Source organism: Silene latifolia, unplaced genomic scaffold (genome assembly GCF_048544455.1).
Source record: "Silene latifolia isolate original U9 population unplaced genomic scaffold, ASM4854445v1 scaffold_314, whole genome shotgun sequence".
In the NCBI taxonomy this organism is placed as follows: domain Eukaryota; kingdom Viridiplantae; phylum Streptophyta; class Magnoliopsida; order Caryophyllales; family Caryophyllaceae; genus Silene; species Silene latifolia.
In genome coordinates this window covers 80,737-152,825 of record NW_027413249.1, presented here as the reverse complement: position 1 = coordinate 152,825, position 72,089 = coordinate 80,737, and the positions used below count along the sequence as shown (strand labels likewise).

General features: G+C 35.6%; 1 protein-coding gene across 1 annotated transcript; it reads left to right on the top strand.

Moving 5' to 3' along the window:
* Positions 1 to 40,248: 40,248 nt before the first annotated feature.
* On the top strand, positions 40,249 to 64,020 carry LOC141639250 (uncharacterized). The gene is made up of 7 exons (XM_074448413.1): positions 40,249 to 40,988; positions 41,082 to 41,274; positions 41,392 to 41,524; positions 62,654 to 62,796; positions 62,928 to 63,396; positions 63,634 to 63,795; positions 63,908 to 64,020. The coding sequence occupies exons 1-7, from the start codon at positions 40,249 to 40,251 to the stop codon at positions 64,018 to 64,020; spliced, it is 1,953 nt and encodes a 650-aa protein (XP_074304514.1).
* Positions 64,021 to 72,089: the final 8,069 nt, after the last annotated feature.

The window sequence follows — 72,089 nt, the reverse complement described above, 5'->3', positions numbered from 1 at the left end:
CAAACCGGGTTCATCAAAGTTTCCGAGTATTCTGACTGGGTAGCCAACATAGTACCTGTACCCAAAAAGGATGGGAGAATCCGTGTTTGTGTTGATTTTAGGGACTTGAACAAAGCAAGTCCAAAAGATGACTTCCCTCTACCTCACATCGATATATTGGTGGACAATACTGCAGACCACGCGTTACTATCCTTCATGGATGGATATGCGGGTTATAATCAAATCAAAATGGCCATGGAAGATATGCATAAGACCGCCTTTGTCACCCAATGGGGAACCTATTGCTATACCACTACAAAAAAAACGTCTCGATGCGACGGACACACTGCGACGGAATAATAATCCGTAGCAAATTTAAACCTGCGATGGACACTGCGACGGGCCTCATACTCTGCGACGGACTTGCGACGGACTTTCCGTTGCAGCCTTTTTTCCCATACCGCCAAATTTTCTGACATGGCGGGAAGGTCTGCGACGGAATTTCCGTCGCTATATTAAAATAATATTAAATTCTGCGACGGAAATTCCGTCGCTGCATTATAATAATAATTTTTTCTGCGACGGAATTTCCGTCGCAGACTTTCTAAAGTGTCCAGCTGTACACCTCTAAACATGCTGGAAAAATAATATTATTTTATTCCTGCGACGGAAATTCCGTCGCAAAATTTATTATTATTTTAATGTTGCGACGGAAAATCCGTCGCAGAAATTATTTATACGGGCTGCAGCGAAAGCCTTCTCCTTCATTATCACTCTTCAATTATTTCGTCTCCCTCAATCACAAAATCCCAAAATTCCGTCTCCCTCAATCCCACCACCACCACTCCCACCACCACCACTCCTACCACCACCTTACTTCCCAAATCACTCCTATTTCTCCTTTCCCTTTTCCCTTTTCCCTTTCTTCTTCTTTCCCCTATCTTCTCCTTTCCCCTTTCTCTTTTTTTTTTTTTTTTTTTTACCGCCGCCGCTTCATCCCTTTCCGCCGCCGCTCTCTTTCTTTCTGCCCGCTCCTTCCTTTGTCTCCTTCTCTTAATTAATATAAGGTTTGTTTAATTAATTTTACTTTTGATTAATTAGGGTTTATGGTTATTGTTTTGATTAATTATGATTAGTTTAGGATGCTTAGTATTATTAGGATTGTTTAATTTAGTTGAAAGCCAATTTAGGATGTTTAGAATTGTTTAGTTTAGTTGAAAGCCAATTTAGGATGTTTAGGATTGTTAAGTTTAGTGAAATTTAGTTAAAAGTCAATTTAGGATGTTTAAATCAATTTTATAATGCTTAATTATGTTTTAGGGAATTATATTTTTGGTTTGCATGAAGTGAGCTAAGTATTTCAAAGCTCTTTTAAATTGATTATAGTTGATGGTAGTGAAATTTTGATGTAAATAATTAAATAAAATGAGGCTACTCGACATTGAAGCAATTTTGAATTCATCTATTGCTCATAAAAATAGAGAAAACATTTCATGAAAATGTTAGAGTAGTTAATTTAGTTTAGTTAAAAGCCAATTTATGATATTTAAACCAATTTTAGGATGCTTACTCTACTTTTGCTTAGTTTTATAAGGTTTATTAGTAATTATTAAGTTTGTTTGGATAAGTTGTGTTTTTTTGTGTCATGTTTATTTTTTTTACAAATATTAATTCATCTTATGATTGTGTTGTGATTGTTAATATATTTTTGACCTAGTACCCGTTCACGGATTACACATTAGGTGTAATTCTTGAATAGTCCCCGTTTTGGGACTGTCTTTGAATCTTTTATGCCATTTAGGTGGTAAATACTCAATTTTTTTCTTGATTGTTATGAGACAAAATTTGGTTGACATTTCCTTTAATGTTCTCCGAATACATATGTAGAGTGAGAATTCATTCTAAATAATGTATTTGGAGAACTGTAAGGAAGTCTTTGCCAAATTTTTGTCTCATTACAATCAAAAAAAAAAATTGGGTATTTACTAATGGTATGAAAGATTCAAAGATGGGTTTAGGTTGGAGAGATAAGGACCCCAATACTGAAAGTATTTTTTTGCAGGTTGTGGTTGTTGTTGTTGTTGTTGTTGTTGTTGTTGTTGTTGTTGTTGTTGTATGAAAAATTCAAAGATAAGTTTATGAATGCTCTTACCATTTTTATTAATAATTTTTATTTACTAATATATATGTAGATTTGCAATGAAGAGATTAGAACGAAACTGGATGTATGAAAGGTTGGATTCCAATAAAAAATAAAGGAAGGAATTAGTAATAGGGGTTAATAAATTCATTGATTATGTTAAGCAACAAGACGAATTCATTAGAAATAAAGAAATTAGGTGTCCATGTAGTAAGTGCAAAAATAAAAAGTTTTTAGTTGAACAAGAAGTATGAAAACACCTTGGTCTAAAGGGTTTTTGTGACAACTATTATGATTGGGTGTGTCACGGAGAGAAATTCCCCGTTGAGGAAGAGGAAATGGCAATGCCCTCTGACAATCCTTATAGGGATATGGTAGAGGATGCGTTGCGCGATAGCATTGATCAAATTAGGGAAGAAGCTCTTAATGCCGAGGTGGTTGATGAATCTCCAAATCCCAATGTATTAGCCTTTTTTCAAATGTTAAAACGTGCCGAGCAACCTGTCTACGAGGGATGTCGACTCTCATTGCTACAGTCGGCTGCAAGGCTTGTCGCTCTGAAATGTGAACACAACTTAGCCCATAAATGTGTAGATGGTTTCACGTCACTCATGGGAGACCTTCTTCCTCAAGATCATATTTTGATGCGTAACTTCTATGAAACCAAAAATGTTCTCAAAGCTCTTCAACTTCCTCATGAAAAGATAGATGCATGTTTTAATGGATGTATGCTTTTTTGGATGGACGACTCTCTTCTCGACAAGTGTAGAAAATGTGGTAGAGCTAGGTACAAAAGTGCAAAGAATGCAAATGGCAAAAGGGTCCCCGAAAATTTCTTAAATTATTTCCCAATAGGGCCACGTTTGCAACGAATTTATGCCACAAAAAACCTCGCGGAACAAATGCGTTGGCATTATGAAAACCCCCGAGTTAGTGGGACAATGTCTCATCCAAGTGACAGTGAGGCGTGGAAACATTTTGATCATCTTCATCCTTCTTTTGCATTTGAGCCTCGGAATGTTAGACTTGGACTTTGCACCGATGGTTTCTCGGCTTTTGGGCCATTCGGGAACACATATTCATGCTGGCCGGTGATGCTTACACCTTACAATTTACCACCCTGGCTATGTATGAAAAGACAATTTATGTTCTTAACATTAATTATTCCTGGACCAAAGAGTCCCAAACAAAACCTTGACGTCTATTTACAGCCTCTAATTCACGAGTTGAAGCAATTGTGGGACACGGGATTGTTTACATATGACGTGTCTAGGAAACAAAACTTCGACTTAAGAGCCGCACTCCTATGGACGATCAACGACTTTCCTGCTTATGGCATGTTATCTGGTTGGTCAACTGCTGGTGAGAATGCATGTCCATGTTGTACGAAAAAAGAGACTAAATCGACTTGGCTTCAACATAGAAGAAAATGGAGTTGGTTTGATTGTCATAGACAATATTTAGACACTGATCATACTTTTCGCAAGGATAAAGTCCACTTTCAAAAAGGAAGAATGGAGAACGATGTTGCTGGAATGAGGTTATCGGGCGAACAAGTGTGGGAATGTGTGAAAGATTTACCAAAAATCGTGAATGCATCTGACCATGAATTGAAGACGGTTAAAGCGAAACGAATTGGGTGGTGGAAACAAAGTATTTTTTTGGAGCTTCCATATTGGAGCACACTACTAATTCGACATAACCTTGATGTCATGCATATTGAGAAAATTTTTTTCGAACAACTAATTCACACGGTGATGGATAGAAAAGACAAGACAACCTTGAACCCAACTGCACAAAAAGACATCTTACAACTTTGTTCAAGGTCGCGAAAGGTGGATTCATCGTTTTGAAAAAGAGCGAGAAAGAAAGTGTTGTGTGATTGGATATGTAATTTAAAGTTTCCAGACGGTTATGCTTCAGATTTGAGAAGATGTGTCGATATGAATGAGTTGAAGCTACATGGCTTGAAAAGCCATGACTGTCATGTGTTTATGGAGCGTTTACTGCCGGTTGCTTTAAGGCACCTTCTCCCTAAAAATGAGTGGAATGCCATAATCGAGATTAGTCAATTTTTCGAGACTTGTGCACTTCATCGGTAAAATTGAAAAAATAATAAGTCTCGAGAAAAATATTGTCGAGATAATCTGCAAATTGGAAAAAATGCTTCCACCTTCATTTTTTAACTCAATGGAACATCTGCCAATTCATTTGCCATATGAAGTGAAAGTGGGTGGTCATGTGCAATATCGGTGGATGTATCCTTTTGAGAGGTAATATCAATATCTTTTACGAAGCCTTCTAAGGTTATTACTTAATTTCATTTATTCTTAACCAAATTTTTTGTAGGTTCTTGAATCATCTGAAAAAAAATTTGGAAATAAAGCTCGTGTTCAAGGGTCATTATGCAACGCATATTTGCTTGAAGAAATAGCAAATTTTTGTTCTTTTTACTTTGAAGATCATATAGACACAAAGGCAAAAGACCTTGACATAGGTCAGAAAAAGGCGAAGTATTCTACCTTGCCCGAGCTATTTCAAGATCATGAGGGCACTACTTCTGGAAAATGTCATGAAAGATTTTTGGAAGATAACGAATATGAACGTGCACACCTCTATGTTTTATCTAATTGTGATTCTGATGAGTTGAAACGTATGGAAAGGTAGGTGAAAAAAAATTTAATTTTAAACGTTGTTTCAAGTAAAACATGCAAAAATTAATTCAAAACTTAATTCGGCATTTTTGAATAGGTTGTTTGAGGATTACATCAAAAGAGAATATCCTGAGGTTTCTATGGCCGAGGATATTTGGAACAAATTTGAAACAAAATTCCCTAACTGGCTTAGAGGTCAAGTAAGTAAATAATATATATTCTATAATGCTTATTTAAATTATATTATTATTTGGTAAATAATTGGTTCATTATCATTAATTCTAGGTAAATAATTTAAAAGATCCAGTTGTAGTTGCCTTAGCAAATGGACCTTCAAAAAAAGTAAGAACATGGAAGCGTTATTCCATCAATGGATACAAATTTCGAGCTTTCATAGATGGGAAAGATTTGGAAAAGTCTACAATTAACAATGGAGTGTGTGTGAGTTCGACTGAAGGAGCTGACTACTATGGAACCCTAAATGAAGTTGTTGAGTTGTCTTATACTGGCGAAAAAAACCCTTACAACGTTATTTTATTCAAATGTAATTGGATAGATAACTCAGAAAGAGGAGTGCAAGTACATAAGGAATATAAACTTGTGGATGTTAATCGGAGCAAAAAATTTCCAAAATATGACCCATTTTTATTAGCATATCAAGTGGAACAAGTTTGCTATGCTCCTTATCCAAACATCAAAAGAGATAAAGATCGTGGTCAGTCAGATATTTAAAATAAAGGCAAGATCACAAGTGGATGCTCCTCTTGATGAATCTATCTTTCAAGAAGATGTTAATAATGGTGATACAACATTGACAATAATTGAAATAGAGGATGAGAATGAAAATGTGGAGGAGGAACAAGAAGAAACGCAAGGAGATGAAATGCAAGTACAGAATGATGATATGCAAGAGGAGGAAGATGAGGAAGAGTTAGGAGAGGAGGCTTTGAAGAAGTATTTAGAAGAAGATGATGATGAGGATTTTTTAGAATCGCTTTTTGAAAGCAACGAAAACACTAATTTAAGTGATGATGATGATGATGATGATGATGATGTCTAGGATTTATATTAGTTGTAGATGTTTTGTACCCTTTCTTTCAATCTTATTACTTTGTTGGTACTATTAGTTGTAGATGCCGTATGGCTTAATTTAATGAAATCTAGTTTGTTTACATTCAATCTTACTTTGCCAATTTCTTATTTGGTAGCTATTATTTGATTATTTGATTTCTTACTTTGCCAATTTCTTATTTTGTTGCTATTATTTGAAGCTTTGATTTCTTACTTTGCCAATTTCTTTTTTTGTTGCTATTATTTGATTATTTGATTTCTTTTTTTCCCAATTTCTTAATTTGCTAATTTGTTATTTGGTTGCTATTATTTGATTTCTAACAATGTTGAAGAATTTAGTTGGTTTCTATGGCGTCGAGGAGACGAAGACATGGTAGTAATAGTAATGCAGGAAACCAAGGACAGGGAAACGAGAATGAAGAAATACCAAATGAGTTGACAAAATTCCTCTCGATTCTCTTGAGCAAGAAGGCGTTTGGTAAGTATGTTATTTTTTCGTAATTAATTATTTTTATAACGATTTATATATATATATATATATATATATATATAAATAAATAAATATTTATTATCTTCTCATTCTTTTTTTTTCAGGTTCAGTGATGAAAAAGTTGTGAACTTGATATCGGATACTATTGGATGCAACTACAAAGAACATGCTCCTAATTGGAAATCGGCGTCATCTACTCTAAAGAAGGATTGGTGGAATTGGTTTGAGGTATTAGCAATTGTCATTTAATTTAATACTAGGTATTTTATTCATTTATTTTATATTTATTTACAATAAAGTTTATTTTCTAACTTTATTGTTTATTGAACAGTGGCGTGTTAGTTACGATCCCCGTGACAAGGCAAGGGTTAAGAAGGCTTGGGAAGATGCCATGAAGACCCGTTTACGGCAAATGATTTATCGAGCTTATCATAAGGAAGAGCATGAAAAGCCGGATTGGATTAGTGTTGAGTTGCACCGTAAATTGAAGAATAGACCACTTGAAGATCCTAGTTTCACGCCAAGATCGGAGCAGAATTCGGCCAACCGTAGGTCGGGAAGTGACGAGAAAGGGAAGGCGTTGGCTACTCACGTAATGGGTCGAAAAAGCACTTTGCAATATATGGACTCAATGGTAATTTCTTCACTTTTTTTTTTAACTTAGTACCTTTTTTTTTCTTTAACTTTATTTAAAGTTACTAATTATATTTTACAAGTATCAAAATTGCAGATTGATAAAGATGGGAAAGGAGATATTCCGTCCGCTTTGGAAGTGATGGAGAAAACAAGGAAGCATGGCACAAAAGGATGGTTATCCAAAAAAACTGGTCAACTCTTCGTAAGTTACTAAAATTATTTAATTTTTAACTCATTTTTTCAATCATGATTATCTAGTAGATGGTATCTAATCTTTCGTTTTTTATTGATATAGGGTAAAATCATCTCAAAGAAAACCCAGCTTTAGAGTCAAGGGGTCGAGAACATCGATGATAATGAGATTTATATTGAAGAACATGGAGGATTTGATAAGAAAGGTAGAGTACTTGGCGCGGGAAATGCAGCACCACAAATTTGGGAGCACCACCGCCGCTCGACTGGTAACCTCTTTTCTACTCCTCATACTCCGGGTTTTGTTGGTAGAGTCGCAAAAGAGAATGCCCGACTTAAGCAAGTCGAGGCCGAACAATCTCAAAGGCTTGCGGCAATAGAAAAGTTCTTGAGCCAACAAGGTTTTACCACTCAAACTTGTAACCCCGGAGGTCCATCTCAACCTAGAAATGACTTTGATGATGATGGTGGCGACAATGCTAGGCCTACTCCCGTGTATTGATGTAGTTGTTTGTTGATTAGTAGTTATTACTCCTACCCCGTAGTTTATGGACTTATTTGGCTTTCTTTGTTGAACAATTATTGTACTAAACGCTTGTAAACCTTTTATTTTAAGTAAATGCGAAGACGTTGTTTGGAAATCTCGTCTTGAACGAGTTGTGAATTTGTCAATTGCTGGATTTTCTGTATGTTTGTAGGAAACCGGGAGTATATGTAATTGCTTTCAAAGCAATTTGGGCGCTGGAAAAGCGCTGTAAACCCGCTGCTATATTTCACCCTGCGACGGAATTAGCGACGGAAAATCCGTCGCAAGGTTTGACTTTCATGTTGACTTTTGGGACACGTGTCCCATATGAACAGTGATCAGCGACGGATTTTCCGTCACAGATTTTGACTTTCTGTTTGACTTTAGTGCCTACGTGGCCTATTTGAACAGTGATCTGCGACGGATTTTCCGTCGCAGATTTTGACTTTCTTTTGACTTTAGTGCCTACGTGGCCTTCAATGAACAGTGATATGCGACGGTTGTTCCGTCGCAAGTCCCTATTTTGCGATGGGTTTATGCGACGCAATGATCCGTCGCAGATATTTAGCTGCGACGGAATTGCCGTCGCAAAACCAAATTTTGCGACAGATTAAATCCGTTGCAAATCCATCGCAAGATCTATTTTTGCGACGGGATTGACATATTAGCGACGGAGTTTTCCGTCGCTATGGAACCTTTTCTTTGTAGTGTACGGTAATGCCGTTTGGATTGATCAACGCCGGAGCTACATATCAACGCGCCGCATCTACACTCTAACATGACATGATGCACAAAGAAGTTGAGGTATACGTAGATGACATGATTGTCAAATCCAAGGAAAGAGAAGGGCATATTGCGAACCTTCGCAAGTTCTTCGCAAGGCTACGAAAGTACAACATGAGACTCAACCCTCAGAAATGCACATTCAGAGTAACATCTGGCAAACTCCTAGGATACGTTGTTAGCCAAAGAGGTATAGAAATAGATCCTTCCAAAATCAAAGCTCTGATCGAAATGCCACAACCTCAAACAGAAAAAGAGGTCAGAGGATTCTTGGGAAAAGTGCAGTATATAAGTCGATTCATATCGAAACTTACAATGATTTGTGAGCCTATCTTCAAGAAACTCAAGAAAACAGACCACACCATATGGGATGATGATTGTCAAAAGGCGTTTGACCGAATCAAGGAGATATTGGCTAAACCACCAGTGCTTATGCCACCACAACGAGATCAACCTCTTGGTTTATATCTCACAGTAACCGAAACAGCCATGGGTGCCATGTTGGCTCAAACAGTAGGAAGTGAGGAAAGGGCTATCTACTACCTTAGTAAGAAGTTCTTGGAGTATGAGTGCAAATACTCACAACTCGAAAAGACATGCCTCGCTCTTGTGTGGGCAACGAAGAAGCTACGCCATTACATGCTTAGCTACTCCGTCAAAATATACTCCAAAATGGATCCAGTCAAATATCTCTTCGATAAACCCGTCCTCAACGGACGCCTAGCAAGATGGACCCTAATGCTCTCAGAATTCGACCTCAAATACGTGCCACTGAAAGTTATAAAAGGTCGCGTTGTCGCCGAGTTTTTCGCAGAAAATCCCATCAATGACGCACAAACAATAGATACTTGGTCATTTCCAGACGAGGATATACTCCAAACTGATGTAGACTCCTGGGACCTTTACTTTGATGGAGCATCAAACTTAAGAGGATTTGGAAAAGGAGTGTTGCTCATTTCTCCTGAAGGCGAGCATACACCAATTGCTGTCAAACTCGACTTCGAGGTGACAAACAACGCTGCATAATACGAAGCTTGTCACATTGGACTACAAGCGGCAGTGAGCTTAGGCATTAAAAAACTCCGAGTACATGGGGATTCATCACTGATCATCAACCAAGTTACAGGATCTTGGAAAATTCGAAGCGAAAGCCTCGCACCTTATCAGGCTAGAATAGACCAAGTCGCTCAATTCTTTGATCACGTAACCTACCTACACCTACCTCGGGAAGAAAATCAATTTGCAGACGCTCTTGTGAAACTTGCATCTTTGATTAATATGCCAGATCACATGGTGGAAATGCCTTTGTGCATCGAACGACGGTCAGAGCCGGCTTATGTCCACCAAATCACCGAGGAAGAGGAAATCGCGCAGAAACCCTGGTTCCAAGCAATCCTGAATTTTAAGCTTAATGGTACCTATCCACCAGATATGGACAAGAGGGGACAACGTGCTATACGCCTACTAGCTTCCCAATACGTTCTCATGCAAGGAGAGTTATACAAAAGAACACCTCTTGGTGTAGTCCTACGTTGCCTTGATCATTCACAGGCACGAAAGGTGATGGAAGAAGTCCACGATGGAGAATGCGGTCCTCACATGAGTGGGCCCATGATGGCGAAGAAAATCACACGTTTGGGGTATTATTGGACCACAATGGAATCCGATTGCATCAAATATGTAAGACATTGCGATAATTGCCAAATCTTCGGGAATGTACAACATGCCCCTCCTTTATTACTCTATACAATGACGTCTCCCTGGCCATTTTCTGCGTGGGGAATTGACATAATCGGGAAGATAACCCCGGCCGGAACAAGAGGTCACTGTTTCATCCTAGTAGCAATTGACTATTTCACCAAATGGGTAGAAGCGGCTTCCTACACTAGTCTTACAGCTAAAAATGTGGCAAAGTTCATACAAAACAACACCATCTGTCGATATGGTTGCCCACATGAGATCATTAGCGATAACGGATCACATTTCCAAGCTGAGACCGAGCAATTTCTAGCCAAATACAAAATTAAGCATCACCACTCTTCGCCCTATAAACCACAGACTAACGGCGCGGTAGAGGCGGAAAACAAGAATGTTGTCACGATTCTCAAGAAAATGATTGACAACTATAGAGATTGGCCAAGCAAGATACCCTTTGCTTTGTGGGGGTATCGTACATCTGTTAGGACGCCCACTGGGGCTACTCCTTTCTATTTGACCTACGGCATGGAAGCTGTACAACCAGTCGAGCTAGAAATACCATCCTTGTCTATTTTACTCGAAAGTCAAATCCCGGAAGCCGATTGGAAGAGGGATAGATATGAAGAACTCATCCTCCTAGATGAACGTAGGCTATGCGCCTTACATAATGTCCAAACATATCAAGCACGTATCAAACGAGCTTTTAACAAAAGGGTTAGGCCAAGGAACATCAAAGAAGGAGACTTAGTGCTCAAATCGGTTAGAGCTCTTTTACCTGTCGACCCACGGGGAAAATTCAAACCTAATTGGGCCGGACCTTTTCTAGTCAAATCCATACTCCCAGGGGGCGCGGTTAGAATCACAGACCTAGATGGGAATGAGTTTTCCAACCCAACAAACCTTGACCAACTAAAACGATACTATGCCTAGAATAGGAACAAAAACGCGCCTCGCGTAACCCCACGTGTCGCTCCTGTGGCACTAAATAAACGGCCCCTGGCCAAGCTGAAATAAGCTAATGTCACTGTGCTCTTGCATTTTGACAAATTTGTCATCCTCGTATCATCAAATAAACTAAATTTGCACCTTCGGAGTAAGCAAAAAGCTCATGCTTATTTTCTAAGTTCATTACAAGCTCTTGCTTAGGACAATTATTCTTTTACATTTACTCGAACTACGCGCAAGGGTTTGATTTCATTTTTTTAAGTGAATACGTAGGCAATCCTTCACAGGATTCAACCCATCATATCTAAAATGTAAATAGAAGGACATTTGCATTGCATTTGGAATTCGACAAGAATAATAAATAGAAAATCACAACGGTTTCATAACCATTTAACCTTTTTTATTTCATCCATTTTCTAATAATAATAATACGCTAAATAATAAAAATAGAATAGGCTAGGATTCTAAAAACCCCACCTTTTTATTACAACAATAAATAATAATAATAATCAAATAATAAATAAAGACTCGGGCTATTCCTCCATCTTCCCCTTGCCCTTGTCATTCTTGTCATATTTCTTGTCACGACCTCGAGCCGGACGCTCTTGCGCCACTTCAGACCTAATCACCAACGGTCTTTCTCGAGGCCTAGACTTTCCATTCTTGCCAATCACCATTTCCGCGACAGGAGTAGTCTTTGGTTTCTTCGAAGGATGAACAACTTGAAACCCGACTTCTTCTTCTCCCTCTGTCAGATGCTTCTCTTTCTCTTTCTCTACCTCGCGTACCTTGTAGTCAACGGGCTCGCGCTTCCTCAATCTCTCGCGCTCTTCCGGAGTAGTAGCCTTTCTCCATCGCAGATAAGAATCCGACACCCACAAGGCATTAGCGGAGAAATTCAAGAACCACATGTTTCTTTGGGCCCATTTAATGGCCCACTCTCTTCGGCTCTTCGTAGTAAGCGCCATAGCAGTCTGCGGGACGGTATCAAGCTTTGGGATCGTCTGTTTCAGCCCAACTTGTCTCATCAGCCTTTCCCGGAAGATGCACACCATAAACTCCAATCCAGGAATGCGCACGGACCTAGTAGGATCCAAAGAAGACACTCCAGTGACAGATTTGAGGTGCCACCACGGTACAACCCACCTAATCAAGGGACCATCGTCGCTCTTCAGCTTGTTCTTCCAGTAATCACAGACCCGAGTGAAGTCCACCATGTACAACCTCGTCCTCATCGCAATCGAGCGGGCATGATAGGAAAGCACATGAACTGGGGGCTCGATCAATCGGAGTCGTTCCATAAGCCAAACCTACCAAAAGCGGGTATTAGACAACAACAACAAAAAAAATGAAACGAAAAAAAAAAAACGAAACGAAAACAAAAACAAAAAAAAAAAAAAAAAAACGAAGAAAAAAAAAACATGTCTTTTACCTGCAGAATGACGGGACTTCCCAAATACGGTAGATCACGGTTTGATTTCCTATTATCCAAGCCCAAAAGCATCTCTCCTAAGCATAAGCAAGTGGGCTCTGCGCGACTCCATTTGCTCAACAAGGCCCAGAAGGCGGGGATCACCTCTCAAGTCTTCATCAACATGCCCTTGGAAGACATACACATGCAACAAGCAAAAGCCAAATGCCCTCCGCCTAGCAACATGAGAAACGGTGGGGTCGGCCCTGTTGATGAATCGATCTATGAAGTCCAGCATCCTCACGCCCTTCGAGGTCACTAGACGGTCCACCTCAAGTCTAGTCAATCCAAGCAAGTCTCTAAATTTGCTCTTGTACCCTTGCGAAGTAGAAGGAATGGCAGGCAAGTGTTCGGGATCCCACCAACCAATAGCGGCAAATTCTTCAGGAAATGGGCAAATATCACCTCTAGGGAACGCAAAAACATGGTAATTCGGGTCCCAATAGTCAAGACAAGCATCCAGGAATGGTTTAACAACCTTGATGAGTTTTAAACTCAACAAAGACCCAAAATTATAAGAGCCCATATCATGTTTCTCCATATTCGAAAATTCGTTGGTCCATTCCTTCAAGCGGATCTCCAAAGTATTCATGATGAGAAAATTATTTTGAGAATTTTATGAAATTAGACAAAGAAGAGACGGAAGATTTGTGTGAATAAAAGCTCCATCGACGTTTCTATTTATACTAATTTCTGTTTCCAAAAATCCGTCGAGAGAGAACACCTTGGGAACAGGCGCAGACTGCCGCGCCTCTTCAAAGGGACGCAGCTCATGCTGCGCCTCTTCCTCAGCTTCACTTCTGTGATTTTCCGCGTTGGATCTTTCCTAATTCCATAATTTCCTATTCCTACGGGTTATTATTTTGGTAAATACGAGAAGATTACCATGTTTCAAGTTTCCTAATTTCGCGGGCACGCATTTTGAGGCGACATCGACATTTTCGCCATTTTATCACACTTGTATATTTTCATTTTAGGAAGTAATTTTCATTTTAATTCATCATTTTAGGGAATAATTTTCGTTTTCATTCATTTTAGTTTTATATTTCTCATTTAATTCATTTATTTTAGAAAATAATTTTCAATTTACCGAATTTCAACATTTATATTCATTTCAATTTCTTAATTTTATTTCTACATTTCTAACTTATAGATTTCTATTTTTTTTCTTTTTTTAAGGGTAACCCTCCCCACCGTCCGGTCATTTCCGGCAATTTTTTGCGTCATTTCCGGCAATTTTTTGCATTTTTTTGCATTTTTTGCATTCTTTTGAGTCTCTCATTTTGCGCTAATTAAGGCCATATGTATATATAAATGTATGTTTTGCGTGTTTTCTATGTAAATTTCAGCAGCATGACGGCGTAAACCGTCATCTACCAAACCTGTTCAGAGCTAACCTGCAGATACAAGCAACGCAACCCAGCAGCAAAGGCTCTCAAGCCATCTCATATACACTAAACAAAGGAAATGTACAACAAACTGGGGGCTCTCGCCCCAAACAAAGTCCAAAAATGTCCAAATCGATGTCCAAATGTGCAAGTCTACAAAAGCTACACAAAACTACTGCTGGTCGCCCTCCAACTCTGCAACTCTTGTCGCAAGAACAACGATCTCGGCGTCCCGAACCTCAAGCTCCCTCAACAAGCGAGCTGTCTCCTCTCGAGACTGGGTCAACTCTCGCTCCAGCTCGCGGTCACCCTGTAAACAACAAAATTGGCTCATGTCAATCGTTTCAAGCAAAATCGGAAAATCAAAAATCAAAAATGGAATAGGCATAAGGTTCATACCTGACGACCTCGACCGCCGACAAGTGCCTCGACGGGCGAGCTCGCAGCCGGTTGGCCACCCTCCACAACGCCACAAACCGAGACGGCGCGACCTGCATTTTCAAAAAAGAAATTCTCAACAATTGAACAAGCTCAATCAAATGTGTTCCTACACAAAAGTTATGCAAAGTTACAGGGTTTACCCTCCGAATCGAATCTTGCCGCCGTCCGAGGCAAGATCCGTCACGCTACGTCAAAGTCACGCAACTCGGAGATCGTCGTCCTCCCGATCGCGTCAGTGTACTCGAGGGTCTCGGGGTACTCTGGGGGCTCGATGCCCGCCGCCTCGACCTCCTGCAAAGACAAATGGTTCTCATTAATCAATGATCTTTCATCATAATTCTCAAAATCAAGTCAAGAGGAAGAGTAAAAGATGCTCACCACTACCGGCCAGTACGCCAACCTCCCGTAAAGGAACGCCGAGTAGTCCTCGCCAGGAAGAAGGAGGGCGTCACCACTGGCACCAGCCAAGTCCGCCTCCCTCTCAGCCTCAGAAGGCTCCCTGAACATCGTCCTAGGAGGATCGACGGGAACCATCAACACGTCCCGAGAGCACTGACGAGCCAGGCGCTCGCCCAAGTACCACACAGGACCCATCGACGTCCTCAACAGCAGTCGACTCGAGCTCCTGGGTCGAAGGACCTCAGCCACGAAAGGAGGCGCTCCAGCGTACTCCGCCCAAGGTCTGGGCACCCACTGTGACAAGATAAACAAGGATCATTCCTATGATCAATTAAAAGACAATATAAGAAGCACACAAATTAATGTGAGATACTTACGCTGTCCAGCTGAAGAGCGTTCACATCTCGCCGGTAGACACCGTGAGAAGAACGCTTGCTCTTCGTCCTGCACATCACCCAATCCCTCACCACGGGATAGGTCTTCTCCAGCGGCTCCGTCCTCTTGGGCGCGAGGCCCGGGAAGTAGGAGTACACCCACGCCTGTAAAGTAAGATAATCAATAACGATCTTTCATGATTTGATAAGGAAAGGAATTGATTTTGTTCTGAAGGACGGTTCATACCTCCAGCAGTAGTCCAGGCCCGACAGCGCCAGGAGAAGTCCCCTTCTCCATCAACTCCGGGCGAACCATGGCCCTCATGAAGTGGATGAGGACCACAAAGCCAGCAGTGACCCAGTCCCAACGCCCTAGGGAACTCAGGTCAGAAAGGAAGGGAAGAAGCTTCGTCGACAGCCTCTCGCCCTTGTCTCGAGATAAATCGAAGACAAAACCACCAGAGCCACAAACGAGCCCTCTCGCTCGGCCTGTACAGGGCGGAGGAGCCGTCTCCCTCCCGTCAATCGTCACCAGCGCCGGGATCTTTCCCGCAAAGTAGTCTCGAACGTAGGAACTGGGTACCAAACCCGGCACTGTAACAGCCTTCGGCGACAAGTTCCAGCCGATCAATCTCCTCGCCTCGGCCGAGTCCACCCTCATGGCAGTCTCTGGCCACTCCACCTCCTCAGTCCCACACGGTAGACCATAAATCATGCCGTAGTCCTCTAGAGTGACTCCCACCTCACCGAAAGGAATGTGAAACGTGGAAGTCGTATCCCAGAATCGGTCCAAGAAAGCGCGAACCAGGCTAAGGTTAGCCCGCAGCTTCCTCTTCGCGATATCTCTCCAGACCTGCACCAAAGGACCGAACGCTCCACGCTCGATCATGGCCCGCTCCTCCGCCGACAGTCGCTCGTAGTGCTCCATTTCTGTCGTGTAACCCGAGAACGACCTGATGTTCCCGGCCTCTTATTGTGATTTGAAACAAAAGCTATCTTTAGTTTTGAATAAAATTTGAAAGAAATTTGAACAAATGAATGAAAGAGGATGAGTAACGAGTAGTGAATTCCTATTTACCAAGCTCTTCACCGTCCTGTAGGACAGGTGATCCTCTGCAGCCTACAGCAGGTGCCTGCTCTCCCAAGTCTCGGCCCACGCAGGAGCTCCTCTCAGCTGACGACCTCCTCGCCCAACGTTGGCCCGTCTCGGGGCCTCCTCCTCCCCGACAGCCTCCTCCTCGTGGACCTCGTCCCCAGCAGCCATTACCGCAGCGGTGAAGGCCTGCTCTAAAGCCTCCTCGACAGTAGCAGCGTCTATCTCCATGGGAGCTCTCCCAGAAGTAGAAGCCTCATCACCTGCAACATTAAAGAAAATTTAGGCCGCGTCACGTGACGACAAGCCTTGGTTAAGGGATTTTCGAGCCTTCGAAGCCCTGAAATCGCTCTTTTCTCGACATCTTTGGCCATATTCCCACCAACACAATCACTCATCTGGTAACTTGGGTCAAGTCAAGCCTAATGTGAAGCCTAGTTCCGGGTTCAAGCCGAAATTTCGGCAGCATTTCGTTATAACAACGATTGTGCCTTAGAAAAGTGTCCTGAAAAAGCAATCACAAACCAAAATTCCGAGATGGTAGAAAGTTTACCCATCATTCCAGGATCCCAAATATCAAGTTTCATCGCAAATGGGCAATCCTAAGGCTATTTTTGAAGCAATTTACGGTTTAGCTGTAAAACCGTCTCAAATTTCATTCAAAGGCTCAAAACTCAACGAAAATTCGAGACAAATACATGGTTATGTTCCTAATATTACCTATTATCCATTTCTAATGTCAATTTGACAAGGCAAATGCATTTGGGGGAAAAGCCCCAAATTTTCGATCAATTGGGTCATAAACCCTAATTTTTTCGACTCAAAATTGGGCAAATATAGATGATTAATGCAAGAATGAGACACATACCTCGGTTAGTCATAATTAATGCAAGCTTTTGGATCAAACCTTGGCGGAAATGGTGAAGATTTGAGAGAGAAATTGTGTAATTTGTGTTTTGAAATAATGAACATAAGCCTCTGATTATCGCGTTTTTACGCAGAAATAACACTTTGGGGAATGGACGCGGCGAGCGCAGCGCGCCTCTTCCAAGAGACGCAGCTCTTCTTCTTTCTTGTGTTCCCTCCATACGGATTTTCAAAAATTCGTTATGAATTCGTTATTTGTGGGCCCATCTTTGGTGCGCCTCTTCCCCGATGCTATTTTATCCTTTTGGTCCGTTTGACAATTTTCTTTCGTTCCGGCCCGCATTTCCAAGCTAGCAGCAGGCTGTCACATGTTATTTATTTCTTCCAAGACCTTTTGCTTGTCACAACGAGCATTTATTCCTTCACAGGATTCGACACGCCTTCATTATGTCTCCAGCGAGAGTAAGCGGATACACTTTCCCTCTCATGACATGAAGAATAATTCCCAATCATGTCTCCAACGAGAGTAAGCGGACGTACTGTCCCTCCCAAGACATGAGGATTAACATCTACCTAAGCAGACTTCCCCTCGGCTTCCCTTTGTGTCCTTCTACTCGCAATTATTTCTCGAAGACTACCCAAGCAGTTTTCTCTCAGCAGTTCCCGCCTGTGTCCTGCTACTCACAATATTTCGTGTTTTCCCGCGGAGTTCGACAAAGGTGTCGTTCTCCAGAAGTTCCCAAACCAATAGAGTTCCTATACCCAAGCTTTAGTTACCCTTAAGTTGAACTTATTTTTGGCCTCCTTCCCGTCGATGCTTTCCTTTAGGGCCCCACACCCTAGCACAATCCTTATATATCCTTTAGGTCTTAACCTTAGCTGCATCTCGAGAAGAAGTCTCAGGTATGGTCTCTTCTTATGGCTGGCGAGCCTCCTTACGTAGTCTAATGGACTTTAAACGACCCTCCCCGATAGTCGACAGACTCTAAAATGTTCCCGATGACAGGTCCTTGGCTCAGACCCCTTGAGCCGCCTCGTGTCGCCATAGTCGTCAGGTTGTAATCTTTGATTGACCTGATGGCTATACTTTGACTTTTGCCTTGTCCAAGCCTCAGTCAAAGTGGGGGCTCTGTAGATACCTCATTTCTGCACCTCTCGCAAACAACCCGGTGATGATTGGGCCGCATGTTTGGTACGCGGAACGATTTGTGACAATTCGTAAGATTATCGTCAAGTGATTGCTCAAATATTAATATCTACCTCTTAGTTGTCATCTACGTCCCGATACGGTCGTTTTGACAGTAATTAGAGTACATTTGGAGTCCGGGCCTAAAACCGTCTTCATTTTCTGATAACCGTTAAATCCCGAGTCAGAATGTTCTGGAATGTTCCGGATATTTCTATTTCATATTTTTTATAAATATTTCACAATCTTTATCTTTTGGTAAACAATTTCCCGTAATATTCACATAAGATATTAAGGAAAACCGAATTATTCCGTCCTACCATAACTTAAACACGGAAATCTTTCTTCCGCAGGAGGAAACCACTTGGGAAACGTACGCAAAGTCTGCTGCGCCTCTTCCAAGAGACGCAGTGGCTGCTGCGCCTCTTCCCAGGTCCTTTTCTGCGTAATTTTCGTATCTTTTTCATATCTTTCCGAGATTCACTTCCAAAGAGTCTCTGAAACCCTAATTCCTTCATGTGATTAGTATAAATAGGAGCCTTCGCTCCACATATTTCTCACGCGAGTGTCCGCCCTTCTCTTCTCCCTTTGCATTCTAGACCTTTGTTCTTACTTTTTGGCGTCTACGTGCTTGAACATTCGACCACGTAAGCTCGGATCCTTCTGAGTACCAACCTCGTTTGCATGACCGACCGATTTAACCAACTCCACATCAATCAACTTAATTAATCTAATCGTTTTCCTCTTACGAGGGCACTTTCTTTACATTCGCGTCGAGCATCACTAATCGATATCTTAGTCCTTCTCGTTTCGTCAAGCATGTAACTCTGAGGGTGTATAATCTCTCTTTTATTTATTATATTTTAATTATTGTATCACAATTGTAAGGTTTATGTCGAAAATACCTCATTAAAACCGATTTCTAAAACCACGTCCAAAACCTCTTTTTACGGATTTTCAGAAGACTGACCGTCGAGAAAGGACGCAGCAACTGCTGCGCCTCTTCGAAGGAGCACAGTTCCTGCTGCGCCTCTTCGTGAGCATGCCGTAGTTCCTGCTTCCTTTCTTCTTCCTTCGTCCTCTGTTATTCGTCAAAATTCTTTTATTTGTTTCGTTTGTTTGTTAATTCTTCATCACAATAGCATATAATTCACATGTATATTTATTATTCATCTTTAACATGTTTTAAATCATCATAAATCCGACTTAAATCCCAAATAATTCAATATTTGCGGGATTTCGTCATTAAATTCAATTCCGGGTTATAGAGATTCAATTCATCAATATTGAGTTTCTGGAATTCGTCTTTGATATAGTTTTCATCTGTCTTTTGTCGTATTTATCACATATTCGTCATTAATCCATTGTATTTAACCTAATTAATTGATTTAGTTTGTTAATTTGTTAATAACTCTCATTAATCTTATATTAATTCGTTTAGTTCCGTCTCATCCATGTTTTATCGTTTTCATGACCCATTAATCACATGTAAATAACCTATTAATCACTTTCATCCGAGTAAATAAATTAACCCATCGTCAAATCCACCAATTGATGTTAACAATTCGCAATTCCGGCTTTACAGCCAGAATTCAGGTCAGGAACAGACGCAGCGTCTGATGCGCCTATTCCACGGGACGCAGCTCTGCTGCGCCTGTTCCGGGTTGAATTCTGTCCCTGAACTCCGTTGTTGCCCGACCTAGTTTAATTAGCTTATGTATAATTGACTATTAATCGTATTATCGCCTTCTGATCTGTTCGTTCATTCTTTTATTATTTCGTTTTCTCAAATTATCCGTTTTAAAGGTATTTTCGACACAAATTGCCTATCCCAATGTAATTAATGTAATTTTCATTATTGTAATTTTCTTTATTGTATTTGTCATATTTCTTGTATTACTTGTATGTTTTCACATGTAATTGAACATTAAATCCTACTTTGACATTAATTGTATGCTAATTAATTGTTCACCGACTTAGTATTAATTCTCACATGCTAGGATTAAAACTTGGATGTTGCATTACATGCATATAACCGACGATATATCGAGTATAGACGATGTCCCTAATCATTAGTAGAGGCCGCTATCGAGGCGGGCGGGATTAGGTGTTCGATCAAAAGAGCTTCCTAATACGTACCCTCACCCCTTACTCCAAATCTCCGTGAACACCCGTGTTCATTGGCATCCACGAGAGTCATTCTAGACATAGAATGCTAAGGTTAACGATTGCTTAGTGTTCTTGTCTCTACTTTGTGTCTAGACATGGCACGAGGTATTCGAACGGTTCCAATTTCCCATAAAAATTGGTGGCGACTCCATACAAAAATGCAAACGCTTGTTTCTCTTCTCTCCCAAAGCGCCCCCGTGGGCCCCCGCTGTCCACAGCTAGATCTTGAGCTTTCCTTATGGATGAACAAGATTCAAGTGTAGAATCTCTCCCTAAGGATTGTACCAAGGAAATCCTTCTTAATACAAATATTAATTTTTGATACTAGAAATTAATATTTGTTCCTTGAAAATGCTGATATTAAGTGATTACTGCTGCTATTATTATCTTAATAATATTAGAGATTTATGTGAGTTTATTAATTTTGTTCAACAACAAAAACTAGAGAGGTTTTTTTTCTCTAGTTAAAACTAATAAGAATGAATTGGTCTATGAAAAATACACTACTTGAGTGTATAAGGAGGGGAGGCTACCGGTTATGCCAAGGGTAGAGTGCCCAATGCTTGCACACATTTGTTCTTCTCAAGACATATAGTGTAGGGCTAGGTTTAGGTCTATAAAGGACATAATCATTATGCCTAATTCTCAATTAGAGCACCAATTAAATCCTAAACTTACCCAACTCCCTCCACTCACATGGCACACCCATATAAAATGGGTCCATTTTAAGTTTTGTCAATTTGTTAATTTGTATTGTGTGACAATTGGACATGTTACTAGACATGTCATTTAAATAATGCATTTTTAACAAATTAAAAATCATTATATAAATGAATAAATCACATACAAAATTAAATAGTAATTCACAATTACAATTACTTAAAACGGGTCATAGAATTATATATCACAACTTCTTATATTTATAATAGGCAATTCATTCTATATTTTAATTGTTTCATAAACAATAGTTTAATCTAAGCAATAAAACAATTCGATTACTTAGACCGAATCTTATTTAATCAAATTACAATAAGACACGTATTTATTCTCACAGAATCATTTGTTCAATTTTAAGGAATTAATTAACTTGTATCGTCATACAATTAAATAATTAGTCAATTAAGAATGTTTTCCTAGAGGTATGACCTTAAGGGATAAACTGATCACCACCGTCACACGACAGTAATGTCAAACTCTAGTCAGCCAATCATTACCGACTAATGTGGATCAGTTGACAATAAAATGTTACTTTCCCTTTAGTATTTTTAATATGAGATTTAAACATGTGATCGCATTATTGTCGAGGACACATACTCCAACAACAAGTTTGTACTTTTAAAAATAACGTGACTCCTGTCCACTTTCGGTTTCGAATAAATAGTAACTGATTTTGACCAAGAAGGAACATCTTCCTACCTCTTACTCTCAGTTTGTGGCTCTTGAACATTTTCTCCCACTCTGTCTTTAAGAAATAATCCTCTTTTCTCAAAACACAGCATCACGAGCCACAAACCCTTTGTTTTCGTGATCATGTAGGAATAGCGACCACATTTTCACCATCGAAACAAGCTACAATTTAGGTACCATGCCTAACCATATCTCATATGAAATGTAGATGATTGCTTTAATTATGTTTTGTTTTTGTGGAAATTTAAATGCGAGACAAATTTTTATAACAGAAACTTCCTCCAACTTTATTGTAAAGATTCAATCATATCATAAAAAAGTGAACTTGTGATACCATATTACACTCCTTTTGGTGCATATGAAAGTCTTCACTTTATTGTTCCTTATTTTAACAAAGTACTAATACTTTGGTTTCATCACCTCTAGGTTTTGATACCTTTTAAACATTCATTTGAACTCGTTCAAAGAATCTCTCTTCTAACCTCATTAAGTGGATACCAAGTATCTACCTAGTTTGTTGGTAGAAGAGATGAAGAAGTAATAACCTTTTCTGATTGAAATTGTATTCGACCACACTTCAAAGTGTAAATAGGGCGAATATCTTGTTCTATTCATAATTCTTTTCTAGAAAGAAGTCATGAATTAATCTTGCTTTGAATACAAGATTCGCACACACCAAGAGATTCCCAATCTAATGGTTTGGGACACTAGTCAAAACTAGTTTCTAAATGCAATTTTCAATCAAGAATTGAGAAATGATTGGGGTCACCAACTTGAGTCTTGCATATATGACATTTATTTTTAGTTTGAATATAATTACCTTGACTTCTATGGTCTCACCATAAACTTAATCGTGGTATATAAGGGCACAACGCTTGTTTTAGTTGCACAATAGTGAAAGCCTTTGCGTTTTTCTACAAAAACATGAATTATATTCTTATTTAGAATTGGTGTATATCATAACAATTATTGAGATACACTTCTAAATACGAAACTAAAATGAGTACACTACAATATTCATATGTTCATGGATGAAATGGCAACTACCCTAATTCCATTCATGCATATTTCTGAACTTATTCTTGCTAGTCGTCGTACGATTATTCAATGTTATTATTCCAAGGATTTACAAAACCCTCGGATTGTGTCATGAACACATCCTCCTTTAAATACCCATTTTGAAAGGTGGTTTTGATATCCTTTTGCCATATTTCATAATCATGAAATGTGGCAATTTCTAATATGATTCACAGATTTGTATCGAATACTCATGACGTGATAATTCGCAAGAATGCAACGTCAATCTCATTGATATTCAAGAAGGAATATGTTCGAGTCACACGACCAACTTCCTTGATCTTTACTTATTTGGGGTTTGTATCTATTTTAGTGTCTAACACCTTCTCTTTCGAGCCTAGTTCTATCCTTAACAATTAAGATAGATACTTACTTCTTATTGCTCCCACTTACATCAAGAATTTCTACTTGATGAAGACTTATCTTCATATAAATTCCTAGTTAATCCTTCACAAGGATGAACTTTATTGTGGTATTTGGTCAATCAAAATTTCTAACAAATCAACTTACTAATTTAACATTGTCATGTTCTTAATAACTTAAGTACTTGATGACAAGTGTTTAGTTTTGAGAAATAAGACTTTTGAACCGTGGATGCATAGAAGATATTATCAAAAAATGTTTTGACCAAGTACTACTATTTATATCCTTCAGAAGAGATTATAGGTATGTAAGGAATTTTAAGATGCTAATCTTATATTTGCATAGGACGATTCCTATTGAGTTCTATGGAATAGAACGATTCCTATGGAGCTAGTCCATTACCTATGATATGATTCATTTGAGGATTTAGAAAGAGATTCTATTTGTCGTTAGTAATAGTGTTTTAATGGAGACTCGTGTTACAATCGAATTGATATCGTATATTAATAGAATAAATGATAAAGAACAACATAAATTAACAAAATAGTGGGAAAAGAAACATTCATCGTTAATCTATGAAAATATTTTAACATGTTTTAGCATTTATATAATGACCTCCACCCAATTATATAAATGATTCCGAGATCCAAATCTATATTAATTCGGGCACGGGAAACCGATACATCCCTCACTAATATAACTCGGTGGGTTAACTTCGTAACCGATTCTACAATTAGAACTCTCGGTCGATGAAATTACGTTAAGTTCATCTTTAGCCTCGGTACATAAGACTAGTCTTAATGTCCCGTTGAGACCAACCAAATTTCGCGTGTAATAACTTGTTATTACCCCACTTACCCGATGAAAAACGAAAGTACCATGGGAAACCGAATCTACCCAAAATGTCAAAGGGATTCATGGGTCCTAATATTTGGAAAGGCTAATCTCAATTTTGAATATGTGAGAAGTCTTGTCAATTTATTATCTATCACTTTTATGTGAACTATATTAGTGAACTACGATAATTATAATCGACACGGTCGAAAAACGATATATATATATATATATATATATATACATATATATATATATATATATATATATATATATATATATATATATATATATATATATATATATATATATATATAGAGAGAGAGAGAGAGAGAGAGAGAAGAGATCAACTAAGGCCAAAAGAGATATTAAGTTCATAAGTTCTATTATGAGCCATTGGATGGAGGGAGATGGAGGGATGAGATCAACCCCAAAAAAGTGTGTTTATAAGCTAATCTCACCATCTCTCTCCTCATTCACTAATCCACTCTAATTAATCACTAATTTACTATATATTTGTTTTCCACTCATCCATTTCTCTTTCATCTTACACATTTCATTTCTCTCTTCTCTCAAACTCTTAAAAAAAACCCAAATAAATAAAAAAAACCTAAAAATCCAAATAAATAAAAAACCCAAAAAATCCAAATAAATCAAAAAATTCAAATAAATCATTCATTCCTCTCTTCCTCATTCACCACCACCCACCACCACCCCACCCGACACCAACTAACCACCCACCAACCCGCCGCCGCCACCCCACCGCCGCCCACCGCCGCCGATTTTTTTTTTTTTTTTTTTTTTCGTTTTGTGTTAATTTGTATGTTTTGAGTTGTTTTTTCCATTCATTATTTTTTTTTGTCTTTTATTTTATTTTAGTTGTCTTTTATTTTGTTAGTTCTCATTTTTTATTCATTTTCTTAAATCTCTTCTTGTTATACGTTTTTTTTAAGATTTCGTGTTTTAAATCTCGTTTTTTTTTTGTGAGATACTTTTTTTTCATCTAAGACAAAAATGGACTAAAGTTATACAAAAATGAACCAAAGTTATACAAAAATAGACCAAAGTTATACAAAAAAAGACTAAAGTTATACAAAAATTGGACTAAAGTTATACAAAAATGAACCAAAGTTATACAAAAATGAACCAAAGTTATACAAAAATGGACCAAAGTTATACAAATATGGATTAAAGTTATACAAATATGGGCTAAAGTTATACAAATAAGGACGAAAGTTATACAAAAATGAACCAAAGTTATACAAAAATGAACCAAAGTTATACAAAAATGAAACAAAGTTATACAAAAATGAACCAAAGTTATACAGAAATGGACTAAAGTTATACAAATATGGATTAAAGTTATACAAATATGGGCTAAAGTTATACAAATAAGGACTAAAGTTATACAAAAATGGACCAAAGTTATACAAAAATGAACCAAAGTTATACAAAAATGGACTAAAGTTATACAAACATGAACCAAAGTTATACAAAAATAGACCAAAGTTATACAAAAAAAGACTAAAGTTATACAAAAATTGGACTAAAGTTATACAAAAAATTGGACTAAAGTTATACAAAAATGAACCAAAGTTATACAAAAATGAACCAAAGTTATACAAAAATGGACTAAAGTTATACAAATATGGAATAAAGTTATACAAATATGGATTAACTTAAGTCAATTTTTGTATAACTTTGGTTCATTTTTGTATAACTTTGGTTCATTTTTGTATAACTTTAGTCCAATTTTTGTATAACTTTAGTCCAATTTTTGTAGAAATTTAGTCCAATTTTTTGTATAACTTTATTTTTGTCCAATTTTTGTATAACTTTGGAAAACTTTAGTCCAATTTTTTGTATAACTTTGGTTCATTTTTGTATAACTTTAGTCCTTATTTGAATAACTTTTTTCCTTATTTGTATAACTTCAATCATTTTTTGTATAATTGTAGTCCAAATTTGTATAACTTTAGTCCAAAATTGTATAACTTTAGTCCTTATTTGTATAACTTTAGTCCTTATTTGTATAACTTCAGTCCAAATTTGTATAACTTTATTCCATAAGAGTACAACTTCAGTCCAAAATTGTATAACTTTAGTCCAAAATTGTATAACTTTAATGCACGCAGTGTATAACTTTAATAGACAAGATGTATAACTTTAATGCACCCAGTGTATAACTTTAATGTTTTAAGTGTATAACTTTAGTCGTAAATAGTATAACTTTTATAAAAACCAAATAAATATGAAAAATCGTAATTAATCAACAAATATTAAATCTGAAAAAAATAAAATAATAACAAAAACCAAAAAAACTGATAATAACAAAAACAAAAAACCAAATAACAATAATAAAACCAAAAAACCAACAACCCAACCCAACCCGAAATCTGAAATAAACCAAATAACAATAAAAAAAACCAAATTTAAATATCGTGTGTATAACTCTAATGCACGCAGTGTATAACTTTAATAGACAAGATGTATAACTTTAGTCCAAAAAATCAAATAACAATAACAACCAAATAAAAAAATAAAAAATAAAAACAAAGAACAAAAACAAAACAAAAAACAAAGAACAACACCAAAAACCACAAATCTGAAATTTAAACAATAAAAACCAAAAATAACAATAATAACAATAACAAAATAATAAAAACCAAATAACAATAATAACAAAAACCAAATAACAATAATAACATAAAACCAAACGAAAATAAAGAAAAAAGAAGGAATCCCGTAAAACAAGAAAGAAAACAATAAAAAGAAAAACCAAAAACCCAAAACCCAAAACCCGCCGATCTGAAAGAAAAAACAAGAAAGAAAAAAAGGAAATACGGTGGATAAGGGAGGGTGTGGTCGGGTAAAACAAGAAAGAAAACAAAACCCGCCGATCCCAAAACCCAAATCCCGTAAAACAAGAAAGAAAAGAAAAAAAAACAAAGAACAACAAAAAGCCGATCTGAAAGGAGGAGGAAATACGGTGTTAGGGGTCGATTTGTTGTTGTTGTTGTTCACGGTGGTAGGGTGCGGAGGTGGGGTAGTTGGTGGCATCAAGAAGGAGGAAGAAAGACGGAGGGGAGGAAGGGGTTGTGGAGGTAGGGCGTCGTGAAGGGGTGGCGATTGGCAGTAGGGCGTCGTGAAGGGGTGGCGGTTGGCAGGTGTGGCGGTTGTGGTTCATGGCTACTGTGGTCGGGTGTGGTGGTGGTAAGGGAGAGTGTGGTCGGGTGTGGTGCTGGTGCAGGCGGAATGGTGCAGGACGGAGGATGGAGGATGGTTGTGCAGGACGGTGTGGTTTTGTTGTCGGGTTTAGTGATCCGGACTGGTGGTTGGTTGGCCGGTGGGGAGGATGAGGGAGATTTGGATATTTTTTTTGGTTTGTCAGGTATTATGAGAGGAAAGGATGAGGGATATTTGGTTTTTTTTTTTGTTTTGTCAGGGAAATGTGAGGGAAATGAGATATAGAGAGAGGGAGGGGATTATGATTATGGGAGGAGGATGAGTGGATTAGTGAGAACTTTAATTGCAATGAGGAGCAAATTAGGGTAGATTGGTTAGTGGCCATTCATTTAGATGTAATCTCACCCCTCCATCCCTTCCATCCAAGGGTTCTTATAAGGACTTAGGGCCTTATATGGTATCAAGGCCTTATAAGAACCCTTCTCTCTCTCTCTCTCTCTCTCTCTCTCTCTCTCTCTCTCTCTCTCTCTCTCTCTCTCTATATATATATATATATATATATATATATATATATATATATATATATATATATATATATATATAAATAAATATGTGATGTTATGGCGATTTGGCAATGCATGTAACATACAAAGAAAAATGCAAAGCAATAAATAAATTTCCTAGTATGGCCATCCTAAAATAGAAAAACTAATATTCTATTACAAATTAGGAAACCAAATTCTTTTGTCCCTAGATTATTCAAGTGGCACGCTTCCCAAGGACTCCGTCTTGATCGGAACGCCTTTCCGATTTGCACCGTCTTGAAGGAACTCCGGAATTACAAGTATAATAAAATACATAGCTATTCCTATTATACATTTGTAATATGAAAAATTAGTAAAAATAAAAGTGATACGAGATCACATTAAAATTACAACCAAATCAATATCCCCTTACATTACGGGAAATATTGATTAAAAAACTAAGGCCATACTAAGATAAAATTACATAATTCAAAATTATATAAATAAAATATGACATTCACCAATAAAAATTGCAGCATAAATATATGTGTCTAACATGCCAAATTAATGTGCCAAATCGCCCTACTTAATATTATATCATAAATATAATCCGGTTTTATGGTTATTCGCGATTTTCAACTTATTAAAATCACAAAATAATACTAAAATCTAATTTTAGTCCAAGTTAATCACCCTAACATCGTAGGACTCAAAAATTAGTCATTACTCCATTTTTGACAATAATTAAACTTGATTTAACATTCATGCTCATAATAGACCTTAAAATCATAACCTTTTATGAAATAAATCCAAATTAAATTACAATAATTTTAAAATTTGAAATTTAAATTTTTGAACATTCTAGAATAATTCCATGACACTCATAATGTCAAAAATCAAGGTTAAAATTTTTGAATTTATTTCGAGAAAAATATAGTTGCTATTTATCGGTTTTATCAAATAAAACATCTAAAGCATATGAAAATTAATCTAATCAATGTTCCAACTTTAGATCTGAAATGTGGGATAAAAATTCAACTTAAAATAATTTTCTCATGCCATGTAGTTTGTTTTAGCTATTTTTGCTAAAATAGTCACTATTTACGTCATTTTTACACTAAAAATTCATAAATCATGCAAGGTGAATCGTGTTCATCTCAAATTTTACAAACAGTGAGTAAAAGGTGCATGTGACAACATATTAAAATTTCATAGCCTGTTTCGAAATTTAACTTATTTTAACCATTGTACCTCCATTTATGTCATTTTTATCTCATAAAAATTATAAATCATGCAAAATAAATCACATTTATACGAAATTTTACATACAATATGTAAAATATCCATGTGAGGTCATATAAAAATTTCAAGGTCAGAAACAAAGTCTAACTATTTTTAGCATTTTAAATACCATTTTATTCATTAAAATGTAGTAAAAACACTAAAAATCATTAAAATGAGCCAAAATTACCATAAATCATCAAAGTGACCTAAATTTATTTTAGGACCAGAATATATGACATTCAAAAATTTCCGTGGCTTTATCCTTATAAATCACAAATTTTTACTTTTAATTAAGTTACATTTAACTCGGAAAAACCAAACCGATTATGCATGCACGACCTATGCTCTGATACCACTTGAAGGGATTCATAAACCCCTTAATTAAACTCATTTTAATTAGATCTTAACCATTGATTTAGTCTTTGTGAATCTAGTGCATGCATAACTTAAAACAAGAATGAGGAGAAAACGTTTTTCTTACAATGGTGATGAGACGGAAATGGGCACAAGCAAGAACACCTTCCTATGCTTATTCTTGAGCTCAAAGTAATTGGATGATCCCCTTGTCTCAATAGTATTAGAACCTCCTTTCAATTGCTTCAAGACTATCCCACAATCCTACAAATATTACTAACTAGATAATAGATGTAGTTTACCTTAAATTTAATTCTAATACTATTATTAATACTACTCTAGTAATATGTTTACATTATTAGAATTATTGAATAAGTTTTTAGCATAAAATCATTTTTGTGAGAGAAGGAGAATATGAGAGATTTTTCTTAAGAATCTAGTGTGTCAAAATGAACAACTTTGTCAAAATAAGGAGAAAGGATGAGAGAGAAAGTTAGAGAAACCCTAATTTTTCTACAGTAATTGTTTTGATTAGTTGCAATGGTTCGATCAAAAAACAAGAACATTAATAACAATCCTTTACTTAATACAGGAAGAAAATCACAAAAAAAATGATGGTATTTAATCATTCGAAGGGCAAAGGGAAATCAGCATCACGACATATTCGATTCTCGTCAGCTGATTTTGAAGCAAAGTTAGAATCAATTGTTGAATCTGAAGAATTGGAACCTGAAATCTCAGAACAGGATGAACCAAGAACATCTTCACCGCCGTTGCTTCGTATTACAAAGGAGGATGTAGCGGATGAGATAAAGTTCTGGTCTACTTCTGTTTACTGCTATATTCTTGGAGCGAACCCACCGAGTAATGTCATAAGTGGTTTTGTAAAGAGGGTGTGGCAGTCTAATGGGGTCGATAGAGTTTCTTTTCTTCCTAATGGGATCTTCTTGATTAGATTTAAGACAAATGAACAACAACAAGCTGTTCTGAAAAATGGTCACCTCATTTTTTATAATAAGCCGGTCATAATCAAAGAATGGACCCCTGATGCAGAGTTACTCAAACACGATGTATCTAGGGTACCAATATGGATGAAAATTTATGGCTTAGATATTAAGTTTTGGGGTGTTGATTGTTTGAAGAAATTGAGTGGAGCTGTGGGACAGCTTGTTAAATGTGATGACACTACTGCTACCAGGGCCTTCCTGGAGTATGCTAGGGTTATGATAGAAATACAGATTGGTCAGCAGTTCCCCTCTGAATTGTCTTTTATTGATGAAGTGGGTAAGATTCAGAAAGCAAGGCTGGTCTATGATTGGCTTCCCACCACTTGCACTATTTGTTAAAGAATGGGACACACAACTGATATTTGCAGGAAGGGGGAAGTGGCTGCTGGGACTCGTAGGGTATGGAAACCTAAAGCACCTACTCAGCAGAAGCAGCCACGGTGGTGATTAAAAAGAGAAGGGATCCAAAGCCTCAGAAGAACCAGACTGCTCCACAGAGACTATCTCCACCTAAGCCTGTTACACCAAATGTTACTACACCGGTGGTTACTCCTATGGCATAGAGGGCTCCTCCTGTGGTCTTGTCTAAGGGTCCTATAACTGAGCAATCAATGCCCAGGAAAATGTTAACTAGATTGATGAGGGGAGATAATGGTGAGAGAAGGCTTTTTACCCCAGGAGGGTTATTATTTATGGAGTCACTCACTTTATCCCTTCAAAAATCTAAAGCTGGATTGATTGAAAGAGTTTTGTCTGAAAAAGGGGAACCTAGTTAAAATCATACTGATAATGGGTAGTATGGGCTTTTGGAACGTTAGAGGTATGTGTTGGAATATGTGTCCTCCGACAATAATGCGATCACGACTGTTGATCATAATGATCACATGTTTAAGTCTCATTAAAATGAATACAATTGGGAAGTAATATTGTTACTGTCAACTGGTCAACATATATCGGTAATGATTGGTGACTAGAGTTTGACATTACAAAGGTGTGATGGTGATCGGATTGACCCCTAGGTCATACCTAAAGGGCAACACTCTTAATTGATTATTTAATTAATCGTATAATGTTATGAGTTAATTAAATTACTTGAAAATTGACGGACGATTTTGGAAGTAAAATTTACGTATCATATTGAAATGTGATTAAATAAGATACGGTCTGAGTAATTGAATTGTATCATTACTCGGATGAAATAATTGTTTAAAGAAACAATCGGAATTGAATGAATTATTATAAATACAATCATTTGTGATTTATAAATTGATAAAATATTTTTGGCACAAGTAATTATGAAATTACTAAGTCAATTTTTGTATGTGACGTATTTTATTGATACGTTGATTTTTAATATGTTGAAAATACATAACAAATATATGTGACATGTGACATGTAACATATAGACAATTGACAAAAATAATATGGGATCCATATTATGTAAAGTGCCGAAAATTGGAGGAGTTTTAGCTACATATTGTGTTTATTTTATAATTAGTAAACATAATGATTGCTAAAAAGAATAGGCTTGCAAGCCTAGTGTGCATTGTTAAGACAAACAAGGGCATGCATTGGGTGGGTGTTCTTCCCTCCTCTTCTCCTCCTACCCGGTTTTCCAAGAGGGCAAGGCAAGGGTTTGTCTTATATTTTTCAAGATACACTACTTTGATGAGTGTAGTAAAATCATTCCATTATTCCATCATCCAAAATATAGTTTTAGAGAGAATAAAAATCCTCCTCTTTATCTCTCTAAAAACCGAAATATATAAGAGTTTATAAATATTTTGGTTCCATTTTTCTACCTTGATTAATATTATAACTAGTATTTGTAATATTAATTATATTAAGAGGAGCCTTGGGTATAAAGCATAGGGAGAGATCTTACACTTAGATCTTTATTCTTCCATTGGAAAAAGCTCAAGAACAAGAGAGATAGGTGATCTCTCTTGTGCCCTAATAGCCGAAATCTACAATGTAAGGACATGATTTCTCCTCTATTTATTTTATTGTTTGCATGCATAAGATCCGTTTTAATTTTATGACAAATTAGTTTAGACATATATGAGTATGTTAATATGTATATGAATCTACATTTCCTTCAATCGGTATCAAGAGCCACGGTTGTTTGCATGCAAATTGGTTAAAAGTTTTTCCAAGTTATATGAATAACAAATAAAACTTGTAAAATTTGTGTTATTATGATATACCACGAAATTATTACATGCATGTTAATATTTCTGGTCCTAAAGTGTTTTAGGATATTTTGGTTAATTTTTCGGATTTTTATTGTTCATAATTTACAATAATGGCATTTAAATGTGATTTTATGAGTAAAAATGTCATTTTTGGTCTAAAAATAGCTATGCTTCGAATTTTCACTTGGTTTTTGGGTATGTTGTCACATATATTATTTTGAGATAACCTGTAAATTTTCATAATTTTTGGACTAGTTATGCTCGAAAAATGAATTTTTCATTATTAAATTCGGATTTAAGTGAAAAATAGGTTAATATGAGTTAAATTTCGAATCTGGTCATAGAAAATTAATATGTTGTCACATGCAATTTTACAAGATGTGTGTAAAATAATTGGCTATAAAGAAGTCTTTTTGCATGATTTATGAATTTTTGAAGAAAAATAGCATAAATAGTGACATTATTAGTGGAAAATTAATAAAACATAATCTATGACTTAGGAAAAACGTGCAATGTTGCATTTTATTATCTTTTTCAGATCTAAAATTGAAAAGTTAATGAAAATAATTTTTCCATGTTTTTATGATTATTTTATTAAAAATCGATAAACCGCGACATTGTTTTTTCCGGAAAAATTTCGAAATTTTTAACCTAAGATTTTGAACATTATGAGTGTCATGGATTTTTTCCAGAATGTTCATGAATTTAAATTTCAAATTTTGAATTTATTTGAAATTTTTAGATATATTTGAAGTTTAATAGCTTATTTTGTAATTTTTGGTCCATTTATGAACAATTTTGAAAATAAAAGTTAATTATGGTCAAATTATTAGTGAAGACTATATTTTGAGTCCTAAGAGGTTAGGGTAATTAACTTATGCATAAATATGAGTTTATGTAATTTTTGTGATTATAAAATGTTGAAATCACGCAAATCCGTAAAAACCGAGTAATATACGATATTGGCTAATTAAAAGGCGATTTAGCATAAAAATTGAGCATGTTCATACATATTATAATGCTGCATTTTTCTTTATGATTGTCATAATTTTAATTTATGTAATTTTGAATTATGTAATTTTACTTAGTATGGCCTTAGATTTTAATTGGTATTTCCCGAAATGTATGGGAATATCGATTCGGTTGTAATTTTATTGTGATCTCGTATCACCGTTTTGTAATTTAATAGATTTATTTTTATTTTAGTTACAAATGTATAATAGGAAATTATGTAATTTATTATGTAATTTTATTCATTCCGGAGTTCCCAAAGACGGATTTCTTCAAGAATGGCGATACATAAAGACGGTGTTACCTCGAGATGCGTGCCACAACCGAAGATCAAGGGACCAATGGAGTTGGTTTCCGAATATGTAATAGTTAAATAGTTTTTCTATTTTAGGAAAGGCCATACTAGGATTTATTTATCTTTATGCTTGCATTTTATTTTATGTCACATGCATCGCTAAATCGCCATAACTAAAACATGCATTGTCTTCTTTTATCGAGTTTATCGACCGTGTCAATTAAAATTATCGTAGTTCACCGCTTTAGTTCACTTAAAACGTGATAGATAATAAATTGACATGACCTCTCGCTAAAACTATCAATTGAGACATAGCCTTACCAAATAGTAGAAACCATGAAAACCTATTTCGCGAGGGAGTGCGCTCGGCCCCACCGGGTACAAACCTTGTTACGTAGGGGAAGTGGGTGATGAATGTTAATCCACCGAATTCATGTTGATGAGGGATGTATCGGCCACACCGTGCCCAAGTTAATGTGGGTTTGGATCATGGACACATTTATTCGAAATTTGGATTGAACTCAACAAAAGTATTTGATAAGGGATGTATCGGCCCCACCGTGCCCTTGTCGATGTGTTTTGGGCTATAGATAATAGTTAATGTAATATTATCGACCAAGAGTTCTAAAAGTAGAATCGATTAAACGTTAATCCACCGAGTTATATTGATGAAGGATGTATCGGCCCCACCGTGCCTAAGTCAATATGAATTTGGGTCTTGGAATCATTTATCTAGTTGGGTAGAGGTCACTAGAAAAATGCGTAAAACTTGTTTAAATCATACATTTTTACGAGTATAATTAAAACGACAATTGTTTTACTCCTTATATTTTGTTTTGTAGACCACTTCTTTTTCATAACAAATGGCAACATCAACACCAACTCCTAATGCTACACCACTCGCTACTTCATCTTGGCTCCGATCCTTTATGGATCGATGTAAACTTGAAAAGAATGGGTCAAATTTCTCCGAGTGGGATGCCCAACTCAAATTAGCCGCCGAAGGTGACGACAAGCTTCGTTACCTTACCGAGGCCTCTCCACCCGAACCCTCCACTAGGTCCACCGCGGCCACTAGGGAAGCCTATGAGGCTTACCAAAAGGAGTCCGCCGCAATGAAAAATGTCTTAATATTTGCGATGGAGGCGGACCTCCAAAGGAGAGCCTTCAAAATGGGCAATGCTAATGAGATTTACTCCAAACTTGTGACCATGTTTTCACAAACTCCGCAGATCGTCCAATATGAGGCGGCCGCGGCATTCTTTGATCTCGACTTCAAAGAGGGCCAAAAGGTTAGCCCTCATGTGCTCAAACTCATGGAGCTTGTCGAGACCTTGAAGATTCAAAAGGTTGAAATCCCCAAAGAACTCATCGTAGATAGGATTCTACACTCCTTGTCCAAAGTCAAGGCATATATGCAATTCCGGGTGAATTTCAACATGCAAGACAAGGACGTGTCTCTTGAGGAGTTGTACAAGTTACTTGTGCAAGCCGAGAGGGACATGGGGTTAAATGTGAACCCTCCCAAGGATGTGCTCAATATAAGCACAAAGAGTAAGGGGAAGTTCAAGAAGAATGGGAGAAAGGGCAAGAAGCAAGCTCCCACATTCACCAAAGCTAAGTCTTGTGAAGCTAGCACCTCCAAAGTCAAGAAGGGTCCTCTTGATAAGTGCCATTATTGTAATGGCATGGGGCATTGGAAAAGAAATTGTTCCAAATACCTTGGTGATATCAAAGCTGGAAGAATTACTCCAGTAGGTAAATGACTATCCTTCTTTTATGTTTCAAATTCAACTATGGTAATATGATGCAAAGTTGTGATAATGTATCTCCCTTTTTATTGTAAATAGGGCCTCCACCGAGCAAAGACAAGGGAAAAGAAAAACAAGCATGAGATACCATGGAGAAGCTAAGGATAGCTTTTATGGAGCTTTGTTTTTCATTGTCTTATTTTAAGTTATGTTTTGAATTTTAGAACTTTAAGTTTCCGTGTTCGACATGGAAAGGTATTTTGGATAATGGTTTGTATTTTGGATGATGGTGACTTGGTTTGCAACCCAAGTCACCCGTTTTATCATTTATCCTTTATGTTCTAAAAATTTCATCTTTAAATGCTTGCGTTTTGAAACATAAGATTATCCACTTAAAAGTGATCCAATAGACAATTATAATGACGGGTTTCATTATATGTCCACATGCTTAAGGCTTGTGTATGATCATTTATAAAGTGATTTTGAGTCTATGAATTCTCTTAAAGGTATGTCAATCACCAAGTACACATATGAAATCAATAACTATTAGTCTATCTATGAGATAGTTCTCCTTATACTTCAACATCATTAATTTGTGTCTCATATGCTATCTTTGAATGTTTAGTGTATTCATTCTAAAGATAGAGTGGGAGAAAAATAAGGACACAACACACAAGGCAAGATAAAATTGTGTACTTGTGTAAATGAAGATCTACGCAAGAGAGAATGATTTGAATAAAGGTATATCTATTTACATAGTATGCCGAATAGATGAGATCTATGGTAGTAATCATAAGAGTATATTCTCAAGATAACTACACGAGGAGACCAAAAGAAGGTTTTGGAAGAAAAATGACTAATGTGAAGTCTCAACAAGTTTTTGACTAAGTTTATGAAACATTTGACCAATAGTTTCAACCTTGAGATTTACTTAAGAGCCTAAATGAATCAAAGTAACATACTAGTTATGATCAAAATCAAGTTGCAAAGATTGATATTTCGATATCTTCAATAGCCAACGTTTTAACCACGCAAATGTCATTGCTTAACCTCGCTATGAAATGGTTAATCCTCCTTCCGAAAGAGTATTCCGAAGGACGTATTCTAGATATTGTTTATATTTGAATAATGACATTGCTACACATCATTATGACATGAGTGTGTTAGAGATTTAAAAATCTCTTTCCGTAAGGTTGAGATGAGACCACTTCAAAATAGGCATTTCTGAAAGGATATGATGGGAACATATATGGTTTTATCCTAGTAACTTGGCAAAGCAATTTATATTTATATCCTTGACAAATTTCGATTGAGAAGTCAATTTCGAAATATGTTGAATTGAGTGGGAGTTAGGAAATTCTCATGTGAAGACATGGAATTTAGTGGGAGCTATCATCCTTGAATGTATAAAACTCATTACTCATTAAAGAATGACGAGCTAATACCTTCTTTCATAAAGAAGCTTTTGAGTTTTCAATTCTGGATGAAAATGGACAATGATGAATCCAATTACATCATGGGACGTTGGATTAGTATTAAAGAGATACACATCGTATCAACATTTACATAGGTTATTCATATGAATGAAAACAATTACCATTAGCAAATCATGGTAGTTCATTGAACCTGAGAACGGTTGATCTCATGATTATTAGTCACTAATGTTTCCGCCATTAGAATAATCATGTACATGTCCAATTTTGAATCATATGCATAAGAGCATGATGATTGATTGGTGAGCCATAATAGAAACGTCATGAATTCTCGAGTAGAATCCGATGAACGATTTCGGTGTTTGACGGAATACTCGATTATGTGACAATAGGTTGCACATATATATGAAATCCGAACACAGGTAAGGATTTATGAGAATCCTAAAACTTTCGAGCTAGAAAGAGAAATGAGAAGCTTTGGAAAGATGCTTGGTTGAATAAGAGGTTATTCAAAAACAATCTTTCCTAGTAAAGCTAGGACTTGTGAGAAGTGCTAAGCTGAATAATCTTGTAAATTGTTACAAGATTCTACAAAACATATACCTAGTGCATTGTGTGTGGATGGAACACTTGATCAGTACAAGTTGTATTATTCATCGCAAATTCGTTCGTTATGAGATGATCGATAAGAAAGTTCTTTCAAGTTAAAGAACCAAAACCAAGGTCGAGAACCTTGATGTGTACTTGGTAAGATTCATGCTATGAGAGAGAACATGAATGTGAAGGAAAATGCAAGTGTAAGAAGTTTGAACACATGGACACATGGGATATTAAACTTCTATTGCAATCAATAAGTGTTTACACTTATGATAAACATCACAAGGTTGCAATATGATATTGACTACCCGAGTGTGATGTCGACATTTGTCGTATGAGTTATTCTTAACTCACCCTGTACATTGTTATATCCAAACAGGTTGTAGAGACAATTGAACCCCGTTAAAGTGAACATGGATTAACATTGTTTTTGCCCATAGTTACTTATATGAGGTGACGTCTCGAAGTGACTAAAGTGTGAGGCGATTGATGGCAAGTTCAAGTGCCATAGAGTCATGTGAGATGACTAGTCGATCACATAGGCAGATCTTTAGGAACTTTTCTATCGGGCCTTATGACCGCTTATAGAGTTCTGGCAAATTTATACAGCCTGGTCGTGGCGAGAGCTACTATAGTATTCAAATGAGTCGATTCTTTTGACTAAAGACTATTCGCCTAAGATGGCACAGTTTCAGATTAACTTTGATTTGTGTTACTACGACCTTCGTAAATGGGGTCAAATGGGCATATTTTGGGTTATGATGGCTATGGCTAGTCGAAGGGAATGAGTGCGATAGGAATTGTCCACCCCTAGTCGGGGTTATAACAATATCTCGGGGCCACTCGAGGAGTAATGAATCGGAAATGCGTGGCCACGCTCGAAGGTATCCGAGTGGATAAATCCGGTCAATCGGTTATTCTCCCGATCGAGGAAACCACTCTCGATATGATCACTTGCAAATACGACCCAAAGACACCTTGCATTGAGTGGGAGATAGTAATAGGACAAGAGAATTGGTGACGCACACTTGTCGAGGACAAGTGGGAGATTGTTGGAATATGTGTCCTCCGACAATAATGCGATCACGATCATTGATCATAATGATCACATGTTTAAGTCTCATTAAAATGAATACAATTGGGAAGTAATATTGTTATTCATGTCAACCGGTCAACATATATCGGTAATGATTGGCTGACTAGAGTTTGACATTACTGTCGTGTGACGGTGGTGATCGGTTGACCCCCTAGGTCATACCTAAAGGGCAACACTCTTAATTGATTATTTAATTAATCGTATAATGTTACGAGTTAATTAAATTACTTGAAAATTGACGGACGATTTTGGAAGTAAAATTTACGTATCATATTGAAATGTGATTAAATAAGATACGGTCTGAGTAATTGAATTGTATCATTACTCGGATGAAATAATTGTTTAACGAAACAATCGGAATTGAATGAATTATTATAAATACAATCTGTTGTGATTTATAAATTGATAAAATATTTTTGGCACAAGTAATTATGAAATTACTAAGTCAATTTTTGTATGTGACGTATTTTATTGATACGTTGATTTTTAATATGTTGAAAATACATAACAAATATATGTGACATGTGACATGTAACATATAGACAATTGACAAAAATAATATGGGATCCATATTATGTAAAGTGCCGAAAATTGGAGGAGTTTTAGCTACATATTGTGTTTATTTTATAATTAGTAAACATAATGATTGCTAAAAAGAATAGGCTTGCAAGCCTAGTGTGCATTGTTAAGACAAACAAGGGCATGCATTGGGTGGGTGTTCTTCCCTCCTCTTCTCCTCCTACCCGGTTTTCCAAGAGGGCAAGGCAAGGGTTTGTCTTATATTTTTCAAGATACACTACTTTGATGAGTGTAGTAAAATCATTCCATTATTCCATCATCCAAAATATAGTTTTAGAGAGAATAAAAATCCTCCTCTTTATCTCTCTAAAAACCGAAATATATAAGAGTTTATAAATATTTTGGTTCCATTTTTCTACCTTGATTAATATTATAACTAGTATTTGTAATATTAATTATATTAAGAGGAGCCTTGGGTATAAAGCATAGGGAGAGATCTTACACTTAGATCTTTATTCTTCCATTGGAAAAAGCTCAAGAACAAGAGAGATAGGTGATCTCTCTTGTGCCCTAATAGCCGAAATCTACAATGTAAGGACATGATTTCTCCTCTATTTATTTTATTGTTTGCATGCATAAGATCCGTTTTAATTTTATGACAAATTAGTTTAGACATATATGAGTATGTTAATATGTATATGAATCTACATTTCCTTCAGTATGAATAGGGTTAGTAAACATAATGAAATAAAATGGTTTCTCAACCAAAATAAAGTAGGTTTGTTTGGTTTATTAGAAACTACGGTTAAGTCTATGAATTGGAATAAAGTGAGTAGTAGCTTATATGAGGACTGGTCTGTTTTCACTAATTCTAGCTGTCATAAAGGAGGTAGAGTATGGCTGATTTGGGATCCTGGCATGTTTATGGTGACTATTCAGGAGATCACTGCTCAGTGTATTCATGCTCATATACTTGATAGGGGAAGGAATATCACTTTTTGGGTAACTATGATTTATGGACTGAATAAACCTACTGAAAGGGAGAGTTTATGGCATAGGATCAGGAAGTATCATCATAACACTAAGGGACCCTGGATTACTTGTGGGGATTTTAATGCTTTGTTGGTAGTGGATGAGAGAATAGGTGGAGCTCCAGTTACACTGGCTGATATCAGTCCCCTTAAACAGTTGGTGGTGCAGGACTGTGAGTTGTATGAGCTCAAGGGATGTTGGTCCTTTTACACATGGACTAATAAACATGAGACTGAGGGGAAGGTGTATAGCAGGATTGACAGGGTTTTCACTAATGAAGATTGGTTAAATGTTTTCCCAGGCAGTTATGCAAACTTCCTCCCTGAAGGATTGTTTGATCACTGTCCCTGCCTGATTAGTTTTGAGGAGATTCTTAACCCTAGAAAAATTCCCTTTAAATACTTCAATATGTGGGATAGGGCAACCGATTTTATGGAAATTGTGCAAAATAGTTGGGGTCCTGAAGTCAGAGGCACTGCTATATTTACAGTAGTGACTAAACTCAAGAGGCTGAAAAAAGTGTTGATGAATTTGAACAAAGAATAGTTTAGTGATATAAAGAATCTTACTCGAGTTGCTGAATTGTCCTTGGAGCATTTTCAAACTTTGCTCAGAAATGATCCATTTAATGAGGGGTTATGCCATGCTGAGAGTGAGTGTGCTAAGGAGGTTAGATGGTTGCATCAGGCTAGAACTGAGTACTTACAACAGAAAGCTAAACTTTCTTGGGCACAGGATGGGGATGAGAATTCTGCTTTCATTCATGCTAGCATAAAAAAGAGGAGGAGGAAAAATAAGGTTTTCCAGGTGAAGGATATGCGGGGCGGGATGTGTACTAAGAGTGATGAGATTAAGCAAGCCTTTTAGGAGTACTATATCTCCCTCTTGGGCACATCTTTGCCTATATCTCATGTTAATAAGAAGATTGTTAAGATAGGCCAATGCCTTACAGAGCATCATTGTGAGGTATTGATGGAACCTGTAACTAGTGAAGAGATTAGGAGAGCCGTCTTCTCTATTCCAGGGACTAAGGCCCCTGGCCCAGATGGGTACAACAGTCAGTTCTTTAAAGACTACTGGCCCATTGTGGGTGAAGAGTCTATTGATCCAAAATACTCAAGAGGGGGGGGGGGGATTGAGGATTTAAACTTTTGAAAGCTTTTTCGATTATGCGTATGTAATTGATTATTTAAAGTTTATTGATTAAACTTTAACTAATCAACTAGTGAATGTAAAACGAAATAACAAACGAACGAAAGAACGAGGAGACACACGGTTTTTGAAGTGGTTCAGTTTCACAAGTCGAAACCTACGTCCACTATTCTCGATTAATAAATTTAGTACCTTTCTACGGATTACAAATTTACTAACCCAACTCGTACAACTAACTCTAGCTGTAACTCAATGAGTACCGTTAAATACTCGAGTGACTAACTTACGCTAAAAAGAAAGCACTAATGATTCTAACAATGGTTCACGTTAATGAACAAGTAAGAAATCAACTAAGCACTATTATCTTATAACGATAAAATAAGAACAAGTATACGAGTTTAAAACACACGACCTTTCAAAGTACAAATCGGTTTTTCTGCTTGAAAACACACGGTTTGCTTTGTAAAATTAAAATCAATTTTTATGCTTAAGGTCTCTACTTTAGTTGTTGTAAATAGCAAAGTATTTATAAAAAGGAAAGAGTAGGCAACACGGTTTTGCACAAAACCCTAATAACCGAAATAATAAGATATGTAAACAAATCATATCTTCTATTATCTCTTTCCTAAAAGCCTTAAAATATAATAAAGAATATTCCTAGAGATAGAATATGATCTTGTTCAAATATTATCTTTACTATAAATTCCAAGATATGATAAGATTTTCTAAAATAAGAATATCTTTTATCATAAACAAATATATTAAGTAAGATATATAAGATATGTAAAGATATTATTATGGAATAAAATCTTTACCAAATATACCCTAGGTAACACGAGATGTCACGGCTCATATGCCTCGTGACTCTGCAAACCCTAGTCTTAACATATAGGTTAGAATTTAGGTTTTAAGAGAGGCTATGTTGAAACCCTAATTAGTAGCATGGTCCAACTCATAAGTTGGTCCAAAATAGCTACTAGTCAACGTCCAACATAAAACCAAACTCCGCACTAAACCGGGCTTTATTATATAAATACTTTTATTAAAACATTTAAAATAAACTTTAAACAATTTTCGAAACAATATAAGTCGTGTATAAAAACTCAGCATCTCAATGTTATAGTAGGAGAGCTATAACATTGAGCTCTTTTACTAGTAATGTTATAGCTGCAAAGCTATAACTTTACCAATTCAAGAAACTCATTCTTGATTACCGTTACGAGATAATCACCTATACTATTCTAATCTTCAAGGAGATCTTCGAGTATAGGCTACGTCATCATCCATGCTTGATTAATCTTTAGACGGACTCCGTCTTCACATAAATCTTGAATGAATCTTTATATCGCTTGATCTTGAATAGAGGCTTGAACTTTTCATACAATTATCACAATCTTCTTTGTTGCTCGTTTGTAATAAGTTGATTCTAAAACACTTTGACAAACGATTACATGCAACGAGTATATAAAACATAAAACACCTTGACATCATCAAAACATAAACATATAAGTTATATGGTTCAACAAATTCCCCCTTTTTGATGATGCAAAGCCTCCTAATTTGTGACTAAGTAAAAAGTTCCCCCTTAATATAATACCGTCATCTTAATAATAAAGATCAACGCAAGATCAACACGATTTATCAAAAACCGAAACTTTGAGGACTTTAAGAGGCAATTGGTCTTGAAAAGGAGCAAGCTTAGGTAGATGCTTACTATAGACGTTCTTTCCCCCTCTTGACATCACCGAAAAGCTAAGAACAAATCAAAAATGACTAGAATAATATAAGACGAGACAAGAGATAAAACGTCATAGAAAGTAATATTATCATACATAACTAAAAGCATCGAGAATTTTAAGTATTAAACAAACTTAAGAAAACATGCATAAAGCCGATGGGCCGAATAGAATACATGTTTAAAGAAACACTTGGGCCATAATCCACAAGTGCATTGCCAAAAAGGGCCAAATGATAAGTTTGAACACACCAATAGAAAATAAAAAGAAAGCTAAAAATAGAAGGGGCTAAATATGGTAAGGCAGAGGGAGATCAAATGTTGTGGGTACGGTACGGGTTTACGTAGTCGGGCCGAGTACGATGCTCTAAAGCATCAAGACGATCGAAAGAACTCTGCACAAGCTGAGAAAGAGTCTGAATACTCCTTTCAAAGTTAAGCACTTTCAGGGAGAGAGCTTTCGTGGCCTCCAATGTAAGCGATTGATCACTTTCCATAGCCTTTCCGTGCATGACCAATGCTCCACCTTGACTCGTAAGGAAAGTAAGACGGTCACCATGTGGGAACATTTCCCCACGAATTGCCTTCAATTCCCGTTCAGAACCCGCTAACCTCTTATCCACCGCTTCCATCCAATAATATACCCGAGAAGCATCCAAACCCGAGTTTAAAGACCGAGATGGTCCAACCCGTGACAATGTCGTAGCCAAGTTAGGGGAATGCTCCTCAAACTTCTCCATTAAACCGCTCATAAACCCTTCCAATTTCGGCTCCATAGCTCCCAAACCTGAATCACCCGGGGTTTTCTCAACATCCTTAACAAGAAATAACTCGGGTCCATCAATAACAAGACCCATAAACTTGATCAACCTATCGCACATGCAATCCCGTGCACTAACACCGTAACTATCTTGTCCCACCACTCGTTTTATCTCCAACAACCGAGACACCCACATCCCATAAGGTAAGTCGATTGTTGTACTCAATTTCACTTTTGTAACCGTGAGACTTGTTTGAATTATACGGTGCAACACGACACTTCCAAAATTCACTTTTTGTCCCTCCAACCAAGAATAAACCATGATAGCTTCATAACTCGACACTTTATCACGACCTCCTCTCCTCGGCACAACCGTGTTCCACAAAAACTTCAAGAGGAACTTGATTTTTGCCGAGAGAGGACGAACCACAATATTACCTCCGTCCGTCCCAACCTCCTCAAAGTACTTTTTCACTAACATCTCCTTTTCACTCACCATATTAGACCATTCAAGACTCGGATTGATTTCAATTCCGTCATCGGGAACCGAAAAAGCAGAGCAAAAATCCGAAACAGAGACAGTCACATCAACTCCATTAACAACCGCATGCAAAACCCCCTTTTTAATTGACACACTAGCAAAGTATTGAACCACTTCAACCGGATAAATAGTACCCGAAAACTGACTAATATGACTCCACCCTTGAAAATTAAGAAAATTAAAAAAGAACTTAAGAGCGGGAACATTAATCAACCAAGATTTCGGATAGTACCTTCCTCCATGAATAGAATACCTTAAAACTCGATTAACTAGGATGTTTTCGTCATGAGTAAGCCGAACACGATTTAACCCTTCCTTTGTTGCGGCTTTCGAAACATCCCGAAGAAAGGTACGAGCAACACCATTCCGATCAATAACCTCGGGTTCCTCCACATCTTCACTTTCATCAACAACTACATTATTTTTTCCTTTAAAAAGACGGCGCCTTTTACCTTCGGACATCGACTCGTCCCGACCACGAAACAGGGGCGTAGTTGGGTTTGGTTGAGGTGAAGGAAAAGTGGTGGAATTAGGATTATGTGGTGGTAGTGGTGATGTTTGGGTATGAAAGTGGCGGTTTTGATGGTGACGGGTGGATGATTGGGTGGTTTTTGCATGGATTGGATGCATGTTGATGGTGAAAATTGAGTAAAGGAAGTGATGGTGATGGTTGTGTAAAGAAGGAGATTGTGATGATGGTAATTTTTTTGGAAAGATTAAAGTATGCAAGTGGGATGTGTTGGACGGGTTACACGCAAGGGAGTATAGGAGTAGTCTAGGTCTAGGTCTAGCAAGTGGTAAGCAATTATGGTAAGTGTCAATTAGGAATAGGAGTTATGGTAGGTATAGGAAATTAAGTGATAGAATTAATAAGGTAAAAGATGAGAATTAGGAATTTGAATTGTATATGGAGTATATTGAGTCGTGTACTATGAATAGCAATTTAGGAAATATTTTTGTGAATTGGAAATATAAAAGATATGGTGTGTCATATTTATTTTATAAGGAATTAAATTTGTATAATAATAAAATTCTAAATAACAAATAGAAATTTATAACAAATATATATTCCTATAACAAAATTATTCATGCAACGCAATATACGGACACAGTCATACAATCTTAACTTAGCTAGTTAGTCATAAGAAAATTGAATGTGTGTAGAAACTTAGGTACCACTGATTAAACCAATTTCCAACCGTAAAGTCTCAAATCGTTCTCTAGCTAAAGATTTTGTCAAAATGTCTGCCCATTGTTTTTCAGTACTACAAAATTCAAGTTTTATATTCCCCTTCTCAACATGGTCTCGAATAAAATGGTGCCTTATTTCAATATGTTTGGTACGTGAATGTTGTGCGGGATTTTTAGAAATAATAATTGCACTAGTATTATCACATAAAATAAGAATACATCCTACACCAACACCATAATCACATAATTGTTGCTTAAGCCATAAAAGTTGAGTACATACCAGTCCTACAGCAATATATTCGGCTTCAGCAGTTGAGAGAGCAACTGAATTTTTTTTCTTCGAACCCCACGTAATAATACATGGTCCGACAAATGTGGCAACACCCGACGTGCTTTTTCTGTCTAGAGAACATCCTGCGTAGTCGGCATCCGAATAACCGACTAGATCAAAATTACACTCCATTGGATACCACTAATATAAGTTGGCCGTTCCAATTAAATATCGTAAAATTCGTTTCACGGCCGTCATATGCGTTTCTTTGGGAGATGATTGATATCTCGCATAAACGCATACGCTAAACATTATATCAGGTCTACTTGCGGTCAAATATAACAGTGACCCAATCATCCCTCGGTAAGTAGTTTCATCAACTGATTTACTGTCTTCATCCAATGTCAATTTCTTGTTCTCGACCATTGGAGTAGGCATTGCATGAGAGTTTTCCATCCCAAATTTCCGAATTAATTCTTTAATATATTTTTGTTGATGGATTTTAATGCCTTCTTCAGTTTGTTCTATTTGCAGACCTAAGAAGAATTTTAATTCTCCCATCATACTCATCTCGAACTCAGAAGTCATCAACTCATAAAAATATTTGCATAGGCTTCGGTTGGTCGATCCAAAGATAATGCCATCAACGTAAATTTGAACAACCAAAAGGTCAGAACCCTCAGTTTTTAGAAATAGGGTTTTGTCGACGGATCCTTTACTAAATCTACTGTCAAGTAGAAACTTAGATAATCTATCGTACCATGCCCTAGGTGCTTGCTTCAATTCGTATAGGGCTTTATCTAATTTGAAAACGTGATCCTCAAATTTGATATTCTTAAAACCGGGAGGTTGTTCAACGAAGACTTCTTCTTATAAATATCCATTTAAGAATGTTGTCTTTACGTCCATCTGGAAGAGCTTCATCCCTTTGTGTGCAGCGAAGGCTATTAGAAGGCTAATAGCTTCAAGACGAGCGACAGGTGCGAAGGTCTCGTCATAATCTATTCCTTCTTATTGATTATAACCCTCGACCACCAATCTTGCTTTGTTTCGAAATGACTCCGACATCATCTAGTTTGTTCCTAAAGACCCACCTTGTTCCAATGACTGAATGATCTTTTGGTCTAGGAACTAAATGCCAAACCTTGTTTCTTTCGAATTGCTGTAGCTCTTCTTGCATAGCTATAATCCAATCAGATTCAGCAAGAGCTTCATTGATATTCTTTGGTTCGATCATGGATAGGAAAGAGTAGAAAGAGCAGAAGTTGTTCAAGGAACGTCTTGTCTGAACACCCTTCTTAATATTCCCTAGAATATTGTACATGGGGTGTAAGCTCTTGTATTTCCATTTTGTTGATGTACTTGGTTCTTCATCATTATTTGAGCTTGTCCCAACTTCATTTGGATCGGAATTGGAGGAAGTTCCCCCTAAATCCAATTCGGGTGTTGTATTAGAACCGATTATAACCTCGGATTCTATACCTTGATTTGGATTCAATGTTATAGTAACATCACCTATAACATTGGTTTGGGAGTCCTTATTTTGAGTCAATATTATAGTATCATCAACTATAACTTTGGCTTTCTCCTTTTTATCTTTTGAGGAACGGTTAAGTTCATCACTTATTCCCTCAATCTCATTGTCCTCTAATTTCAATTCCGGGGGATCGTCTCTTGAAAGACGAAAGTCGGGTTCATCCAAGTCTTCTTCCTCATCCTGTAAAGGCTTATCAAACACGTTATCTTCATCAAAAATAACGTGGACACTTTCTTCAATACATAGAGTTCTCTTATTGAAGACTTTGTAAGCCTTGCTATGATCTGAGTATCCTATGAAAATCGCCACATCATTCCTAGGGTCGAATTTACTTAAACGGTTTTTACCATTATTATGAACAAAGCACTTGCTCCCAAAGCAACGAAGATAGGAGATATTAGGTTTTCGACCTCTAAGCAGTTCGTAGGGGGTTTTCTTAAGAATAGGTCGGATCATAGCACGATTATGGATGTAGCAAGAAGTACTAATGGCTTCAGCCCAAAAGTTACGAGGTAAACCACTACACAAAAGCATTGTACGAGCCATATCTTCCAAAGTTCTATTCATACGTTCAACGACACCGTTTTGTTGTGGAGTTCTTGGTGCAGAGAAGTCATGCCCTACACCATTAACTCTACAATATTCTATGAAAACTTGATTGTTAAACTCGGTGCCATGATCCGTACGAATAGATACAAGGTTAGTCTTGTATTTGTTTTGAACACGTTTTATAAGACAATCAAATTCATCAAATGTTTCATCTTTTGAATGAAGAAAGATAGGCCATACATACCTCGAGTAATCATCTACAAGAACAAAGACGTACCTGGATCCTCCTCTACTCCTTACCTTCATTGGTCCACATAAATCCATGTGTAATAATTCCAAGGCTTGATTTGTGCTTACTACTCTTTTTGGTGTGAACGATGATCTTACTTGTTTGCACCTAGCACACGTGTCACACATCCTTTCTTGGTCGAACTTGATCTTAGATAACCCTTCAACCAAGTCCCACTTCTTGAGTTTGTTCAAGGTTAGTGAGCTAATGTGACCAAATCGTTTATGACATAAACAATGATCATCGAGTGTAACTTTCATACATGAAAAGGAGTTAGTAGCACAACATTTAAATCTACCATATAAACATTTCTTTTCCTGTGGCCTTCAAGAATAACATTGCTAGTTCCTTCAATAATAATGCGACAACTATCAGTATGAAAAACTACTTTGTTACCTTTGTCGCATAGTTGAGATATGCTTAGCAAGTTATATTTTAGACCATCCACGGGATAAACATCACTTATTGCGTGAGACTTAGAAATTCTGATTTTGCCAACGCCAATGACTTTTCCCTTTTTGTAGTCCCCGAACGATACTTTTCCTCCGTTGAAGGGCTTGAGTGAAAGAAATAGGTTCTTATCTCCGGTCATGTGTCTTAAACATCCACTATCAAGATACCATTGATTGTTCTCTTTCACTACTTCTTGCAGAAAGGATTAGATACAATTTTTAGGTACCCAAGCTAAGTTGGGTCCCTTATGATTAGTTACTCTATATACTAAATTCTTTCGTATCCACACTTGTCTAATAACCGTTTTTCTAACCCTTGGTTTATTTTGCTTGGGAGGATTTCTTGGGTTAGAGTTTCTTCTTGGTCTAGGAATTTCTCTAAGTCTTTCATGATTATTTCCCTTGTGAATAGGTTTACTAGGTTGAGTTCGGCAAGGTTTTGTGAGGTGCTAGGTTTTTTGCTGTAGTCGAAGGCCATGTCATAGAACCAACGAAATTTATTGTTCCTTTCTTCGTTAGGTTCTTTAATGGGGGTTTCATCATTCTCATCAACCGTGTCAATAGTTTTAGCATGATCGGCATTTTTTCGTATATCATGAGCCTTTTTGACACAATTGATTTGGATGTGACCCGTATGACCACAGTAATTGCAAATCAGGTATTCAGGAAGATCAGCATACTTCCTTTTTCTGAAATCAAAATCCAAAGGTGTTGATTTGCATTTAGAGTGATCTCTACGGCTGTAGCACTCATATCCTAACCCCATCTTCATATTATTGTCAGATTGTTCGGCTAGGAAGTTTAGGACTTTTGTGCTACCTTCCCACTTATCATGAACCTTTCTAGCATGAAGAAGTAAGTCTTTTAGGTTTTTAATTTCCTCTTGAAATTTCGTGTGATCTACATCATTGCCCTTTTTAAAGTTGTCACGAAAGTCTTGGAACCGTTTGTTAAGAATGAACACAACATCGGTGTGTTGTTTCTTAACATTGATCATATTGGTCTTAGATTTCTTTAATTGCTTTAAAAGAGAATCTATCTCTTTCTTTTGGTCTAAGATCACTGCTTCATCAGATATGACCTTAGTTTCCAAAAGTTCTCTGGCTTTTCGAAGTTCTAAAGTTATAGCTTCATTAGCTATAACTTTGGCTTTAAGGTGCTTGATGTTAAGCTTTAGGTCTGAAGTTATAGCTTCATTAGCTATAACTCTGGACTCTAATTCCTTCTTTTCAGCCATAGTAGAATCTAACGTTGTTGCTTTCTCAGCTATAACCTTAGATTTCAACTTCTTAGCTTTGGCCTTGAGAGTATGATTCTCTTCTGCGATTTCGAGAATCTGTTCCTTGAGATCTTTCAATTCCAAGCCCTGTTCGTGACACTTACCAAGAGGTTGTTCAAAGAATTCAATTAAAGCACTTTTAGACAATTTCTTAACACGTTTTTTAAGCTCAAGATAACTTACCTCTTCATCGTCATCTTCGTCTGATTCTCCGAGAAAACAATAGTTTGAGTGAGAGTTTGTGCTTTCATCGTCGCTGTCGGAGATTAGATCAAGACTAACGCTGCTGAGACAAAGGTTAACAACTTCGTCATCTTCAGATTCCTCGTCATCTTCTGAGTCAAGGTCTCCCCAACACGAAGCCATCATAACTTGCTTGAATTATCTCTTTGTCTTCTCACGTTTTGTCTTGTCCTTAATCTTTTCCCATGTTGGACAATCCTTGATCATATGACCAGATTCTCCACACTTTAAGCAACCTCTATTTGCGAAGGACGACTTTGATTCAGTAACCTGTTTGTTGAATGACTTATTGTTATTTTTGTTATAGGATGATTTTGTTTGTTTGTTTCGAAATATCTTATTTTTGAAACGGCGTGCAAACAGAACAGTTTCATCCTCTAGTTCAGAGTCAACTTCTTCGCTCTTTAAGGCCATACTCTTATTTCGGCTTGGTTCAGCATCATCTTTATTAAGAGTAATTTCATGGGCCATGAGAGCACCGATGAGTTCTTGATATGATAGGTTTTCAAGATCTCGTGATTCCTCCATTGCAGTGACTTTAGCACGCCACTTCTTAGTCAGGCTCCTAAGAACCTTTCTAGCAATGTCCTCAGTACTGAATTTCCTACCTAGGTTTTTTAGTTCATTTATGATGCTTGAAAATCTTGCGGACATACTATCTAAGGACTCATTGGGCTCCATAATGAATAGCTCATATTTTTGCATAAGCAAATGTATTCGGTGCTTCCTAACAATGGAAGTACCTTCATAAGCTAGTTCAAGCCCATCGCATATCTCCTTGGCCGTAGAGCATGAAGAAAACCGATCAAACTCTGTGGAAGTCATTCCGTTTTGCAGGAGACTTATTGCTTTGGAGTTCTTTTCGGCCTTCTTGTAGTCGGCCTCAACATAGTCCTCTTCTTTCTATTCATAGGTAGTGCCTTCCTCGGATGCCACAAGAATTTTGTGCTGTCCGTTTTGGATAATCCTCCAGCACTCCCAATCGTGACCTTTCACATAGTGAGTCATCATGTTTTTCCACAATCCATAGTTCTTCCCATCAAAGACGGGACACTTGAGATATTTGGAATCCATTTATCACGTGATAGGCAACAGAATATAAAACGATAAGATAAATGAAAAACGAGATAGATTAGCCTCTTTGTGGTTAGGCAATCAAGAGCACGAGGCTCTGATACCAATTGTGAAGGAAATGTAGATCTATATACATAAACATACTCATATATGTTATAAATTAATTTTGTCATAAAATTAAATAAAGGTCTTATGCATGCAAACAAGGTAGCAAAATAAAGAAGAAATCACCCTTACATTGTAATTTCGGTTCTTATGGGCACAAGTGAGTTCTCCTACTCACTTGTTCTTGAGCTCACCAAATGGAAGAACAAGGATTCAAGTATAGAATCCCTCCCAAAAGCATATACCCAAAGAATACTCATAATAACTAATATTATTTAGATCTAGTAATAATATTAGTTTTACTATAAAATTGACACAATATAAATTGTAATTTTAATCTTGAATATTTTGGTCAAGAGAGGAGTAATTTTTGTGAGTTTATTTCTCTAGAAAAATCATATATTGTAGAGATTATCCATTTTCTTACACTAGAAAATTGTATTGTGTATCACAAAATGAATGAATAATATTAGAGGAAAAATTGCTCTCTTTCTTTTGATAGGGCCGAAAAAGAGAAGAGAGAGAGGGCCTTGGGTAGGTAGCCCAATACCTTTTATTTTTGCTCTTCTCAAAAGCATAGGTGTGCATGGCAACTCCTTTAGGTATAATTATTGTGTTTTCCACTCAAGATAAAAACACAATGTATATCATATACTCCCTCCATTATTTCGGCATATACAACATAAAATGGATGCTCCATTTTATTTTGTCATTTGTCAATTGTAACATATGTGACATGTTACTTGACATATGAAATTGTAATGTATTTTTAACATATTAAAAATCAACATACTCATAAAATATGTCATTTACAAAATCGACTAGTAATTTGTAATTACTTGTACCAAAAGTTTCCAAATTATAAACTACAACATTCTGTATTTATAATAATTTATTCATTTCGTTTCAATTGTTTCTGTAAACAATAATTTCATCTAAGTAATAAAACAATTCGATTACTTAGACCGTTTCTTATTTAATCATATTTACAATAAGATACGTAAATTATACTCACAAAATTATCCGTCAATTTTAAGCAATTTAATTAACTCGTATCGGTATACGATTAAATAAATAATCAATTAAGAGTATTTCCCTATAGGTATGACCTAAGGGGATCAACTGATCACCACCGTCGCACGACAGTAATGTCAAACTCTAGTCAGCCAATCATTACCGATATGTGTGGACCAGTTGACTTGTAAAATATTACATCCCACATGTATTCTTAAAATGAGATTTAATAATGATATTTAAATCATGTGATCGCACTATTGTTGAGGACACATTTCCCAACAATCTCCCACTTGTCCTCGACAAGTGTGCGTCACCAATTCTCTTGTCCTATTACTATCTACCACTCAATGCAAGGTGTCTTTCAGGTCGTACTTGCAAGTGATCATATCGAGAGTGGTTTCCTCGATCTGGAGAATAACTGTTTGACCGGATTTATCTATCATAGATACCTTCCGAGCGTGGCCACGCATTTCCAGTTCATTACTCCTCGAGTGGCCCTGAGATATTGTTTTAACCCTGACAAGGGGATGGACAATTCCTATCGCACTCATTCCCTTCGACTAGCCACAACCATCATAACCCAAAATATGCCCATTTGACCCCATTTACGAAGGTCGTAGTAACACAAATCAAAGTTAATCTGAAACTGTGCCATCTTAGGCGAATAGTCTTTAGTCAAAAGAATCGACTCATTTGAATACTATAGTAGCTCTCGCCACGACCAGGCTATATAAATTGCCAGAACTCTATAAGCGGTCATAAGGCCCGACAAAATGTTCCTAACAGTCTGCCTATGTGATCGACTAGTCATCTCACATGACTCTATGACACTTGAACTTGCCATCAATCGCATCACACTCTAGTCACTTCGAGACGTCACCTCATACAAGTAACTATGGGTAAATACAATGTTAATCCGTGTTCACTTTAACGGGGTTCAATTGTCTCCACAACCCGTTTGGATGTAACAAAGTATAATAAAAGAGTTTTAAAATAAAACTCGAACGAGAAATGCGATTATCACACATGAATAGTCAATGCCTGATTACTATTTCATGTTCTATAATCTAATTTGATCTTGTACGTAGTTGTTCATTTCAATTCAATTGAAATGACATGACTCATCATGTTTAGCCTTTGAAAAGGCTTTGGTTAGTAGGTTTTATCAATTTCTTGTACCTTACTCAACCTTACTACATACTCGTTTTCCTTTGTAATGTATACATTTGCATTACAAAACTTTCTGAGTACGTGTCGAAATCCAATCAAGACATAGGCCCTCTAGCCTAAGAATAGCTCCCACTGTTTTCACAGTGTGCGGGATTCATCCTTCTTGCACATCTCATGATTGCAAGTGTACTCAATTTCCGTTATAAATATCTCTCATTGTTCTTTATTGCCTAGAACGATTCTAGAAAATCTACTTCTTAATTAACATAGCCACAATGGTATCTTAACCATCTTGATGTGTTTTGATTATGGTTTTGTCGGAAACCATGCGCAATCTCAATTGTCAATTGTCACTTGTGTAACACCCTTACACAAAATTGCATCATAAACACTTTGCTTTACTTCTTTAATGCTTCTGCAAGCACTTAAGGGTAATCTTTACAGCTTACTTGGTAAAGATTACTTAAATTCGATTTTTGAAAACAATTCATCATACTCAAAGCATATGAAGTGTTATACATCATTTCTTTTTAATTGATTCGGCAGTGGAAGCAAATGAAATCAATCAAATATGTTCAATTTAATTGAACTAGTCATGAATCTTATCAACATAAGACTCCTTCATCATCAAAACTAATATCATGTGGATTTATCTTCATAAATCCGGATATTCAAGATGTATTATAATACTCCAAAAGTCTTAAATCATTCTCAATGATCAATATGTCATCCACATATCGGACTAATTAAAAATTCCGTAACTCCCACTAAACTCTATGTATAAACACAACTTCTCGACTTATCGAGAAATGTTTTATCACATGATCAAAATGTTGATTCTAACTCATTGATGTCCTACTTAATATCCTCTCTTAAGTTTTACATTATCTTAGGATTGCAAGAATCTATAAAACTTATGACATGTATTGAATACATTGCTTCTATTGAAGAAGTGGGTCTTAGATTCACTTGCTGTGTATTTCATAACCTTATAATGAAACACAATCTCTAAGAAGATCCAAATAGACTTAAGCATTTCAATTAGTGCAAAACCCTTTGCAACTAATCTTGCTATGAAATATCTCTTTATTAGTGCAAAACCCTTTGTCACTAATCAAGCCTTTTATTTCGGATTTTCATGGCTCTAAGCCTTGTATTGACTTGTGACTTAAACACTCTTATGTAAGTCCTTTGTCGATTACTTACCAGAAGTAATCAACTTGAATCAAACAATTTCTTTTGTAAGTTATAAGCTCTTTACTTTCTTAAAAGTAGCATGAATTCATCATTTTTAACAAGTGACGAATTTAACCTCCTAGGTTTTGAAGAAACAACGTCTTACACAAAACGTCTCATGTAGCCAAGAAAGACCAGTTTCTTGCGACATAACATTTTTTTTGTGGCATTCTTTGTGGCTCTTGAATAATTTCTCTCACTCTGTCTTCTAAAAATAAACTTGTATTTTAGAAAGACAGCTTCACGAGTCGCAAACCCATCGTACTCGTGATAATTGAAGAGGGAAAAATGAGCATTTGTTTCTTGTGAAAACTTACAAACATGGTACCCTTACCATTTCATATCTCATATGATTCGATTTAGTGGAAAAATAATTTAGACAAAATGATAAAATCCTCAAAAGGATCAAGTAACTCAAAATAACTTGATCGAAGTCCAAACCTTATCGAATAGCGTTTGAATTCTTATCCAATCATACATTATCCCATTATGCGTGTTAAGAGAGATTAATTTGTGATACTATATCACAATTCATTTGGCTTATATCAAAGTCTTCACTTTGATAATCCCATCACGACTAATTCGTGACTCCTTGAAATCTTTGAAATTCTTCAAAGATTTCTCTATTTACCTTATTAAGTGAACATATTAGTGTCAACTTAAATCGTTGGTAAAAGATACTGATCAACCTATTTTGGATAGATGATTTACAACCTCGATCTCCTTTTCAACCAAAAGGCATGAGACATCTTGCTTTGAATACAAGATACGCATATACCATTAACAATCTAATGGTTTCAAGAGTACTCGATAACTCTTTACGTTCATCATTCCAAAATTTAAGGTTTAATCTTGGGTTACCAATTTGAATCTTACATCATCTACATGATATATCATTCTAGTTTGTTTTAGAATATAATCACCTTGATAATGGGCTAGCCATACATCAAATCGTGGTGTATAGGATCACAAAAGTGAAAATCCTTTTTGTATCTTAACAAGTTTATATTCTTATTTAGAGTTTATGCACTTAATAGTCACAATTAAGTACAACTTTAAATCCAAAAACTAGATTGAGTACACAATTACTCTATCTCTCGACATTATTGTTGCTAGTCGTCATATTCTAATCATCCTATGTATCAAGTACAATGATGAAAACCTCCTTTGGTTTCTAATATTGACGAAGTGGTACTAGCAAAATTTATGTTTAATCAAATAAACATTTAAAGAAGAAGGTCCCATTAGATGTCCCACAACTAACTTGTTGATTCTTCAATAATTTGGGGCAGTTTCCTTTCTTGTGTCCAACATTTAAGACAATGGAAACTTTATTGGTCGGGATTGATAGGTTTAGTATCGTCATTCCTCAATGACTTTACTTTTAACATTACCTTGTATCAATTCCATTATTATCTTTACTTCTTGAACCTCGTCCTCATCTTAACGGTTTAAGAGAATGTTCCCACTCATTTCAATGAGTCTTTGCTTTGAGAAGCAAAATTGAATTCATGAAGATGACTCTTCATTTGTTCGTTTTAGTCTTAAAACTTTCATTGAAGTGGTTGCGTTATTTTGGTCAATTACGAATTCTGAAAATCTAATCACCAAAACAATTTATCGCTTCAAGGTACTTAATTCAATTAAGCATATGAAACATAGTCCATTGTAAGTAGAAGTGTTAGTCAAGAATCAAAAACCTTTTTGATAATGAATAAATTTAATCTATACTCTTTACAAGAGATCCTTAGCAATGGTTCGTTTGAGGTTTTAGAAGCAAATTCAAATTTTGTCTTTAGTTATGATGTTTTAATGGAGATTCGTTATCAAAATCGAAATGATATCGTATATGAATTGTGGTAAAGAAATAGAACAATATAAAAAACGGAATAGTGGAAAACTTAACATTTATCGTTTTATTAATACTTGAAAAACAAGTATAGCATTTACATAGTGACCTCTACCCAACTATGATAAATGATTCCAAGACCCAACTTCATATTGACTTAGGCACGGTGGGGCCGATACATCCTTTATCAATATAACTCGGTGGATTAACGTTTAATCGATTCTACTTTTAGAACTCTTGGTCGATAATATTACATTAACATTTATCTTTAGCCCAAAACACATTTGACAAGGGCACGGTGGGGCCGATACATCCCTTATCAAAAACTTTTGTTGAGTTCAATCCAAATTTCAAATAAATGTGTCCATGATCCAAACCCACATTAACTTGGGCACGGTGTGGCCGATACATCTCTTATCAACATGAATTCGGTGGATAGACATTTATCACCCACTTCCCCTACGTAACAAGGTTTGTACCCCGGTGGGGCCGAGCGCACTCCCTCGCGAAATAGGTTTTCATGGTTTCTACTATTTGGTAAGGCTATGTCTCAATTGATTGTTTTAGCGAGAGGTCATGTCAATTTATTATCTATCACGTTTTAAGTGAACTAAATCGGTGAACTACGATAATTTTAATTGACACGGTCGATGAACTCGATAAAATAGGATGCATGTTTTAGTTATGGCGATTTAGCGATGCATGTGACATAAAATAAAATGCAAGCATAAAGATAAATAAATCCTAGTATGGCCTTTCCTAAAATAGAAAAACTATTTAACTATTACATATTCGGAAACCAACTCCATTGGTCCCTTGATCTTCGGTTGTGGCACGCATCTCGAGGTAACACCGTCTTTATGTATCGCCATTCTTGAAGAAATCCGTCTTTGGGAACTCCGAGATGAATAAAATTACATAATAAATTACATAATTTCCTATTATACATTTGTAACTAAAATAAAAATAAATCTATTAAATTACAAAACGGTGATACGAGATCACAATAAAATTACAACCGAATCGATATTCCCATACATTTCGGGAAATACCAATTAAAATCTAAGGCCATACTAAGTAAAATTACATAATTCAAAATTACATAAATTAAAATTATGACAATCATAAAGGAAAAATGCAGCATTATAATATGTATGAACATGCTCAATTTTATGCTAAATCGCCTTTAATTAGCCAATATCGTATATTACTCGGTTTTTACGGATTTGCGTGATTTCAACATTTTATAATCACAAAAATACATAAACTCATATTTATGCATAAGTTAATTACCCTAACCTCTTAGGACTCAAAATTTAGTCTTCACTAATAATTTGACCATAATTAACCCATATTTACAAAATTGTTCATAAAAGGACCAAAAATTATAAAAATAAGCCATAAACTTCAAATAAATCACAAAATTTCAAATAAATTTGAAATTTGAAATTTAAATTCATGAACATTCTGGAAAAATACCAAGACACTCATAATGTTCAAAATCTTAGGTGAAAAATTTCGAAATTTTTTCCGGAAAAACAATGTTGCGGTTTATCGATTTTTAATAAAATAATCATAAAAACATGGAAAAATTATTTTCACTAAATTTTCAATTTTAGATCTGAAAAAGATAATAAAATGCAACATTAGACGTTTTTTCTAAGTCATAGATTATGTTTTATTAATTTTCCACTAATAATGTCACTATTTATGCTATTTTTCTTCAAAAATCCATAAATCATGCAAAAAGACTTCTTTATAGACAATTATTTTACACACATCTTGTAAAATTGCATGTGACAACATATTAATTTTCTATGACCAGATTCGAATTTTAACTCATATTAACCTATTTTTCACCTAAATCCGAATTTAATAATGAAAAATTCATTTTTCGAGCATAACAAGTCCAAAAATTTTGAAAATTTACAGGTTATCTCAAAATAATATATGTGACAACATATCCAAAAATCAACTGAAAATTCGAAGTATAGCTAATTTTAGACCAAAAATGACATTTTTACTCATAAAATCATATTTAAATGCCATTATTGTAAAATATGAACAATAAAAATCCGTAAAATTAACCAAAATATCCTAAAACATTTTAGAACCAGAAATATTAATATGCATGAATTAATTTCGTGATATATCATAATAACACAAATTTTATAAGTTTTATTTGTTATTCTTATAACTCGGAAAAACTTTTAACCGATTTGCATGCAAACAACCGTGGCTCTGATACCAATTGAAGGAAATGTAGATCTATATACATAAACATACTCATATATGTTATAAATTAATTTTGTCATAAAATTAAATAAAGGTCTTATGCATGCAAACAAGGTAGCAAAATAAAGAAGAAATCACCCTTACATTGTAATTTCGGTTCTTATGGGCACAAGTGAGTTCTCCTACTCACTTGTTCTTGAGCTCTCCAAATGGAAGAACAAGGATTCAAGTATAGAATCCCTCCCAAAAGCATATACCCAAGGAATACTCATAATAACTAATATTATTTAGATCTAGTAATAATATTAGTTTTACTATAAAATTGACACAATATAAATTGTAATTTTACTCTTGAATATTTCGGTCAAGAGAGGAGTAATTTTTGTGAGTTTATTTCTCTAGAAAAATCATATATTGTAGAGATTATCCATTTTCTTACACTAGAAAATTGTATTGTGTATCACAAAATGAATGAATAATATTAGAGGAAAAATTGCTCTCTTTCTTTTGATAGGGCCGAAAAAGAGAAGAGAGAGAGGGCCTTGGGTAGGTAGCCCAATACCTTTTATTTTTGCTCTTCTCAAAAGCATAGGTGTGCATGGCTACTCCTTTAGGTATAATTATTGTGTTTTCCACTCAAGATAAAAACACAATGTATATCATATATTCCCTCCATTATTTCGGCATATACAACATAAAATGGATGCTCCATTTTATTTTGTCATTTGTCAATTGTAACATATGTGACATGTTACTTGACATATGAAATTGTAATGTATTTTTAACATATTAAAAATCAACATACTCATAAAATATGTCATTTACAAAATCGACTAGTAATTCGTAATTACTTGTACCAAAAGTTTCCAAATTATAAACTACAACATTCTGTATTTATAATAATTTATTCATTTCGTTTCAATTGTTTCTGTAAACAATAATTTTATCTAAGTAGTAAAACAATTCGATTACTTAGACCGTGTCTTATTTAATCATATTTACAATAAGATACGTAAATTATACTCACAAAATTATCCGTCAATTTTAAGCAATTTAATTAACTCGTATCGGTATACGATTAATTAAATAATCAATTAAGAGTATTTCCCTATAGGTATGACCTAAGGGGATCAACTGATCACCACCGTCGCACGACAGTAATGTCAAACTCTAGTCAGCCAATCATTACCGATATGTGTGGACCAGTTGACTTGTAAAATATTACATCCCACATGTATTCTTAAAATGAGATTTAATAATGATATTTAAATCATGTGATCGCACTATTGTTGATGACACATTTCCCAACAAATTGAAGAGTCTATTGATCTAAAATACTCAAGAGGGGGGGGGGTGAATTGAGAATTTAAAACTTTTGAAAGCTTTTTCAATTATGCGTATGTAATTGATTATTTAAAGTTTATTGATTAAACTTTAACTAATCAACTAGTGAATGTAAAACGAAATAACAAACGAACGAAAGAACGAGGAGACACACGGTTTTTGAAGTGGTTCAGTTTCACAAGTCGAAACCTACGTCCACTATTCTCGATTAATAAATTTAGTACCTTTCTACGGATTACAAATTTACTAACCCAACTCGTACAACTAACTCTAGCTGTAACTCAATGAGTACCGCTAAATACTCGAGTGACTAACTTACGCTAATAAGAAAGCACTAATGATTTTAACAATGGTTCACGTTAATGAACAAATAAGAAATCAACTAAGCACTATTATCTTATAACGATAAAATAAGAACAAGTATACGAGTTTAAAACACACGACCTTTCAAAGTAACAAATCGGTTTTTCTGCTTGAAAACACACGGTTTGCTTTGTAAAATTAAAATCAATTTTTATGCTTAAGGTCTCTACTTTAGATGTTGTAAATAGCAAAGTATTTATAGAAAGGAAAGAGTAGGCAACACGGTTTTGCACAAAACCCTAATAGCCGAAATAATAAGATATGTAAACAAATTATATCTTCTATTATCTCTTTCCTAAAAGCCTTAAAAGATAATAAAGAATATTCCTAGAGATAGAATATGATCTTATTCAAATATTATCTTTACTATAAATTCCAAGATATGATAAGATTTCCTAAGATAAGAATATCTTTTATCATAAATAAATATATTAAGTAAGATATATAAGATAGTAAAGATATTATTATGGAATAAAATCTTTACCAAATATACCCTAGGTAACACGAGATGTCACGGCTCATATGCCTCGTGACTCGTGCAAACCCTAGTCTTAACATATAGGTTAGAATTTAGGTTTTAAGAGAGGCTATGTTGAAACCCTAATTAGTAGCATGGTCCAACTCATAAGTTGGTCAAAAATAGCTACTAGTCAACGTCCAACATTAAACCAAACTCCGCACTAAACCGGGCTTTATTATATAAATACTTTTATTAAAACATTTAAAATAAACTTTAAACAATTTTCGAAACAATATAAGTCGTGTATAAAAACTCAAATTTTATACTTTGGTATCTCAATATTATAGTAGGAGAGCTATAATATTGAGCTCTTTTACTAGTAATGTTATAGCTGCAAAGCTATAACTTTACCAATTCAAGGAACTCATTCTTGATTACCGTTACGAGATAATCACCTATACTATTCTAATCTTCAAGGAGATCTTCGAGTATAGGCTACGTCATCATCCAAGCTTGATTAATCTTTAAACGGACTCCATCTTCACATAAATCTTGAATGAATCTTTATATCGCTTGATCTTGAATAGAGGCTTGAACTTTTCAAACAATTATCACAATCTTCTTTGTTGCTCGTTTGTAATAAGTTGATTCTAAAACACTTTGACAAACGATTACACGCAACGATTATATAAAGCATAAAACACCTTGACATCATCAAAACATAAACATATAAGCTATATGGTTCAACAGTGGGGTAGGAGGTAATTGCAGCAGTGCAAAGTGCTTTCCAGTCTGGGCAGCTTCTGAGGCAATGTAATAATACAATTCTTACCCTTGTGCCCAAAGTGGAACTTCTTGAGACTGTATTGCAGTTCAGGCCCATAGCATGCTGCAATACTATTTACAAATGTGTTTCCAAAGTGATTTGCAACAGACAGAGTAGAATGCTCCCAGATATTGTTAACTCTTCCCAAAGTGCATTCATTCAGGGGAGAGACATTGTGGGAAACATACTCATTTGTCAAGATCTGATTAGGTTGTATAAGAGGAAAAGTTGCTCACCTAGAATGTTAATGAAGTTAGATCTTCAGAAAGCATATGATACTATTGAGTGGGCTTTTGTGGAGGAAATGTTAAGAGCACTTAAGTTTCCTAAGCATATGATTACCTTACTTATGAATGGCATCACTACCCCTTCATTTTCTTATCCCCTCCGATCTTCACTCTCTGCTTAGAATACTTAAGCAGGATTTTGATGGTAACCCAGCAACACTCAAAGTTTAGGTTTCACCCTCTATGCAAAAGAATTGAGCTTTCACACTTATGCTTTGCAGATGACCTGATTTTGTTTTGTAAAGGAGAAAGGGTGTCTATTAAACTAGTCTTGCAGGATTTCAATTATTTTTCCAAGGCTTCAGGACTGAAGATGAATAAGGGGAAGTCCAACTACTATTGCAATGGTATGGATGATTGGTTGGTGAATGAGATAAGAAGAGCCACTGGGATGTAATTGGGTACTGTTCCATTCAAGTATCTGGGAGTGACTGTCTCACCCAAGAGGTTATCTATATTGGACTGCACTAGATTGGTTGATAATGTTATGGATAGGATTCGAGGTATGGGGCCAAGCATCTTTCTTATGCTGGCAGATTAGTATTGATTAGAGCTGTGCTTAGCACTCTTCATAACTATTGGGCTCTGATTTTTATCCTCCCCAAAACTCTCTTGAAAAAAATTGAATCCATCGGTAAGGATTATCTCTGGCATGGGAAAACTGATAGTGTTAGCCCAGCCTTAGTAGCATGGGAAAGAGTGTGTAGGCCTAAGAGACAAGGAGGATGGGGGCTGCATAATTTGATGGTTTGGAATATGGTTGTTGTTGCAAAATATGTATGGTGGATTGAGATTAAAGCTGATCACCTATGGGTGAAGTGGATCCATGCAATTTACATTAAGAACAGACAATGGAAGGATTATGAACCAACTATTAACTCGAGTTGGGCATGGAGAAATATATGTCAGATTAAAACAATTTTCAAGGATCTCGTAATGCCTAGCTCGGTGTGCATCGCCAAAGGTCTGGCCTTATTCAATCGAATCGGGATATAAGTGAGCGGGTAAGTCTCTATCGCAACGCAACCACTTTTAAAATGCTATGTGTGAGTGGTATCCTTGGTCTCTGAATGCTTGGGCAGTCCCAAAGCATGGGTTTATCAGTTGGCTTGTAGGCCATAATAGACTCCTTACTCAGGACAGATTACTGAGCATGAAGATTATTCAGTCTAATCTTTGCTATTTATGTGGGATACAGCAGGAACTCACTTATTTTTTAAGTGTGTTTACAGTAGGCGCTGCTGTAAGTTGGTTTCTGATTGGTGTGCTGAGCCTCTGCTAGATAAGGACTGCATCAACTGGTGGTGTAGAAAGAGATACACAAATCTCAGTAAGAAGAAAACTGCAGGTGTTATATTGGCAGGTCTGATCTATCATATTTGGATGGCTAGGAATAAGTGCAGGATTGACCAGGAGTCAATTTCCGTTTATAAATTTTTTTTTATTGCTTTGGTACTCAACGCTTTTACGTCCAGAGAAACTTGTTCAGCTAGTTAAGCAGGATGTTCGCAATAGACTAAAGAAATTTCAAATTAAGTGTAAGTCTGTAAGTGTGTGGAATTGGATAGAAACAATTGTTAAGTCATGAAGGAAGTTAGCATGACTATGCCTTCTAATTGTATGTAATTGGCGATTATGATTTTAATGATAAGCTTACATTTTCCCAAAAAAAAAAATGAACAACTTATTGTCCATTTTAACACACCAAAACCGGCTTCCTATGTGAGTGGGTGTGGATTATTATTATTTTATTAGCATGCTCATGCTTTTTGTCATACCCATGCAATAGGCTAGGAAATAGGGTGTAAGTGTAATTATGTTGTCTATTTGCATGAAAAAGAACAATAATCATCACACTACAAGCCCCACAAAACCGGTTTTAGCACATAAAATGGACCTCCATTTTATCTTTGTAATTTGTCATTTGTAATTTGTGTGATAGGTGACATGTAACATGTCATTAGGCATAATAATGCATATTTAACAAATTAAATATCATTACATATTAAATAAATTACAATTAACAAATTAACAAGTAATTCACAATTACATGTATATAAAATGGGTCATATTAAGTCTAGTTAATATAATCTACAACATTTTGTAATTATAGCTAACTAATTTCTCTTATCTCAAATGTTTCATTGACAATAATCAATTTTAGTAATATAACATATTAATTACTAAACTAAATCTTATTTAGTCAAATTACAATAAGATATAATATTCTCTCTTATAAATATCAATTTGTTCAATTTAAGGATTTAATCAATCTGTATTGTCATACAATCGATTAACCTTACAATTGAGGGAATCGTCTTGTAGGAGTGACCTTTAGGGATCAACTGATCACCACCATTAAATCGACAGTAATGTCAAACTCTAGTTAGCCAATCATTACCGATTAATGTTGATCAGTTGACTATATATATTGAATCATCCCTTACGTATTCTTATCATGAGTTTCAATAATGTGATCGCACTATTGTTGAGGACACATACTCTAACAATCTCCCACTTGTCAGAGACAAGTGTGCTTCACCAGTTCTCTAGTCCTATTACATCATCTCCCACTCAATGCAAGGTGTCTTGTAGGCCGTACTTGCATTTGATCGTCTAGAGTGGTTTCCTCGATATGGAGAGTAACTGTCTGACCAGAATTATCTACCATAGATACTTTCCGAGCGTGGCCACGCATTTCCAGTTCACTACTCCTCGAGTGGCCTTGAGATTTCAAATAACCCTGACAAGAGGTGGACAATTCCTATCGCACTGTTCCCTTTGTCTAACCATAGCTCATCATGACCTAAAAGATGCCCATTTCACCTCATTTACGAAAGTCGTAGAGCATAATTTAAAGTCACTCAGAAACTGTGTCAACTTGGGTGAACAGTCTCTAGTCAAAGAATTGACTCAAAAGAATACTATAATAGCTCTCGCCACGACCAGGCTATATGAATTACTAGAACTCTATAAGCGGTCACTGCCCGACAGAGTGTCTTATACAGTCTGCCTATGTGATCGACTAGTCATCTCTTATGACGCTATGACACTTGAACTTGCCATCAATCGCATCACACTCTAGTCACTTGGAGACGTCACCTCATAAAAGCAACTAGGGGCCAATATTATGTTAATCCAGTTCACTTTAATAGGGTTCAATATTGTCTCGACAACCTATTTGGGAAACAAAGTATTATAAGAAACGAGTTTTGAATAAAACTCAAACGATGAGAATTTTATCACATATGTAAAATTGATAAAATATCAATTATTACATAATCTATAATTCAATTTTAATCTTGTATATAGTTGATCATCTCAATTGAATTGAAATGGCATGACTTATCATGCTAAGCCTATGAAAAGGCTTTGGTTAGTAAATATTAGCAACACTTTGCACATTACTAACCTTACTATATACTTTTTCCCTTGGTTATGTATAATCTTTATGTTGGACCATATAGATATATGATTAAGTTTTGATAATGACAAGTGTGTGCTTCGTTTTATATATACTCTTGCTCGTAATCGTTTGTTTAGTCTTTACTAGGTTGACTTAGGTTTACAAGTTAAGCAAGTAATATTATAGCATCCTTGGCTATAACATTGAAGATTTGTGAAGCATCGTTCAAGTAATGTTATAGCAGCTTGAGCTATAACATTGAAGATTCTTAAAGCATCATAGCAACTGTAACTAGTTTCTTGTATGATGATCACTCAAGCAAAAGGCTCGATTAAGTCTTTAACAAGCCCAAGATGAAGAGCTTATGATCAAGATAAAGAGAAGATCCTATTCTGAAGATCTCCAGGAAGATTAGCTAGTTTAGGTCTTCATCTAATAACGATATCTTAAGAAGAAATATTGGAAAAGTAAAGTTATAACTATTTCACCTATAACTTTACTTACCAAACTTAAGGTTATAGCTGTTTCTACTATAACTTTAAGTAACAATTTTATGGCACGATTTTAATAGTTTTAAAATCAATTTCAAAAGATAAAATTTTTCAAATGTATTTCAAAATCATGTGTGTATATAATATAGATGAAATATGGGTTGTTATAATGAATAATTCGCATTTCTCTATTGGTTAGTAAAACGGCTTATGGGTCGTCATGCTACCTAGGGTTTGCTTGATTATTTGACCTAACCCTAATCCAAAGAATGGATTTTCGACCTAGCTGGACACGGCTAAGGGTTCGGCCACACGGCTTGAGCCGCTTTGGTTCGTGAGTCCTCTAGTACAAGTAATCTATCAAATTAAATCTAATAATATTTTGATAAGATATTCTTATATCTTAAATATATATTTGATTTGATTTGTTTACTTAACAGAAAATCATAGAGATTAATTTTAGGTAAGATAAGATTAATTTTTATCTTATTTGCTTAATTAAATTATCTCATGGATTAAATTATTTAAGAGATAAGATTTATTTCTTGTGAAATAATCTTTCATCTCACGGCATCCATTACGGTTTTGCCTAAACCCTAATCGTCCTCTCTACTATAAAAACACATAATAGCCTTTCATTGAAAATAAGCTTTTCAAAATACAAAATTTCTTGCAAACAAGTTTGAGTTTATTTCTAATTAGTTATTTTATTTTTTTGCATTTGAAAATCTTTACGAAAAGTCGTGCTCTTTAATTTGCTTATTATTCTTAAGGTTACGTTATAAGATAATAGTACTTCATATTGTTTCTTACTCGTTCAATTGTGTGAACACTTAGAAGAACAATCAAGTGCTTTCTTAGTAACTTAAGATAGTCAAATCGAATATCTAGTGATATTCAAATTGAGTTATAGTTAGAGTTAGCTATACGAGTTAGGTTGATAATTTTGTAATCCGGGGAAAGGTACTAAAATTATTAAACGAGAATAGTGGACGTAGGCTTCGACGTGTGAAGCTGAACCACTTCAAATATCGTGTGTCCTTGCAGTTTTCCTTTTCGTTAATTTCGTTACGTTGATAATCACTTAGTTAATTAGTTAAAGTTTAATCAATAAACTTTAAGTAATTAATTGCTTTGATATAAAATAAAAAGTGGGCATAAGTTTTTAAATACTCAATTCACCCCCCCCCCCCCCCTCTGAGTATTTCGACTGTGATAGACTCTTCACTTTATTATAAAACTTTTGAGTACGTGTCTAATCTAATCTAGATATAGGCTCTCTTGCCTTAGAATAGCTCCCACTAACCTCACAGTGAGTAGGGATAGGACCTTCGGTTATTGGAACAAACTACCATAGTTCCTCCAATTCACAAAACCTAATCCTAACATCATCCCCTCCGTCTTGCATATCTCTTTACTACAAGTGTACTCAATTTCTGTTGTATATATCTTATTGTTAACCTGCCTAAAACGTTTCTAGCAGATGTTCTCCTTAAATAATATAGCCAAGATGGTTCTCTAACCACTCTTATGTGTTTAGAATATGGTTTTTGTGTAACTTCTTGCACACAAATCCATTAATTATTTCTACACACATATCCTCTCTTATCTATCACTATAGATTCAGATACTAAAGATGTCATGCACCTACTCCTAGTCTCCCAATCAGTTCTTCACGGAAGGAGTATTGGCCCATCATTCTCAATGAATAATATGTTATCTACATATGAGACATAGAAGACCTATCATTATTGTTTATTGATTACTAAGGGATAGACAATATGTCTATATAGTGACTTTCACATAAATTCAATTTATAATCTTTCGTCATACTCAAAGTAGACGACTTATAAGAATGGCGATACATCTTAGCTTAATGAATTAATCCCGTAGCAAAAGCAAGTGGATTCAATTTTTACACATTCAATACCTTTGAACTTGTCTAGACTCTTATCGATATAAGAATATTCATTTAACGCTAATATCCTCTTAGAACTATCTTTATAGGTCTGGATACCTTAGAGATGTATTGTTCCTCTCCTAAGTCTTTCATCATTCACAATGATTAATATGTCGTTTACATATAATACTATAAACACCACATTACTCCCACTAAACTCCATATATAAATAGAACTACTCGACAATTCGAGACATGTTTATCACATGACCAAAACATACAATTTAACTCCTTAACTACTGCTTAAGATTTCTTCTTAAGTTTGTATCCTACCTTAGGATAGTTGCCATATACAAAACTCATGGAAGATGATTTTAAAATCCAACTATATAAAATCATATCCGAATACAATGAAGTGTTGTTGTTGCGTGCAAAAACCTTTGCCACCAACCAACCAAGCTAAATGAACATTTTCATGTTTATGCTCGTTTCGGACTTTCGCGGAGTTGAACCTTGATAAAGCATCCTAATAAGATACACGTTTGTTACTTTCAAAAATAACATGACTTCTGTCCACTTTTGGTTTCGAATAAATAATAACTGATTTTGACCAAGAAGGAATATCTTCCTACGTCTTACTCTCAGTTTGTGTCTCTTGAACATTTTCTCCCACTCTGTCTTTAAGAAATAATCCTCTTTTCTCAAAAGACAACATCAGAGCCACAAACCCTTTGTTTTCATGATCATGAAATAATCCTCTTTTCTTTGATAGATAGCATCACGAGCCACAAACCCTTTATTCTCGTGATCATGTAGGAAGAGAGAGCACATGTTTATTATCGAAACAATTTACAATTCAGGCACCTTGCCTAATCATATCTCATATGAAATGTAGATGATTCCTTTAATTATGTTTTGTTTTAGTGGAATAAATAAATACTAGACAAATTGTGATAGAAACTACTTCTAACTTTATAGTAAAGATTCAATCATATCATAATAAAAGTGAACTTGTGATACAATATCACACTCCTTTTGGTACATATAAAAGTCTTCACTTTATTGTTCCCAATTTTAACAAAGTACTAATACTTTGGTTTTATAATCTCTAGGTTTTGATACTTTTAAACATTCATTGAACTTGTTCAAAGAATCTCTCTTCTTACCTCATTAAATGGATACCAAGTATCTACCTAGCTCGTCGGTAGAAGAGATGAAGAAGTAATAACCTTTTCCGATTGAAATTGTATTCGACCATACACTTCAAAGTGTAAATAGGGCGAATATCTCGCTTTATTCATAATCCTTCTCTAGAAATAAGTCATGAATTAATTTTGCTTTGAATACAAGATTCGTACACACTAAGAGATTTCAATCAAATGATTTGGGAGACTAGTCAAAACTAGTTTCTAAATGCAATTTTCAATCAAGAATTGAGAAATGATTGGGGTCACCTACTTGAGTTTTATATATATATATATAATATATATATATATATATATATATATATATATATATATATTGATATATAGATATATGACATTTAGTTTGAATATAATTACCTTGATTTGTATGGTTTCACCATAAACTTAATCGTGGTATATAAGGGCACAACGCTTGTTTTAATTGCACAATAGTAAAACCCTTTGCGTTTTTCTCCAAAAACTTGAATTATATTCTTATTTAGACTTAGTGTACACCATAACAATTATTGAGGTACAATTATAAATACAAAACTAAAATGAATACACTATAACACTTATATGGATGAAATGGCAACTACCCTAATTCCATTCATGTAAATTTCTGAATTTATTCTTGCTAGTCGTCGTACGATTATTCAATGTTAGGATTCCAAGGATTTACAAAACCCTCGGATTGTGTTATGAAAACATCCTCCTCTAAATACCCATTTAGAAAGGTGGTTTTGACATCCTTTTGCCATATTTTATAATCATGAAATGTGGCAATTTTTAACATGATTCACAGATTAGTATCAAATACTCATGACGTGATAATTCGCAAGAATGCAATGTCAATGTCATTGATATATAGATATATGACATTTAGTTTGAATATAATTACCTTGATTTGTATGGTTTCACCATAAACTTAATCGTGGTATATAAGGGCACAACGCTTGTTTTAATTGCACAATAGTAAAACCCTTTGCGTTTTTCTCCAAAAACTTGAATTATATTCTTATTTAGACTTAGTGTACACCATAACAATTATTGAGGTACAATTATAAATACAAAACTAAAATGAATACACTATAACACTTATATGGATGAAATGGCAACTACCCTAATTCCATTCATGTAAATTTCTGAATTTATTCTTGCTAGTCGTCGTACGATTATTCAATGTTAGGATTCCAAGGATTTACAAAACCCTCGGATTGTGTTATGAAAACATCCTCCTCTAAATACCCATTTAGAAAGGTGGTTTTGACATCCTTTTGCCATATTTTATAATCATGAAATGTGGCAATTTTTAACATGATTCACAGATTAGTATCAAATACTCATGACGTGATAATTCGCAAGAATGCAATGTCAATGTCATTGATATTCAAGAAGGAATATGTTGGAGTCATACAACCAACTTCCTTAATCTTTACTTATTTGGAGTTTGTATCTAATTTAGTGTCTTAACACTTTCTCTTTCGAGCCTAGTTCTATCCTTAACAATTAAGATAGGTACTTACTTCTTATTGCTCCCACTCACTTCAAGAATTTCTACTTGATGAAGACTTATCTTCATATAAATTCCTAGTTAATCCTTTATAAGGATGAACTTTATTGTGGTATTTGGTCAATCAAAATTTCTAACAAATCAATTTACCAATTTCACATTGTCATGTTTTTAGTGACGTAAGTGCTAGATAACAAGTGTTTAGTTTTGAGGAATAAGACTTTTGAACCATAGACACAAAGATGATATTATCAAAACATATTTTGACTAATCATTACTTCTAGTCATATTTATTCATAAGAAATCATAGGTATGTAAGGAATTTTAAGATGCTAAACTTATATTTGCATAGGATGATTCCTATCGAGTTCTATGGAATAGAACGATTCCTATGGATCTAGTGCACAACCTATGATACGGTTCATTTGAGGATTTAGAAAGAGATTATATTTGTCGTTAGTAATAGTGTTTTAGCGGAGACTTGTGTTACAATCGAATTGATATCATATATAAATAGGAGCGATAATAAAGAACAATATAAATCAACAAAATAATGGGAAAAAAACAACATTTGTCGTAAATAATGAAAACATTTTAGCATGATTTAGCATTTATATAATGACCTCCACCCAATTATATAAACGATTCCAAGATCCAAATCCATATTAACTTGGGCACGGGAAACCGATACATCCCTCACTAATATGACTCGGTGGGTTAACTCTTTAACCGATTCTAGAATTAGAACTCTCGGTCGATGAAATTACGTTAAGTTCATCTCTAGCCTCGGAACATAAGACTAGTCTTCATGTCCCGTTGAGACCAACCAAATTTCGCGTGTAAATAACGTTTTATTACCCCACTTACCCGATGAAAAATGAAAGTACCCCCCCCCGGAAACGGAATCTGGCCCAAATGTCAAAGGGACTCATGTGTCCTAATATTTGGAAAGGCTAATCTCAATTTTAAATATGTGAAAGGTCTTGTCGATTTATTATCTATCACCTTTTATGTAAACTATATTAGTGAACTACGATAATTATAATCGACATGATCGAAAAGACGATATATATAAAAATGCATGTGATGTTAATGGCGATTTGGCAATGCATGTAACATACAAAGAAAAAATGCAAAGCAATAAATAAATTTCCTAGTATGGCC

Bases quoted from the DNA above. Each gene is read 5' to 3' on its own strand.
- LOC141639250 (XM_074448413.1), top strand. From the start codon at position 40,249: ATGAATTGGAATAAAGTGAGTAGTAGCTTATATGAGGACTGGTCTGTT. The intron at 62,797-62,927 runs GTGAATGAGATA...TGTTATGGATAG, and splicing joins ATGGTATGGATGATTGGTTG to GATTCGAGGTATGGGGCCAA. The intron at 63,796-63,907 runs GTCTGATCTATC...TTTTACGTCCAG, and splicing joins TGCAGGTGTTATATTGGCAG to AGAAACTTGTTCAGCTAGTT.